The 72,089-nt window shown below is 37.1% G+C and overlaps 1 protein-coding gene across 1 annotated transcript; it reads right to left on the minus strand.

The window, feature by feature from the left end:
- Positions 1-23,087: 23,087 nt before the first annotated feature.
- On the minus strand, positions 23,088-30,515 carry GJE1 (gap junction protein epsilon 1). The gene is made up of 3 exons (XM_053709274.1): positions 30,477-30,515; positions 29,603-29,785; positions 23,088-23,483 (listed from the first exon to the last, which is right to left on the minus strand). The coding sequence occupies exons 1-3, from the start codon at positions 30,513-30,515 to the stop codon at positions 23,088-23,090; spliced, it is 618 nt and encodes a 205-aa protein (XP_053565249.1).
- Positions 30,516-72,089: the final 41,574 nt, after the last annotated feature.

Below are 72,089 nucleotides of genomic sequence, written 5' to 3' on the forward strand. Positions count from 1 at the left end.
GTAGAACTAAGTCACTTAGAGTGGTGTTGATATGTTTTAAGTTTTTATGTAAGATACTAGAGATACCATTAGATGTATCCAGAGCTGGGTCGAGAGGCGCGTTAAAGTCACCCCCTAAGTATAAGACTCCCTTTTGGACTTCTAAGATTTTGAGGCTGACCTCACGTAAGAATTGGTGCTGTGTTTGGTTGGGGCAGTAAATATTGGCCAAAGTGACAGGGTTGCCGTATAAACTCCCAATGAGTATTAGGTATCTGCCGTCAACATCTTTGTATATTTGTTCTAATTGGAAGGGCATTTTCGCATTAAAGATAATGCCCACACCATTCTTTTTTGTAGTGCTAGACGCAAAATATGCAGTGGGGTAATGGCGGTAGTACCATTTTGGCTTGCGCTTGTGAAAAATGCTTTTCTTGCAGGTATATTATGTCTCCACCCATTCGAGATAAATCTTTAAGTGCCATGGAGCGCTTGCTAGGGCTATTAAGCCCTTTGGCGTTAATCGTAACGAGTTCTACAGTTAACGTATCTCCGTGCCGTGCCATTTTGAAAATGGGATAACGGGAAGGGGAGGGAGAAAAAAAAGGGGGGGGGAGATGAGGGGAGAGGATGGGATGGAGGTAAGGAAGATGGGAGGAGTGAACGAATAGAGGAAAAGGCAGAGAAGGAAGGCAGGGAAATACGAAAAGGGAAGGGGATGAGGAATGAAGGGTTAGTTTAGAGTAGAATTAAAGGTTAATTAGGTCTTCACAGAATATCACAAAATATAACAACTACTTTAATAAGTCAGGGGTAGTTTTCCATATGCAATCACAATATAATTGAACTTTGAACATACATTATTGTAATAGAACGTTCCAACATAACAATCAAACAAATCAGTCCCACTTATCACCCCAGGAGAGGGGCTAGAATGTAATTGGTGATAAAAGCCCCAGGGTATGGGAGAGAAACATAGAGCGATATATAAGCATTTCTAACAATTATAGGGTGTGGTCATTAGCATATGATTATCCCAGGGATTCGGCATATAATAATCTGAACTAAACTTAAATTAGATTCCCTCAATAAATTTAGTATGGGTGATGTATTGGCCTCGCCTGGGAGTGAGTTTGGGTAGGTTCATGCATCATGTGGGCATAAAATAACATCAGACTAACTATCCTTTTAATGTTATACTGCAGACCTCCCTTTTGTTACAAAATTACAAGCTTATAGCTAAGGTATTGATAAGACCCGTGCACTAAGTCAAAATTTGACACCTTAGCCTAATGTCACATATTTTAAAGTGTTACTTAGCTGTGCAAGCACTCCAGGACTCTAAGTAGACCCGACAAGTAGGACCCGCCGGGGTGAACAGGTCAAGTCCATAGACCCTCTCCATTGTGCAAGTCCTGCTGAGTTAAAATTCAGGGCGTTTTTTTCAGTCTGGTAGATTTCTGATCCTAACAGGATCTCCCTCTTGTTGACCTCTTGGTTCAGCTAACTCCTGAAGAAGTGGTCGGATGTCCAGTCCCAACGCCTGGTTAAAAGCTGGCAAGTCATCAAGAGATTTATATACATGGGTGGTATTATTTCTAGTGGCTATGAGGCAGGTGGGAAAGCCCCAGCGGTATGGGATTCCTTTGTCCTTTAAAGTTGCTGTGATAAACTTCAGGTCTCTCCTCTTTTGTAATGTTGCTGGACAGAGAACAGAGTATACCTGTATATCACTGTATATCACTGCTCCTGAATGTAAGCGGATGTTTAGACCTGGCCAACCTCAGGACTGTCTCTTTGTTCCTGAAAGAGAGAAATTTGAGAATAATATCCCTGTGGGGGGGGGCTCTACTGGGAGGCTTGGGGCGAAGGGCTCTGTGAGCTCTCTCTATGGGGACCTCAGGGGCAGCATTATTATCCCTTAGGTACTTAATGAATTCTTGTATGAAGTCCAATAGGGCAGGAGGATCTACTGTCTCGGGAACTCCATGCAGTCTTAAATTGTTCCTCCTGCTCCTATTCTCTAGGTCCTCAATTCGATCAATGAGTGAATGAACTGTGCTTTCTTGTGCTTGGGAGTAGCTAGTCTGTAACTGCAGTTCAGAACAGTTTTTCTTCAATATGTGTCACCCTTTGTTCAACTGCAGATATATCCCTCTTTAGTTCTCCAAACATTGATTTAAATTTTTGCATCGTTTCTCTAATGTCGTCTTTGGATGAGAGTTGTTTGATGTCTTCTCTAGAAAGCCTTGTGTATTTGTTTGAGTTTGAGTGTCTGAGCTGTGCACTTGTGCTGTAGTGGCCTGGTGGCTTTGTGGGCATGAGTCAAGCCCTGATCTCCCCTGCTGTGAGTTAGAATCATTAGATATCAAATAATTCTCCAGGGCTGTAATGTGAGAGGTCTTTGAGGGCTTTAGGTTTCTTTTATTAAACATTGTGTAGGCTATTATTCCAAACTGCAGCACAACCAATTCTCCCAAGGCTTTCTTTAATCTTTTTGCCCCCTCTTAGCTTTTATTGTCCTTTATGTTATCGTTCACTACTTGCCCTTCTCCCCTCTCCACTTTAATTTGAGCTTTTCCTTATCTTCCTTTCCCTTATCTGTTTCTAAATAATTTTTCCCTGTTGATGGCTGTTATGTGGCAGCTCTAGTTCCTCAGATGTGTGCTATATTATTGCGATCCGGGTTGAGGCCTTGCCCTACACTGATATTAGTTTGGCCTCCTGCATCTGCGCCTCGATCAGTCCCAAATTAACAGGCAATAAAATCAGGCAGTGTTATATATTATTAGCAATCCCACTCCGTTTGTGCGTACCTGCTTTGCCTTCAGCTATCGTGGTCGAGTCTCCGTGAGGTGCTAATTGCCGAGAAGCTGTCTGCTGCACTTCTGTGAGGTATTTGTGGATGCTTGTGCTAGTGCACCACGTGGATGCAGCCTTCCGACAGGGCTCCGATCTTCTGCACAATCTGTGAGTGAGCCGACACAATCAGGGTGGTGGAGCGGAGCACAGGGGGTTCGATCAAGGGTATGCAGGGAGTCAGAGAAGCTGCCCTATTCACTCGTGGTCCCCAGCGGATGACAGGGTCTTGCCTCAGAGCGGTATCTTAGATCTCCGGTCCTATACCTCTCCCCAGGCTGATGATCTCAAGTGCCCAAGGCTTTTATAAAGATAGTTTGGGAGTTATAAATAGTTTCTGCTGACTTGGACCATCCTATTTAGGTGTGATTTACATTAGGGACTACGGAGCTCCTTCAACAAGCATCCATCTTCATTCGTGGCTAAGCTCCTCCCCCCAGAAACAACTTATTCTTATAGACGATGCTCTCTTCTATTTCACACATAAATAAATTGGCGTATGATGGGGCTACATTGGAACCCATCGCTGTTTCCTTGATTTGTACAAACCACTGGTCTTGGAATAAAAAGTAGTTCCAATGTAAAATTAAACTTAACAACTCCTCTATGAAACAAGGCTGTTCTTGACTATACATCTTGTTCACCAATAATGTCTTTTTGATGACAGCAATACCTGTCTCGTGTTTGATAGAAGTATATAAACTTCTAACAGCCATGGTGAACAAGATGTACTTGTCACATATTTTAAAGTGTTACTTAGCTGTGCAAGCACTCCAGGACTCTAAGTAGACCCGACAGGTAGGACCCGCCGGGGTGAACAGGTCAAGTCCATAGACCCTCTCCATTGTGCAAGTCCCGCTGAGTTAAAAGTCAGGGCGGTTTTTTCAGTCTGGTAGATTTCTGATCCTAACAGGATCTCCCTCATGTTGACCTCTTGGTTCAGCTACCTCCTGAAGAAGTGGTCGGATGTCCAGTCCCAACGCCTGGTTAAAAGCTGGCAAGTCATCAAGAGATTTATATACATGGGTGGTATTATTTCTAGTGGCTATGAGGCAGGTGAGAAAGCCCCAGCGGTATGGGATTCCTTTGTCCTTTAAAGTTGCTGTGATAAACTTCAGGTCTCTCCTCTTTTGTAATGTTGCTGGACAGAGATCAGAGTATACCTGTATATCACTGCTCCTGAATGTAAGCGGATGTTTAGACCTGGCCAACCTCAGGACTGTCTCTTTGTCCCTGAAAGAGAGAAATTTGAGAATAATATCCCTGTGGGGGGGGGGCTCTACTGGGAGGCTTGGGGCGAAGGGCTCTGTGAGCTCTCTCTATGGGGACCTCAGGGGCAGCATTATTATCCCTTAGGTACTTAATGAATTCTTGTATGAAGTCCAATAGGGCAGGAGGATCTACTGTCTCGGGAACTCCACGCAGTCTTAAATTGTTCCTCCTGCTCCTATTCTCTAGGTCCTCAATTCGATCCATGAGTGAATGAACTGTGCTTTCTTGTGCTTGGGAGTAGCTAGTCTGTAACTGCAGTTCAGAACAGATATTTTCCTGTTTTTCTTCAATATGTGTCACCCTTTGTTCAACTGCAGATATATCCCTCTTTAGTTCTCCAAACATTGATTTAAATTTGTGCATCGTTTCTCTAATGTCGTCTTTGGATGAGAGTTGTTTGATGTCTTCTCTAGTTAGAAAGCCTTGTGTATGTGTTTGAGTTTGAGTGTCTGAGCTGTGCACTTGTGCTGTAGTGGCCTGGTGGCTTTGTGGGCATGAGTCAAGCCCTGATCTCCCCTGCTGTGAGTTAGAATCATTAGATATCAAATAGTTCTCCAGGGCTGTAGTGTGAGCGGTCTTTGAGGGCTTTAGGTTTCTTTTATTAAACATTGTGTAGGCTATTATTCCAAACCGCAGCACAACCAATTCTCCCAAGGCCTTCTTTAATCTTTTTGCCCCCTCTTAGCTTTTATTGTCCTTTATGTTATCTTTCACTACTTGCCCTTCTCCCCTCTCCACTTTATTTTGAGCTTTTCCTTATCTTCCTTTCCTTTATCTGTTTCTAAATAATTTTTCCCTGTTGATGGCTGTTATGTGGCAGCTCTAGTTCCTCAGATGCGTGCTATATTATTGCGATCCGGGTTGAGGCCTTGCCCTACACTGATATTAGTTTGGCCTCCTGCATCTGCGCCTCGATCAGTCCCAAATTAACAGGCAATAAAATCAGGCAGTGTTATATATTATTAGCAATCCCACTCCGTTTGTGCGTACCTGCTTTGCCTTCAGCTATCGTGGTCGAGTCTCCGTGAGGTGCTAATTGCCGAGAAGCTGTCTGCTGCACTTCTGTGAGGTATTTGTGGATGCTTGTGCTAGCGCACCACGTGGATGCAGCCTTCCGACGGGGCTCCGATCTTCTGCACAATCTGTGAGTGAGCCGACACAATCAGGTAGCGGGTGGTGGAGCGGAGCACAGGGGGTTGGTTCAAGGGTATGCAGGGAGTCAGAGAAGCTGCCCTATTCACTCGTGGTCCCCAGCGGATGACAGGGTCTTGCCTCAGAGCGGTATCTTAGATCTCCGGTCCTATACCTCTCCCCAGGCTGATGATCTCAAGTGCCCAAGGCTTTTATAAAGATAGTTTGGGAGTTATAAATAGTTTCTGCTGACTTGGACCATCCTATTTAGGTGTGATTTACATTAGGGACTACGGAGCTCCTTCAACAAGCATCCATCTTCATTCGTGGCTAAGCTCCGCCTCCCAGAAACAACTTGTTCTTATAGACGATGCTCTCTTCTATTTCACACATAAATAAATTGGCATATGATGGGGCTACGTTGGAACCCATCGCTGTTTCCTTGATTTGTACAAACCACTGGTCTTGGAATAAAAAGTAGTTCCAATGTAAAATTAAACTTAACAACTCCTCTATGAAACAAGGCTGTTCTTGACTGTACATCTTGTTCACTAATAATGTCTTTTTGATGACAGCAATACCTGTCTCGTGTTTGATAGAAGTATATAAACTTCTAACATCCATGGTGAACAAGATGTACTTGTCACTTGGGAACCCTAGATCTTTTGCTTTTTCCAAAAAGTGATTGGTGTCCTTAAGATAACTGGACATTTTAGAGATCTCTGGCTGGAGGATTCTGTCAATAAATTTAGAGATGTTGGTGTAGACAGATTCTACACTCTAAACTATTGGCCTACCTGGCGGTCTGTATATGTCCTTGTGAATCTTGGGGACGGTATAAAAAATGGGGTTTCGTGGGGAGGTAACGTAAAGATAATCATAATACCTATATCCAAGGCTCTCTTCAATATGGCTAGAATTTCTTTTTGTATATCCGCCAGTGGATTTCCTTTCAATGGTCTATAGGTATCAGTATCCCCTAATTGGGTCAGTATCTCCTGAATATAGTAAGTCTTATCCATTAGAACAGTAGCCCCTCCCTTATCAGCCCCCTTAAATATCAATTTCTGATTTTTCTTTAGACCTTCTAAAGTATTACCTTCATCCTTTGAAAAATTGGCTAAAATAACTTGCTCACCCTTTTACCACATTTTAGTATGATCTTTATTTTTATATTCATTTTTTAAACGTTTAACTCCATTCTGCACCAAATTAATGAAAGTATTCACACTATTATTATTAATGTTAGGGTTAAGGTAAGGGTCTGTAGTCAGAGGCCGCTAAAGCGGCATTTGTTGTGCGGTCACTGAAGCAGCATTTATTTGTGCGGTTAGGATCCATTTTCTGTTAAGACTCAGGTCGAGTTCCACTGAGCTAGAGACTCTCCCGGTCCCATTGACAAAAGGCTGACCAGATATGACAACTGCCATAATTCCCCCATAGTCGCAGGGGGGCTCTGATATGGGCCCTGGAATCGGATCCGGTAGTGAGTGCTCCTTTACCGGGTATTCAGGTCGGTTAGTATGCACCTCCCGGGTAGTCCCTCTACCAGATATGATGAGATATTCAAAACTGTTGTCCAGTTTGCATGCTAGGTCTTGTGATAGAGCTTGCGAGAGTCTATGAGGATCCTCCATATTAAATAGTTGTATATTAGCAGTTGATTCATCTCCTCCATCAGGCTGCTTCTCTGCGCTGTCTGTTCTATACACACCATGAGGTAGCCATTTGCTCTGTGCGATGTCTCTCTGAGTAGCAGCATTATTTTTTTGGACATGCATGGGTAATATTGTAAGGTCTAATCTTCTGCTTATTCTCTCTTCATGTTTCTCCAGCAGTGACCTAATATAAAAGTAGAGCTCCTCCATGTTAAATATAAGCTAGGTGGAGACCTTGAAGACCTCTATGTAAGGTAATTGCAACGCACCTACGGCGTTGTGCAACGGCAGAGCCCTGAGGATACTCTACCGGGGGGTTTAGTTGGAGGCCGCAACCTCAATGTAAGCTCCGGTGCTCTGGTGCTGGCAGCAATCTCAACGATTTTAAGATCATCAGTTAAAGGATGAATAGCTTGATTGCAGCAGTATTAATTTCTTGCCAGATGGCGACTTGTTACAATGTTTTGCCAAGCTAAATCTATCAAGGCTGGAGCAGCACACAGAACTGCGACCTATTATGGCCGCCTCCCGGAAGTCCCCCAGAAACCTCCTGCTTTGACATAAATTTTAGAAGCAGATTACAAAGGAAAAAAAAGGTAGAGAACAGGAAAACTAGAGCAAAAGAATGGAGGATGAAGGAAAAAAGAAATAATCAAATTAGAATAGAAATAAGAAATTACAAAAGTAAAGACATTAACAAATTAAATGAAAAAAAAAATGAAATTTATAGTAAAAACTATTTAAATATACAATCAACGGATATGGTAGACTTATCTTAAGTTGAGCAGCAAAAGAAAACAAAATCTTGACTGGGTATTGGTCAGTTTGTGGATATGGTCAACTGTTACTATTCTTTATCAAAGTCTCTGGTCTTGTAATAAAATCCAGAGTTGATAATGAGAAAGGGATAGGTGGTCTAACTCTAATATTATGAAATTAAGTGAAAATATCAATAAAAAGAAGGGACACTGCAAGGCATTTAACAAGTTGAGGGTTCAGTGCATTGCAGATGTGCTGCACATATAGGTTTTTTTCTGCACAATCATTTAATTCCTTATGTGTGTAAAATTGACATTTTAATTTAGAACACCCCTAGCTTATTTTTGAAATTCACATGGCACCCCTTATTTATTCTTTATACTGTAGTAATATTTGTAGCAGCTATATGCATATGACTGCAGAGAGAAAATACTTCAAAATGAATCTGAGATCAATAGCACTTAATTACAACCCTTGAAAATTTGAAGTAAGTATGTTGTAGATTTATATATATATATATATATATATATATATATATATATATATATATATATATATATATATATATATATATATATATATATAAAGAATTTTAAACAATGTAATTTGCTGTAATATTAAATTAAATAAGCCTGTTATATTTGGGTAAGGATAGCAATTTTAATCATTTCAATGGGCTGGATATTTTTTCCCATCTTAATTCTGGTACATCTAGACCAGGTTTTTCCTAAAACATGCATTTCTTAGCGATGATCAGTAGGTCACACAGTTGTATGACTACTTTGTTTCCCTGCAGTCACTAATAATACTATGGATGTGTCATGTTATAAACAATTTTGTAAATGTATTTACACAAGTACATTCTGCACCGCAATTACACATCAGGTTGAAAAATTTATGTTCTAAGTAAATCCTAATTTGTCACAACATTCCTGTACTATACACAAAACCCAAAGACAGTGACCAATAGTATGAGCTCCTCTGGTGTAAGCTAATGTAATACTTGGAAATATTTTAAAATCAAGAATTAAGAGTATTCAGACAAAATGTGTTCCTGAGATTACAAATTTTAATTTGGAAAAAATAATACATATTGTAACAAGTTGGATGGATAATTGAAAAGAAGCCATGGAACACTTTATAACACAAATCTACACAATAATTATTTTGATGGAAGGAAAATATTAGGACATTAAGCTTTAAAATTCCTATGGTATTGGTGATGTTTAAATATAAATTTTGAACTAGAGATAGTGTATTTGCGCTGCTTTTATAAGCAAGCTGCTTCTTCTGAGTTGTCTCTTAACAGCTCCAAAAAGGGATTATAATGCAAAGATGAGGAAAAGCAGCACTCCTCAAAAAGGGAGCCTAAGCCTATATAATGGAATAGTGTCTATATAAATATCTTATGTGGGTGATTAGTTTCTTCATATAGCAGTCTGGTTAGAAGTTAACAAAAAATATAGTATATATATATATATATATATATATATATATATATACAGTATATGTGTGTATATATATATATATATATATATATATATATATATATATATATATATATATATATATATAAAAAGAACCAAAAGAGCGATTAACCGATACAATCAATAAGATTTAATATTGTTCCAAAAATCACAATTTAAAACACATCATAATAAAAAACAAATGTCTGTGTAAAAACATATAGTGTCTCTAGGTTGGCCAACCTTCCTGTGCAAAATATGCTGTATATATAAAATTAAATAAGCAGAAAGTAGGAAATATTATCCAATACCAAATTCCTACTATCAAAGTGCTTTATATGACTGACAAGATAAGATCTGAGTTGAAGCTTAAGATCAAATGGCAGATAGCAAAAGATCAAAACATCAAACAACATAAAATCCGACAGCATATAATCATCTGCTCTTAAGTGGTAAAGCAGTATTGTCCAAATTTTAACTTTGGTTTCCTGAATAGGGTGGAATATGAGATCTGTAGTGTATTTGGTATTAATCACAGTTAATTCAGATCACTAGATAATAAATGGCATCCAAAAGCCAAATTCTGTATTTCACAGTCTTACTTGCGCCCTCAACAGAATAAAGGTGATTGCTTCTTTCAATATTATCCTGTATTTCCTGGGTCAGACTGATTCCGGAGCAGGATGGAGGTGGCTCTTGTGGCAGTGTTTCACTGAATGAATCTTACTTCCTGCTCTACGGCTCCCCCTGTGATGGTGTCCAATTTCATGTACTGTGTAATTTCATTAAATTTCATGAGACCACATGACACTGTACATGAAATTGTTTAACATACTCCACTGTATACAGTAAAAGTTGAAAATTTGGGCTTCTCATATTTATTTGATGTTTAATAGTTGTGTTTGTTTTTCACCCCCAGTTTACAGCAGTGCGTGCATGAGCACTGAAGGCCAAATCACCTGTAAAAATTATGGACCCTCTGATGCAGTTTATTAAACTGAGCGTGAGGACTCGGACCGTGTCCACATGTGGGGTATTCTGCGCGCCTGTGCAATGAAGTATACTGCCCATAGAGTTCCTCGACCCGTTGTGTAGGCTTCAACAGCTTATTTTAGGAGGATGGGTCTCTTGCGCATGCGCAGTGAGCGCCATACACCTCCAACAGCAGATGTCACGTCAACAAAGTGACGCGTGTCCCGCATTCTTATAAGTCGAGACTAATTTTAGAACAGGGGTAATGGACAAAGGGAAATTATACCAATAATAACTGATTATTTTTTTTGGGGGGGGGCTTAACTATAACAAGCCCTCCTCTACTCTCAGACAAATGAGCATGCAGAGCTGCATATCTGCTGGAAGCAACACAGTCTCCATATGACACCACCGTAGAGCACAAAGCACATACTGTGGCAGAAAGGCGAAAAATCCTTTCACAACCACCTGCAGCAAGGTCATAAGATGACCCTACCTGCAGTGTATGTGTAGGGGACTGGGAAACCGGTGAAAATTGTGCAGGTGATGTAGCCGCCCCAGCTATTACAGCTGAGGCTTGCGTTACAGAGGCCTGTAGAGGAGAAGAGGAAGGAAGGGGCGCAGCTACACTTGTCGTGGCTGTACTTTGAGCTTGTTGATGGCACCACTGGTGCCTCAACATTTCCAGGACGGAGTCTTATTTTTTTCCTGGAAGTATGCAACCCCTTCGATTGTCCAGCAATAGTTTTGGATCTCCCAGATTTCTTGGAGATTCCAAAACTTGTTGATGAACCATCCACCACACTCCTGCTGGATGTGGTGTCTAAAACTGGAAGAGAGGTTCTAACCACCTGGGAGCTTGCGCCTTCTCCACTGTCAGCACCAGGAGTTTCACGTCCTTTTTTAGGACGTGGCCTCTCTATCTCCTTGTGCACAGTGGAGATGTGCTGCGTAAGGGCAGTAGTACCCAATCTCCCTCCTTCCCCCCTCTTGATGCTCCTCTCACAATGAATACACTGCACCTGCAGTGCTTCATTTACACTTGAGCCATCAGGGATAGAAAAATGATCCCACAACCTCAGTCTGGATTTAACAACTCCAGCGTCATGCCTGCGCTGTGATTCAGCAGGCACGGTGAGAGCCACCGGTGCATCAGAAGAGAGTAAGGTAGTGGCAGATGTGGAAATAGCGGTGTGGTCAGAAGTAACTTTAGTACCTGTAAAAGTTGGAGTTGCTGTGCAGTGAACCCTTGGCTCCACAGGCACAGCAACACCAGAGTGCTGGGAATTACCACCACACTCAGGTACCACAATTACTTCTGACCCCATTGCATCTGATGTGTCAGCTGACACATCATGCACAGAAGCATCAAGTCCCAATGTCACCGAATGCTGCATGAGATCCGCCGCCACAGGAGAAGTTTGCGTGGAACTTAACTTCTCCCCGGACTCATCAAACCTGGTACTTGAGTCTTCCCCACTGAAGTCAATATCAAAGGTTGTAAAACCCTTGCCTTGACTTTACAAAAAAGAAAGAGAGCGCAACCCACTCTATGGGTAAAACAGTTTTAATTTAAGAATACAAAGCGTTGCTGTGAATGCACGTACAAGATTAAAAATTTAAAAAGGCACAATCACCACTCCACAGTCTGTTTCCCCGGCGTCTGCAAATGTCTCAGATGTTTGTGTATCTGCAAGCTCCTTCCTATGCTTTCCGGAAAGCCTCAGGATGCCGCAACAGATGAAAGAGATGCACAACAGCAGCAAATCCGGTATCCTCTAGCTATGGTGGGCGACGGTGTTGTTGTCTCTACGCGTTTCGTCAGGCACCTGCCTGACTTTCTCAAGAGGTGATAGTTAATCTACCGGTCAGTGGTTTCTTTGAAGTCCCGGCACAGACGCGCCCTTTCGTTCACAGTCTCATTGGATTGACGCGTCTGTTGGTTAGTGAGTTCTGATTGGTTGGTTATCCGGTCAAATCCCATACAATATGGGCCAGTATATAGAGTTTGTTGTCACTGTTATAAACACACATAAAAACATATTACGAATTAAATGCAGATAAATATTGCCTCCTAGATATAAATAGTATGAGATGTGGGTAAAATAAAATTCATAATAGACGTCACGCTATTTGTTTTACAGATATAGAAATCAAAGCATTTGTTCTGTGAGTATCAATGTCTCATAAGGTCACTAGAGAATAAGAGATCAACAAATTCGAACACAAACATTTTAATAAGATATAGTATTTTTATAGTACTATTTAAAAATAAAAATGTAAAATTTAAGTTAAAAAGATTTATTATTAAAAACAATTTATCACTATCCTATAATAATATATATATATTTACATGTTTATACCATTCTATTGTCTAAATATTAGTAGTAAGAGCTAGTTGGTCACATAAAGGCTTGCAAGTCAAGGTCTATATTAAGACCTTTCTCATTATTTGTACTTAGAGTCTGAAGCTCGTGAATCCAAAACGTTTCACATTGCCTCAGACTTCTAAGTCTATTTTTGGAACTATTGGGGGGTATCCAGTCCAACACCATGATTTTTAGTCCTGATGGATCTGCTCTATGGTGATTTAGAAAATGAAAGGGAACACTATGATTTTCTATTTTATTTTTGATATTATTAAAGTGCTCATTAAACCTATCCCTAATGAGTCTTTTAGTGCGCCCTATATAAAAACACTTGGAGACCGGCAATGGGCAATTCCCTTGACTGGGTCTTGGTGCAAAGTGGACAGGCTGGCGACCTCCAACCCACAAGATACAATGCAAAGTCCAATACTCCACAGCCAAAGTAATTTAACAATCTTCTTTTATTGTCTTACAGCATATACAAACACAGACAGAGTGGATATGCGACGTTTCGGGACCTTAGTCCCTTAATCATGCATACATAGTGATACACCTGTGTCTTATTTAAAGAAGCAGCTAGCCAATCATATTGAAGTTCAATGAAAACATTGCAAGGTATATAACCCCTTCATAGCTAGCCCTTTTCAATTCAAATATACTGACATCTAGTGGTTACAATTAAAAACAACTTCAATATACAAAAATTCCATTGCAAAAAAGACAAGGTTAAACACATAAAGGAGCAAATATACATTTCAGAATAAAAACTTCTTTTCAAATGCAGAAAGTTTTTTCTTATTAAATGTAAACATTAATTCTACATATAGAAATAGCTACGCATTACTAGTATGTCCCAATGAGGGTTATAATAAGGTGTGTGCACCTAGAGGATGACAGATAGATCCCATTCCCTATTTAACCCCTTAGGGTACACAACCCTCTCTGAATACCACAGAGTTAAAAGGATTCCCAGAGGACTGCGGATGAACACCCGCCCCACATTATTAAGAGAGAATGAGGAATATTGTGGAAAGTTTGAGGCTATTTTGAATAAATGTAGCTATGATTTAATTACCCTGACAGTGGAATATCTGCTAAAAGATGTGGAGCAGCAAGAGAGAGATATTGAAGTATGTAAAAGTGAACTGATTAAATTGTTAACCACTGAAGCGCTGGATGAGTTTTTGAAGAAAACAGATGAAAAAAATCACAAACCTGAAAAAGGAGATCCAGGAGCGCAAAAGGTTAAAATTTTTCAGAGACGAAGATGATTACATCAAAGGTAGAGTCTACAAGTGGAAATTGGGATATTTTGATTCACAGAGAGGATTCCCCACAGCATCACAGCGACGTCAGGGGCGCTTTGCCAATCAACAGCAGAGACGTAGAGAAGGGGGAGGTACCACATCGGAGGTGTCATCTGGATCGTCATCACCTTTTTTATCAAGCGGCGAAGAAGGAACCACAGAGGTGGAAGGAAACACAGGCGGAGAGCAGTCCAAACGGATGAAGACGAGGAGGCAAGGAAGTCGGAAGCCCTGCAAACAGTGATCAATATTTCTAATACTGAACTGGACAATAGTGAGTACCAACTTTTGGAGAAGGGTTTGTCTTTTTGCCCGTATAAAGACTTGGATTTTTTTTAATTAAACAAGGACTTATATAGGTTTTTTAGAAACATCAAGTTGAAATTGTTTTTTGATATTCAACATATGGCTATTAAAGATAATGTGGTAAAATCACACCCAAAAGGTATAATTTGCGTAAAAAAAGTACATTTACCCCAAATGTGCAAAACAGTAGTCTGGACACATTCACTAAGTTAGTTATGGCTGAGGTTAATTTGTTAGAAACAAAAATAACTGATATAAGAAATAAGAAAAGAAAGAACTTAAATCTAACTAAGAATGAATGGGAAGCCATAAAAACTATTAAACAAAAAGAGGATAATATCATCATTAAAAGAGCCGATAAGGGCGGAGCCACAATAGTACTTGATAAGGAATATTACGTAAGGGAAATTAATACACAATTGCAGCACAGTAACACATCAAAAATTAGACACTAATCCCATCTTTAAGATACAAAAAGAAATCAAGAGAGTAATTACTACTGCAATGACAGCAGGTATAATAGATAAAAAAATGAGTGAATATCTATACAAAGATCAACCTAGAACACCTATCTTTTATACTATGCCGAAGGTGCACAAAAATATGCAAAATCCCCCAGGGCGCCCAATTGTTTCAGATGTTGAATCTATATTTACTAACATAGCAATTTTTTTGGATAGGGTATTACAACCCTATGTAGAGAGGATGACTTCATATATAAAGGATACAGGGGATTTTATTAAAAAACTTTCAACATTGGAGGTAGATTGTACCAAATGCATATTATACATACTTGACGTGAAAAGTTTATATACCTCAATCAAGCATGAGAGTGGTATAGGTATAATACGTCAATTACTTATGTCATCAGGTCAATATGATTTGCAGCAAATTGATTTTTTTGAAGAATTGTTGAGGATAGTGTTGTTTTATAATTATTTTCTCTTTATTGATTCCTGGTATATTCAGAAGAAGGGAACCGCCATGGGGTCCAAAGTCGCCCCATCATATGCCAATCTCTATAGGAACTGTTTTGAAGAAAAAATTGTATATAGTTACTATCTATTTTTACAGTATGGCGCCACTTGGTGGCGGTTTATAGATGACATCTTTGGCATATAGTGGGGTGACGTGGACTCCCTGGTGAAGTTTGTAGGATAAATTAACCAAGAAGTGGCTGGCCTGGAATTTACTCTAGTACATAGTGAAGAGAGAATGGTATTTCTTGACACTGTAGTGTACAAAAGGGGTAATGACCTTAAAGTAGATATACATCGTAAAGAAACGGACCGCAATACCCTTTTGAGATACGATAGCTTCCATAGCACTAAATTAAAGAACTCCTTACCTAGGAGTCAATTAATTAGAGTTGATAGAATTGTAAGTGATCAGGAAACCAAGCAGTTAAGGTTTAAAGAAATGGGGGAAAAGTTCCTAAATAGAGGTTACCCAGTGGGGCTTATTGATAAAGAAATTCATAATGTATGCCATAGAAGGGATAAAGAGATAGCCAGATAGGCAAAGGATGAGAGAATGATATTCATATCCCAACATATTGAGTATAGTGATAAGATATCCAATATCATTAGAAAACATTGGCATATTATTGAAAACTTTAATAAAGAAGTGAAAATATTACAGAATAAGCCCATTATGGCCTACAGGAGTGTCAAAAATTTGGGTGATATTTTGGTTAAGTCAGACTTAGGGTCTAATCAGAGAAACAAAGAAAGATATATTATTGAAAAGAATTTTGGTTGTTACCCTTGTTTGGGATGTGGAAACTTCCACTCTGTAATTAAAGGGAAAGAATTTGTCCATCCTAGGAGTGGACATAAATTTAAATCTTATTATACATGTGAATCCACATTTGTGGTGTACATTATAAAGTGTCCGTGTGCCCGAATTTATGTAGGAGAGACCACCCAAAGTATGAGAAATAGGCTTAACAAACATAAATCCAATATTAGAAAAAAGGATGACAAAGCTCCTGTAGCATGCCATTTTGTGGAACATGGACATTAGATCAGCCAGCTCCGTTGGCAAATCATAGATCAGGTGTGTACACCTAGGGAAAGAGGTAATAGAGAAACGCTTCTAAAACAGAGAGAGGCATTTTGGATCCATAAATTAGATACTATGTACCCTAAGGGGTTAAATAGGGAATGGGATCTATCTGTCTTCCTCTAGGTGCACACACCTTATTATAATCCTCATTGGGACATACTAGTAATGCGTAGCTATTTCTATATGTAGAATTAATGTTTACATTTAATAAGAAAAAACTTTCTGCATTTGAAAAGAAGTTTTTATTCTGAAATGTACATTTGCTCCTTTATGTGTTTAACCTTGTCTTTTTTGCAATGGAATTTTTGTATATTGAAGTTGTTTTTAATTGTAACCACTAGATGTCAGTATATTTGAATTGAAAAGGGCTAGCTATGAAAGGGTTATATACCTTGCAATGTTTTCATTGAACTTCAGTATGATTGGCTAGCTGCTTCTTTAAATAAGACACAGGTGTATCACTATGTATGCATGATTAAGGGACTAAGGTCCCGAAACGTCGCATATCCACTCTGTCTGTGTTTGTATATGCTGTAAGACAATAAAAGAAGATTGTTAAATTACTTGGTGCTGTGGAGTATTGGACTTTGCACTATATAAAAACACTGGCAATCACATTTTAACCCCTTAATGACCGCAGCACTTTTCCATTTTCTGTCCGTTTGGGACCAAGGCTATTTTTAAATTTCTGCAGTGTTTGTGTTTAGCTGTAATTCTCCTCTTACTCATTTACTGTACCCACACATATTATATACCGTTTTTCTCGCCATTAAGTGGACTTTCTAAAGATTCCATTATTTTCATCATATCTTATAATTAACTATAAAAAAAATTATATAATATTAGGAAAAAATGGAAAAAAAAACACACTTTTTCTAACTTTGACCCCCAAAATCTGTTACACATCTACAACCACCAAAAAACACCCATCCTAAATAGTTTCTAAATTTTGTCCTGAGTTAAGAAATACCCAATGTTTACATGTTCTTTGCTTTTTTTGCAAGTTATAGGGCCATAAATACAAGTAGCACTTTGCTATTTCCAAACCCCTTTTTTTCAAAATTAGCGCTAGTTACATTGGGACACTGATATCTTTCAGGAATCCCTGAATATCCCTTGACATGTATATATTTTTTTTTAGAAGACACCCCAAAGTATTGATCTAGGCCCATTTTGGTATATTTCATGCCACCATTTCACCGCCAGATTCGATCAAATTAAAAAAAAACGTTACATTTTTTCCAATTTTAGGTTTCTAACTGAAATCATTTACAAGCAGCTTGTGCAATTATGGCACAAATGGCTGTAAATGCTTCTCTGGGATCCCCTTTGTTCAGAAATAGCAGATATATGTGGCTTTGGTGTTGCTGTTTGGTAATTAGAAGGTCGCTAAATGCCGCTGTGCAACACACGTGTATTATGCCCAGCAGTGAAGGGGTTAATTAGGGAGCTTGTAGGGAGTTTGTAGGGTTAATTTTAGCTTTAGTGTAGTAGACAACCCAAAGTATTGATCTAGGCCCATTTTGGTATATTTCATGCCACCAGTTCACCGCCAAATGCAATCAAATAAAAAAAATCGTTCACTTTTTCACAATTTTTTTCACAAACTTTAGGTTTCTCACTGAAATTATTTACAAACAGCTTGTGCAATTATGTCACAAATGGTTGTAAATGCTTCTCTGGGATCCCCTTTGTTCAGAAATAGCAGACATATATGTCTTTGGCATTGCTTTTTGGTAATTAGAAGGCCGCTAAATGCCGCGGCGCATCACACGTGTATTATGTCTAGCAGTGAAGGGGTTAATTAGGTAGCTTGTAGGGAGCTTGCAGGGTTAATTTTAGCTTTAGTGTAGAGATCAGCCTCCCATCTGACAAATCACACCGCCTGATCCCTCCCAAACAGCTCCCTTCCCTCCCCCACCCCACAATTGTCCCCGCCATCTTAAGTACTGGCAGAAAGTCTGCCAGTACAAAAATAAAGGGAATCTTTGTTTTTGTTTTTTTTGTTTTTTTTTTTTAAAATATAGCATATTTACATATGCTGCTGTGTAGGATCCCCCTTAGCCCCCAACCTCTCTGACCCCCCCCCCCAACACCTCTCTAACCGTCCCCCTCTAACTGTTTGGGGGCCATCTTGGGTACTGGCAGCTATCTGCCAGTACCCAGTTTGCAGAAAAAAATGTTTGTTTGTTTTTTTTTTTTTCGCAGTTTATTTTCTGTAGTGTAGCTTCCCTCCCACATTCCAACCCAACACCCCCTGATTTAGCTTTGTTATTTTTATTTTTATTACATTTTATAAACCTGATCCTATAGTGCATATTTTCTGTAGTGCAGCGTTCCCACCCGCTCCCTCCCCGTGCACCCGCCCGCCCCCTCCCTATCGTGCCGTGCGCGCCCCCGGACATCCCGCCCACGATCCCGCCCCCCCCCCCTGCACATCTCCAGGGCCATCGATGGCCGCAACCCGCCTCCCGGTCCTGCTCCCACCCACCAACGAAGGAAGCCACCGATCTCCGGTGCAGAGAGGGCCACAGAGTGGCTCTCTCTGCATCGGATGGCCATACATGGTTATTGCAGGATGCCTCCATATTGAGGCATCACTGCAATAACCGGAAAGCAGCTGGAAGCGAGCAGGATCGCTTCCAGCTGCTTTCCACACCGAGGACGTGCAGGGTACGTTCTCAGGCGTTAACTGCCTTTTTTTTTGAGGACGTACCCTGCACGTCCTCGGTCATTAAGGGGTTAATAAATAGACCACAAAGGTGGATTTGCATGAGAATTGATGTTTGACTTTGAAGGTCTTGGAATTGGTGATATTATTAATGGAATCTCCTTTCATTATTTTGCTAAACATGTTGCAATTCTTTATTCCGCATGGCCATGTTCCATTTGGTCTACTTAACCAGTGTTTCTTTTCTATTTGTGTAGGCCCTGTGTTGTTTTGAGTTTAGACGGTGCCAAAATATTTTTTAAATCCTGGTTTTTCTTGTAAGTTATAATTGGTTTGTTTAGTAATGTTTTGCCAAGTATGGGGTCAGAAGTTAAAATTCCACAATGTTTTTTAAGGATATATTCTATCTCTTTGCTCCCCTGGTTATATGTTGTGATAAATCTAATATTATTGTTGTCTGACACTCCATTGGTGTTTTTGTTTCTATTAATATTTTTACCTGTGGACATTAACATTGTATTTCTATTCATTTTTGTCACCTTTTCTTTCACGGTAGCCAATAGAGTCTCATGATACCCTTTTTCCCTAAATATTAAATCTAAATCGCTAGATTCTTTTTCAAAATTTTCCAAGTATGTGCAGTTTCTTCTTATTCGTTGATATTGCCCAAGTGGAATATTTTGTTTCCACCTGGGCAAGTGTCCACTGTTGGCGCTGCCTTGACTTGCTGCAGAATGATTCTCACTAACAGTAGGAGACAACATATCCTGCAGGTCCACTTCTGTCAGGAATGAGTGCCCTTCAAATCCTGCAGCCAAAGAAGTACTTGGATCACTAGCGGTATGCGATCCATTTCCTTCTTTAACAGAGGCTTTAAAAGCAGCCTCATCACTAACACCCGCAACAACATCAGCAGCTGATGCACTTCTCCTATCTTGCCCATCAGGGGAGATACCACCAACAGGAAAATACATTTTTTTTTTAAGTTGAACTAACAATAAAAAAAAATACTAATCCTCAAAGTTTGCTGCCTGTTTGTTCTACTAAAATTAAATAAAACAAATTCAAAGAAAACAGTACAGAAACAAAGGAACAGAACAAATTTGACCTAGCTAGTAGACTAATCAATCACTCACCAAGAACCAACCAACCTGTCTCACCCACAGCTCTGAACTGTCTAATATTAGTTGATTTTTTTTTCCCAGCAAAATTTTTTTTTCTAGAAGACAGCCAAAAAGATACATTTTGAATATTCGATTTAAATTGAATGTTATATTCGAAATAATGCAATCCATTTTGATTTTGAATGTCCATAAAAAATCGAATATATACATTCGAATTACGAATGTGTATATTCAATCTTTTATTAACATTCGAAATTGACATATGAAATCGAAAGTGACATTCGAAAACAGAAATACACATTTGAAAACGGAAGTGACATTCGAAATCGAATATACACATTCAAAAACGAGTCACATTCGAAAATGAAAGTCACATTCGAGAACTGTAAATAACATTCGAAAATAAAATTTTTAAGAATATTCGTTCTTATCAACATTCAAATTTGTAAATCGAATTTCGAAAGTAACATTCGTTCTAACATTCAAATTCGAAAATGTACACATTCGCCCATCCCTAGTAATAACACTAATTGAAAGATATAAAAAAAATATATATTTATTTTCTATTATATAAAGCATAAACATTTTATATATAAAGTTTTTTCTACTTACCAAAATAATTATTGTGCTGCTTGTGAAATCAAAAGCGCTTTCACTCTTCAGCAGGTAATAGCGAGTGACACAATTGAATAGCAATCAATAAATGAATGTTTTCATTCATTGAACACTATGTATCACCGGTATGGACAGTAAAATTGTTATGCATGCGCAATTGCGGCAAGCATGCGCATTTGGCTTGATGTATTGTGCACAAGCTTTTGAGTGATGTAGTGAACGTGTGGAACCGCTCGCTACGTCACTAGTCCAGAATAAGGAAATGATGGAGGGGAGGAGTCCCAAGAAAAAACTAAGGTATTATATTTTTAGTAATTATAAAAAAAGTAAAAAATATAATTGAAAACAGAGTTAACAACTTGAATTAAGATATGTTACACTTCACATTAATGCATTGCGTTTGCATTAGACTTGACCTTCACTTTAAAAACAGCATGGGTATGTATTTGCAGTGATTTCCAATAAACATTATCATGACAGTGTTATCTCTTCCCTATCAGATGCAGATGATATGTGTTCTGTACTTTTCTGAAAACTAATAATATTCCTCATTAAAACATGCCACTGGGTTTTCATTTAAAAAAGTGTATAATTGTCGCGAGCGTGTTGCTCGTCATTTCTTTTTTATATTTATTTATTTATGAAAAATGTTTTTTTTTTAAAAAAAAGCATTTATTTATTATTTGTTGCAGATGCTTTTTTGATCCTTTGTGATGTTTGATAGCTAATGAGAGTTTGCAAACAGCAGTCGAAAAACCTCTATTCCACTTCAGAAGTGGCACAGATAAATTACCTGGAACTTGTACTTCCAGGGTGATTAATGGGTTCTCTTGTGCAGTTGATTGTGCAAAAGCAGGTTGCAGGGCCAAACAAGCATTGGATTGTGCTATAATCAATGCTGCCTGCTCATGCAAACGAGGATAGATAAGTTCCCTAGCTGGGGACATTTTCCACCCGCTATTTAATAATTTGAGCCCTATAACTGAAATTCAGCTTTCAGGAAAATGTTGACGTTATCCGCTCCCTCTTGTCATTGACATTTGCAAGATTATAGTTTTACTTTAGTAATTTCTTCTTGCACTCCATTCTGTTGGAAGTCCTGACCTTATCTGAAAAGCATTCAGAATAAGAACACAATTGTTTCACCCAGAATAAGCAGATAATTTATCACTTCTCTTGAAAGTTCAGTTTAATAAAGACATTTGAAGCAAGAAATTAAATAAATACTAATACATAAAAAGAAATGTACACAACTGTTCATTGGTAAACAAATGTGCATTTAAGTTCGGAAAAAATGTGTAGATAGCCCCCCATAGCACCATTCATGCTTCTAAGGGTATGTGAAATACATTGATGTGTATTTCAAGACTAATAATACTTCCCTTTATTACTGACATAATAAACACTTTGAATGATATAAAAATAGGTTTGTTACTTATTGTGAACTTTTTTTGTACAAAACATTGCTTATATTCAACATAGATAAAATTCCATTCAATTGAATAAGGCTGACAACATACATCATGTGACAAAATTAGACTGGCTGAATTCCATAGGTTAACAATCTGCATTAAAAGAACACTTAAGTCAAAATTAAACTTTCATGATTCAGATAGAGCACACAATTTAAAAAAAAAAAAAACTTCTAATTTACTTCCATTATCTAAATGGGCACACATTTTTTTATGCACACTTTCTGAGGCACCAGATCCTACTGAGCATGTGTTCACAGAATGTATATATGTGCATTTTTATATTGTCTGATGGCTGATATTGGCTGATCCTGGAGGAGGGAGGATTTAACTTACTTTAAAATTTGTGAGAAAAAAAATCTACTACTCATTTAAAATAAAAAAACAGTGCCTTTGCATAATCTTTTTATTATGAATTTGTTTATAATGCAGTTTTACTGTGTTTACGGGTCCTTTAAAGGGAAATTACTCTGCTTGTTTATAGCTGCGGATATGTATATTACTTAACTACTTAATACACATGCTTAAGAATATTTTTTTTAAATTAATATTTCAATGTAAAACAAAAGATTAAATAAGTATTATCACACAGCAATAAACCTTTTGTAATTTTACTGTTTTGGGATTTTTTGTTGTAAATATTAGGATGTCATTCACTTAAAAGATGAAGCAGCGTATGCTAAAAATGCTTGTCCAATGATAAATACCGACAACGTATGCTGTCGGCATTTATCGATGTGGGGCGGACATTAATAAATCGGCCCCATTAAGTGGAGTTTAATTCATTTTCTCTACAGCTTTAGTTAATTTCAGATTTGTTCATTCTCAAATGTAAAATATTTACAATGAAATGTGTCTTTTGTTCTCTTTATATAAAAAGTGTATTCCTAACAGTATTACATTCATTTGTATAATTACTAACACATATGCTTAGCACAAATAAATATTCCTGCAGAAGAATTGCAGAGGTATTTTACAAACAGTCCATTCTCAGAACTGAGGACTGGTTAAATATCACCAGAAAACTGGAAATAAGCTACTGTAAGTTGTAACATCAATGTTACTGATTGTTTATGAAACCTAACCGCCTGTACAGGATCTCAAAAATCTCAGCTACACAGAGTATAATTGTAATCACAGTAAAAGTATACATAGCGATGAGGAAAATGGTTTTCTCAAAATGCTCAGGAACCATGCATCTAGTAAAATTATATTTCTTATCTAAGGATGCTGCGTCACATTTGAAAATTGGATTGACTTGAAAACCAAAAAGATGACTTTGTAGCCAAAAGGCTATCACTTCCAAGGTAATCCTTAACAGCACAGATATAATATAAAAGACAGTATAAACAGGTCTTTGGAGAATGTCTTCTTGATCAATGCTCTTGCAAGCAGCGTAGAGATGAAAAACTGCTCCTGGAACCAGAACTGTAACAAGTTGTAGTGCCCAAAATACCTGGAATACAAATTAATTTTAATTTAATAAAATAGAGAAGGGTTTCTGTCAAACAGGTAAATACATCATAAGGCAAGTTGGGTAGAGAAATGTATATGGTAAATATTGGATGGTAGGTCTGACATTTTGTAGGTGCCTGATAAAATAGTCTTATAAAAGACAAAACCAAAAATTAGTTTGAAAGCTGCATAGGTTACCAAAATATAAACTTAAAGGGACAGTCTAGTCAAAATTAAACTTTCATGATTCAGATAGGGCGTGCTATTTTCCAATTTACTTTTTTCACCAAACTTGCTTTGTTTTTTGGTATTCTTTGTTGAAAGCTAAACCTTAGATATGCTCATATGCTAATTTCTACGCCCTTGAAGTATGCCTCTTATCTCAGTGTATTTTGACAGTTTTTCACTACTAGACAGCGCTAGTTCATATGTGCCATATAGCTAACAATGTGTTCACTCCCATGGAGTTATTTATTAGCCAGCACTGATTAGTTAAAATGCAAGTCTGTTAAAATAATTGAAATAAGGGGGCAGTCTGCAGAGGTTTAGATACAAGGTAATCACAGAGGTAACATGTATATTAATATGTGTTAGTTATGCAAAACTGATGAATTAGTAATAAAGGTATTATCTATCTTTTTTTAAACAATAACAATTCTGGAGAACCCTGTCCCTTTAATTCAGTATTTCTAATTGGAACTAATTGTTTAATATTGATTCATTATTAAAGGAGCATTAAAGAGTTGTCAAGAGGGGTTAGTGTCCCCATATGAATTTTGAAATATCACTAGCCTCCCAGGTAGCTACTGTGTTCATTTATATGTAGGTATGCAAGGCTTGTTAATCATCTGACCGGGGTGACTGTTGTCAGAAATATTTTACAGGCAACAATCTTAACTAATGTTAGGAAATGTTTTAAGTTATTTTATTTTATACTTTCATTTTTAACAGAATACTTTGATTCAACATAAATTAAAGGATATACAGTAATAGATTACATTTCATATAGATTATTCATATGTGTACATGCTTAAAATAATCTAAGGGCCCCATGTGCGTAATGTCAAGCGGACAAGCTTCTCAACTGGCTGCCCTTATGTATCATTACACACTCAAGTGACCATGTAATGCCGACCCTTTGGGACTGTCAATCACTGAGAGCGTGTAAGCGAGCTAGCTCTCTGGGATTTCCCCTCACCACCTCAGAGGTGGCGTAGCGTGTAAGAAGCAGCGCTCTAATGACCGCGGCTTCTTACATTGCGGGAATCAGGCACACATATGCAAACCTGCCCCACAAGGGCTCTGGAGATGCTCTCACTGGTTAGTACATTGAGCCTTAAAAGTTGAAAACTTCATAGTGAGTTTTTATTGTAAAGAAAGTGCTCAAATAGATGAAAATCTTTATTATCCTTTATTAAAAAAAAAAGACATAATCTGTGTATGATATATTATAAAGATGTTGTATTTTTCCGTAGTTGTAGCAAAGCAATACAACTTTAAAAGCTTATTGATTATTATTACGTATCCTACAGGCTTATACATGCTCTCACTTGATAATGGGTAAACAGTATATGACTAGCTTTTGTGGTTCATGTATTTGGGAAATATAGTAGAGCTTTAGTATATTTTAGGTAACCATGAGTCTTTTTTGTGTGTTGAGTGCAAATAAATGTGATTAATGCATTACAAGACATTTTTTCACAATTTGTTAGTAAATTGCTTCTATTTAAAAACACATCCTAATCACAATGGTTTGGTCCACCCCCCTTTACAGTATATGCTTATTGAAGTCCTATTCCTTTTTTTATGTGAATGTGTAATGTTATATATATCACTCTTTACCTACAACAAAACCGTAGGAAACGCTTATTTATTCAATAATAATACTAATATAAATGCCTAGGTTTATTTTGTGTAGTTTAGTATAAGAAAATTTGGCATTTTATTTCACACCTAATTTCCTTCTGCAAAAATAAGATGGGTTAATTACACAGCTGCATATTAAACATTTCCCAGGTTTATAGTATAATAACATCTGCTCAGATGATTTTGGAAATAACATTTATTAAATAGTCACATGAATTTTGTCATAAACAACAGACGTATAAAACCATTGCACAAAATAAACTATAATATTTAAAGGGACAGTCTGCACCAGAATTTTTATTGTTTTAAAAGATAGATAATCCCTTTAATACCCATTCCCCAGTTTTGCATAACCAACACAGTTATATTAATATACTTTTTACCTCTGTGATTATCTTGTATCTAAGCCTCTGCAAACTGCCCCTTTTTTCAGTTCTTTTGACAGACTTGCAGTCTAGCCAATCAGTGCCTGCTCCCAGATAACTTCTCGTGCACAAGCACAGTGTTATCTATATGAAATACGTGAACTAACACCCTCTAGTGGTGAAAAACTGTTAAAATGCAATCTGAAAGAGGTGGGCTTCAAGGTCTAAGAAATTAGCATATGAACCTCCTAGGTTAAGCTTTCAACTAAGAATACCAAGAGAACAAAGCAAAATTGGTGATAAAAGTAAATTGGAAAATTGTTTAAAATTACATGCTCTATCTGAATCATGAAAGTTTTTTTTGGCCTACACTGTCCCTTTAGCTTCCTATTTATGTATTTATTTTCAAGTCCTAGAGTAATAACTGAAAATGTAAGTCGTACAGTAAATGTTTATGGAAAGCTTCCCTTCATCACTTATCTAATCCAGTGGGTCTGACATTGTGCCTTGGAATTGCAGGCATACAAAAATGATAGTAAAGGAATTAACAGTTAACAGTGATTTTAAAATTAACAAACACACATACAGTTATGAATACATAGTAACGTGACAAACTTTATGATCAAATGCTCTTTAAAGGGACAGTCTAGTCAAAATTAAACTTTCATTATTCAGATAGGACATGTAATTTTAATCAACTTTCCAATTTACTTTTATCATCAAATTTGCATTTTTCTCTTAGTATTCTTAGTTGAAACTAAACCTAGGCAGACTCATATGCTAATTTCTAAACTCTTGGGGGCTGCCTCTTATCACAGGCTTTTTAAATTCCTTTTCAACACAAAGAAACTAAAAGTACACATGGGCCATATAGATAACACTGTGTACAGGCACAGGAAGTTATTTAGGATCTAGCCCAACACAATGATAACTGCAAGACAATAGATCATAAACAGTCACAGTCATGTGATCAGGGGGCTGGAAGAAGGTTCTTAGATACAAGGCAATCACAGAGGTAAAAAGTATATTTATATAACAGTGTTGGTTGTGCAAAACTGGGGAATGGCTAATAAAGGGATTTTCTATCTTTTAAAACAATAACAATTCAATGGTAGACTGTCCCTTTAACAACACTTCTATAACAAGAATAGTAATAAAACATTAAAAAAAGAAATGCATCTATGTATATGTTATAGATATGCAAATATAATGGTGTACCAATACGTCAGATTAAGTAGCATAGTTGTGTGTATGTGTATGTTTTATGTGTGTGTGTGTGTATGTTTTATGTGTGTGTGTATGTGTATGTTTTATGTGTGTGTGTGTGTATGTTTTATGTGTGTGTGTATGTGTATGTTTTATGTGTGTGTGTGTGTGTGTGTGTATGTTTTATGTGTGTGTGTGTGTAGACATACTTTGGACCACTTAATGCTTAAGAATTCACCTTTGACATGAAGGTTGACTACTCTAGGTATAGTCTGAAAAACAAAACATTTTTTTATCCTACCCATCATAAGGGTAGCATGCAACAGGGATAACTCTAAGTAGACTTAAAAGGATATTAAGCAAAAAAAAAATATTTTGTGGTTCACACAGAGCATACAATTTAATAATGCTATTATCAAATTTGCTTAGTCCCCATGATATTCTATGTTGAAGAGATACCTAGGTAGGCATCTGGATCACTAAGATCCAGGAAATAGTGCTGCAATCGCATACACTATCTGAATTATGAAAGGAAAACAAAATTGGGTTTCATATCCCTTTAAGCATGTCAGTTGTTCATAAAAGTGAAATTGATTATGGGGGAAAAAAAACAATAAATTCAGCAACTAAATATAGTTGAGACCTTTGAGCTATGATGATCTATGTTTTCTCCTAAAAGAATCAAATTAACATCATAATGACAGGCACATTTGCACCTTTTAATATACATTTTATAAAGTTGTATATTTCTATTGCAATGCCAACTATCTTTACATGTTGGTTAATTTTTGCTATAAAATTATTATGAACCCTTAATCTATAATTCTTGGGAATCCATCTTAACTTTAGTAATTTATCTTGAAAATTAATGTCTTGAATAATTTAAGGTTAAACAGCCTTTAATAATTTGAGTTATATAAAAAAAAATTATTTGAGATTTGTCAGGCATATATCTTAAGTCCTTCATATGTAGGCTGACCATATTGCCGCTTTAAAAAGGGACACATATGAAAAATACATATGTCAGGGCTGTTTAAAGAAATGATTTGTATAAGAACCCTGACATATGTGTTCCTTCTTAAAGCGGCAATATGGTCAGCCTATTCATATGACTTGATATCAGCAAGTCCAACCCATACAAAAATAAGGCTTAAAATATTATATTCTTACAATGAAATAAACATTTTTACAGGTTTGGCTAGCCTATTGGCTGACTAACTTACTTAAAGCAAAAATTTAATAAAATATCTTCCAGAAAACACAAAGACCAAACACTGCCTACCTTACAAAACAAATTATTTCAAGTTAATTTGTAATAGACAAATATATAACACAGAAAGAATGTGGCGCAAACAAGATACGCTGGTTTGGAAAAAAAAATGTGTGTAAGTCAATGTGTATATAACAGTGTAATCCACTTAAATTTAGTGATAAAATGCCTTAACCTAAAGAGTGCTTAGGTGCTTGTGCTAAAGTGTAAATATAAAACAGACCTAATTGGTAAACACATTTCAGCTAACCAGAATGTTATATTGTCTGTTTAGCCCTAATTAAATAATAAAATAGGAAAACAATACTGTAATTATTAGTACTTACTGTAGTATTTTGTCTCCCAATGAGAACTTTTTTATTTTAGTTAAAATAATAGTTCTAATTCTCACAAAACATGCACAACCCAAATAACTGATAGTATCTGGGTTAGTTCACTTTTGTGTATTTTAGAAGTGTTTAAAAAGTCAGGACTTTTGTTGTGAATGTAGGTAGTTTAAGGAAACATCTCTATAGGAAGCTTTTCCCGTCAACTACTGTAAACAAACATTTTTCCTGCGAGTCAGGATTGAAAATTGCACGGTTTCTGCCCCAAAACATATATAATTATATATGGTGGTGAAGTGATTGCGTGTAAAATTAGGTTAAAGGAAATTAAAAGTGTGCATATAAAATAGCACTTTTCAAACATATTAAATATTTTAAAATGGATATTAAAACTAAAATGTCTGTGCAACCAAACCTTAGGGACACATTCACTTGGCCAGAATGAAATATTCCTTCTGCAGCTATGTTGCTAGACAGTGACACACCGCCACCAGCATAAAAAAGCAACAATTTTCAATTAGCAGGTTAACACCTTTTTAAAATAGTGTAATGCATTCTATAAAGCCAGCTATATTGTATTGCATTAAGATGCAATCAAACTAGTGTTTTAGTAAAATTTGCTGAAGGAAGCATTGATTCATTTCAGTCTTTTATCACATAGTATGGTTTGGATGCTATCAACTCTCTGTTCTTGGCAATCTCTCAGATTCATTCAAAGAAGCATTTCCATACAAGAATCATATTTACAAATATATAAAGATCTTCCTATTAAAAAAATTAATACATATTTCACCATTAGTTTTTTGAACAGCGTTGTACAAAGGAAGTATTCTCTTTAGTGAGGAAAACCTTTTTTATATTGTAAAACATTATGTTATAAATATTATATCATAGTGCACGGAATTTGTATAATATTATAGGAATTGGAGAGGTTTCTCCCACTTTACTGGATGTAGTGACAAATATGATAATATAAGCAGACTAAAGTCTCTTTTTAGTGAATATATACATTAGAATTTGTAATGTAAAGGGTTGCATTTTTTATTTATTTATTTTTGAACTAATCAACTCTGTTCTTTTAATTTACCTGAGGCGTTATTGGCCGAAACTGATTGTAACAGAAAAGATTGACCTCCCGCTTGTCTGGATCACAGCTAAAATGCAAGGCTTCATTTCCATACACTGCAAAACCAAGGACGCCAAGGAAAAACATTCGCACAGAGCCGAAGAAAAGAGTGTGGAACTGCCCGATTACCGTGGGAGGTCTGAGCTGGAAGATAAGTGAAGAGCAATTCTATTAGTCAATGCACTATCTATTGTAGCTTGCTACTATCCCTTTAAATAAATAAAAACACACCTTGCGTACATTACACATATAGCAAGCCAACAATTAATTACATGGCAAGAGGTATTGTTTTGTATCTATTGAATATAAATATAAATACAACTAGAATATACATGCACCATGTGTGTGTTTCATTGAAAGAAGCTAAATAATTTAGCCTTTTTTTATACTACAGAATTCTCTACCATTTACTATAGCTTTGTTGAAGCTAATGTTTATTGTATTGGTGAGCTGTCAGCAATGCTAAAAAACAGAATGCTAGAGTTCCTATTGTTAGGCACCTTACAGTCAATGGAAAATACTGGATATACTGCACTAAATAAATAACAGGGAACAATAGCAATTCAGCTACATATAATGATGCACAGAAAGTTACATTTTTACCAGTGTAGCTAAAGTTATTTCTCTGGTATAACTAGAAAGCCATAGCAATATTTTATAAATGCTGAGGAAAATGCAAACTGTTAATTTACTGTTCTACTCCTGTACATGAATCACAGCTCTTAACCCCTCTTTAGCCAGAGAAGGTTGCAGTATTTTGCCATTTAGAGTGATGCACTCGATTCTCGCAGTCAAAGGGTTAATGTGGGCAGCTCATACATCACATCATACTCACACATCCTTCATAGAAGTTCTTGATATAATTTAAAGACATCTCTTGGAAGACGTTAGCTTGGTATAATTCTGAAGTAATTCATATCTCTCATGGCCAATTTACTGTCACCAGACCCAGTCTGGCGTTATTGCTCTTTCATGACCCTTGCTGCAACTGCACATTTCTCTTTTATCTCTGTGGCCCCAATCATCTTACTCTCTTCAGACAAAAAAAAGCAAAACAAAGCATAGTACATGTGGTCGGTTCTGTAATCCCCAACAAACTCAGTCAGCAGATAGACCAACACAATTGTAGGGTCAAAGTGCAACAGTGGTGAAAGGTAAATTTGCAGATTCTTAACAAAGATTCAAAATCCAATAAAGAACTTCCTACAGAATTCTTTCCTCCCCTGTAATTATATAATTTATTCATGGAAATAAAATATTTTTTATAGATAGAGCAACTTAATAGACAATATAAACCAATAATATATTAGTTTATATTTTATATTCACAAAATGGCTATAAATATTCATTGTGATAGGGTGCTTTAGCTATTGCCTCAGGTGTTTGGGACTTCAGAACAAGTTGAATAATTTTCGACCTACCTTTTGTCATCTATATGCTGAATCAGTATAAAAATAACATTCGGTAGCCACATGACGCTACATATGCTCAAAAACATAAAAATTATGTAGCGTGAAATAATGAGAAAGGAATACATGAAACAGACGCATACATATTTGTTGAATTATTTGCTATTTTAATATTTGATATAAAAAGTTGACTATACACACATCTCTCACTAAGTAGTATGTATTGTTAGCATTTTTTGTTAAAGGGACAGTCTACACCAGAATTTTTATTGTTTTAATAGATAGATAATCCCTTTATTACCCATTTCCCAGTTTTGCATAACCAACACAGTTATAATAATAAGCGTTTAACCTCTGTGATTATCTTGTATCTAAGCCTCTGCAAACTGCCCCTTTTTTCAGTTCTTTTGACAGACTTGCAGTCTAGCCAATCAGTGCCTGCTCCCAGATAACTTCACGTGCACGAGCACAGTGTTATCTATATGAAATATGTGAACTAACACCCTCTAGTGGTGAAAAACTGTTAAAATGCAATCTGAAAGAGGTGGGCTTCAAGGTCTAAAAAATTAGCATATGAACCTCCTAGGTTAAGCTTTCAACTAAGAATACCAAGAGAACAAAGCAAAATTGGTGATAAAAGTAAATTGGAAAATTGTTTAAAATTACATGCTCTATCTGAATCATGAAAGTTTATTTTGGCCTAGACTGTCCCTTTAATAAGCATTCTTATTTTTTATTTTTATTTTTGGTATGCAATATAAATACTACACTAAAATGTGAGTAAAAAGAAAAAAACTTGGGTATTATGTGAAAGGTAATCATCTTATCTGAGATAAATAGTAATTCAGCCTAAATTATTTCATAGGATACGCTGAGCAGTTTGTTATTTTTGGATCAATAAGGTGCCCATAATAATATATCATGAAGTGAGATCACAGGCTAGATGTCACATCTTTAGAATATAACATGTACAGACTTTTTAATATTTAATGTTTGAGCAAATCTTATATTAATTTGATATTTGAAACCTAATTTGTGGAAAATAATGTAAAAAATACACTGCTGGCACTGAAGCTAATTAGCATGGTGTAGATTGTAACCAAGGAAACTCTGTCTATGGTAGTTAAACTGAATTTTTCTCACAGCCTACTCTTTGCAACAATATTTTTAAGATTTTGTTTAGGCTTAATATCGGCTTAATTTCACTAGCTATCTAATTCACTTCATTCTCAAGATATTAAATATGGTAATAGGCTAACAAGTCTCAGCAAATTCAGGAATACTCACCAACCTCAGTCCAGGTGTTGTGTTGTTTGGACGACCCATTCAATCTATATTTAAGATATGTTTCATCCTTATGGGTTTTTTCCCAGGAAATCCTGTATAAATATAATAAGCATATGCAAATTCAGTTTCCATTGTTAATCCATACATAGATATCAAACAACAATAATAGTTTAATATCTCGTTTTCCACTATCAATGACTATCCAGTAGAAGCATAGTTTGCAACCATCTTAAGCAAGTTGGGCAGGATGTCCCCTGAGAAATACCATAAATAACAATTTATTTATTATTTTTTTAGTTTACAAAGTTCATTTTTTATAAAGTAGCATGATATTTGTATTATGTATATTTTTCTATTAAAGTTTATTCTGTTGTTTTACAGTACATAGAAGCAGGCTGAAATAGGGGCACACAGAAGTGTCAGTTCTAGGGGGATGTTAAACTCTGTCAATCAATATTTTAGGACCCCTGATGCCCATGGGACCATCAGTCATACATTTTAAAGACATTTTCTTTTTAAAATGTCCTTTACATATTCCAGCTAAATGAAGTGAAAGGGGGATTTAAATAATTTATTTAATTATAAGTATTATAAAAAGAGGTCCCTCTCAAATATTACTATCCTATATTTAAATTTAGCTTTCTGTCCACCTTTAATAGCACTCCCAAAATTAAAAGTTTAGAACCAATCTTGGCCCACAATAGTGCACCATACTAGGTGTAACTTGTAGTTGTAACTAAATTTAGTTGATTTACGGCTAGATAATTCTAAAAAAATACTGATGCTTTTACATCTGCATCAGATGTTTCTTAATGTATAGTGATTATATCATAGTTTCATTACAATGTTTTTTTTTGTTTGTTTGTTTTTTAAAATGACCAAACAAATTATATTCCATGCATGTTGGTAAAAAAAAAGGTATAGAATATATAGGACACATTGGGTATACCAATAAATGTGACTTTACCTTTAGTGATACATTGAAATAGTTGATTAAACTAAACTTAAAACATGATACATTAGGCCATATTTTACTATCACAGCCATAGTGTATGCTTAATAAATTAGTTCTCAATAAAGTGATGATTGTTTTTACTACAGTAGTTTAATTATTTTATAAAAAACAGTGAGATTATGTGTTTCTTAGATCCTTAAGATAAAATAGGACAGCATTCTATAGCATTTTATAGATTGTCTAAAATAGAACACTTTTTCAATAAGAAAAACTTTATATGTAAACTAGAAATTTACTTGTGTTTATAGCATTTGTCATTATTAAGGCATTTCAAGCGATTATGCCCTATAATGTGAGAATGGTTGAGATAAAATACACAAGTATATAACTATATAAATACACAAAACACAAAAAATATACAAAATTACACTAACCTCTTTACCTTCCAGCTTCAGCTGTAATCCTGGTATCTAGACACTGGGTGCATACAATGGGAATATCTGTTTTTGAATCTAGGCAGTAGATGATATATATCAAGATTCCAGACAGGTCCTTTAATACAAAACACATCACCAAATAGTATTGGAAGCAGCTGTAATATTCCTTTCTACAAAAGTAGCTTAAATGTTTGAGCTGAAAAATATCTCCAGCTTTCTCTACAGTCCAAACTCATTGAGCTGCTACTAGAACAGACAGGTTTCTTTATGCAATGATGCTGAATTGAACTTTATAAACAGTTGTCTCCTCCCATTTACTGGCACTCCTGTCCACAATTAAATGTTGCAGTTGGAAATATTTTCAGACTGTATGTATTTTATATAATCTCTAAAATAGAAAATATATATACAGTATGTTATAATATCTATTCCAAAGCTATCAATAAATATGTATTTGCAAACACTGATATACTATGATTGAAGGGGCACTACGATAAGGCTTTTTTAAAAATTCATGAATACTAAATAATCAAAATAGATCAGGAAACATTATAGAATTACAAACAATATGTATTTTTTCACCAAAAAAATAAATTTTTCTAGTTAGATATCCAAGTGAGATAAATTACACCTCAGATCCTATGCTTGTTCTTGAAGAACCATTTATGGAAGTTATATGACTACCTTAGACCTCAGAGCAGATATATGCCTTCCTGCTCTGTCTCAAGTTGTATACCACCATGAGACCTCTGTTTAGATGCATGCCCCTACAGCCCTTTTTTTAATGTAAATTATTAAGTACACCTCATATTAAATACATAGCCTTGCAGCATTTTATATTGGTTATATAACTTAGATCTGATGCATTACGCCTGCTTCCTCCTTTTTAGAAGCTATTTTTCCCAAATGCGACCTGAGATCAGATTCATGTTCATCATGCCCTGGAGCTCTTGTATTGTTATCTGTATGCCTGAATAATGCTTCAGATCAGATGCACATACCGTCTTTTATGCCAGAAGTATTCTTAAATACAGATACCTTTCCTAATCATACGTAAGATCAGAGTCATGCCCTTCAATACCTGTATGCAACAATATGATTAAATTATGTTTTACATCGGATGTAGAGCCTGTGGCAGCCACTTTTTCTAGCTGTATTCTCAAGTTAAGCATCATATCAGATACATGCACCTGAAGTTATTGTTTTACAGCTAAATGATAACTAGGATCAGATGTAATATCCACAAAGTTCTCATTTTGCTACCTATGTGCCCAGATGAGACCTCAGATCAATACATGTCCTTGCAGTCCAGTTTATGTGAGCAATATACCTAAATAATAATGCTAATTAAATATATGCCCACACACCCTCTTACATTCTGCTGTGTTGCTCTACTGCTTTGATCCACACATGGTATGTTGTTTCACCTGATAGCACTACTTGCAGAGACTTAAAAGGAAAAAGTATCCCTAATAACCTTTAGGGGAGGTGGGAGAGAGGGTATATCAACCTAAACCTTCTAGTACAGTCCTAAGTGTAACAGGAGGTAGTGTCTAATGCCTGATTTAAGTAATTATCATAAAGTGTAAAGAAAAAGAAGCATTGTTTGGGCACACGTAGTGGTCATATTACCATGAAAAATTAGTTGGTGAAGTACGGTATGTGTGAGAGGAGTTCAATAATTCATTCATAAAACATAACATTTATTAATCATATAAAGATAAAAACTGTGGACCATGCCACTATTAAAAGTATAGAAAGTGTGTGTGATTGTGTTTTAAAAACAACTTTCATATAAAGAGCACTGCTATTTCTCCTAAGTCAGGCAAAAAGCCTGGAGGTCAATATTTATAAGATATTTTTGATCGTAGATGGTAAAATATTTAGTATATAATCTGGACACAATTGGGTAGGTTATGTATGGTATATAAAGAAATTGGTTATTTGTAAGTTATATTGTTTCTCAGCGGCAGTACTATAAAACAAGTAGAGGCAGAGTAAATCTGCTCATAATTACCATTTATTATTTATGCCACATATCTCCCTCGTCAGGGAGTATAACACACATAACAATATAACTGTCTAATAACAGGATGTAACAATATTACCCAATGCTAGTGCCTATTTGAAATGGTATTCAATTATTATGGCAAGTATAGAAAGAGGAGGAGGTGGAACGTTACTGCTCCACTATGTCTTCACAACCAGATATTCAAATACCGTGGCAAGTATAGAAAATTAGAGGCAGTGGTGGAACGTTACTGCTCCACTATATCCTCACAACCAGATATTAAATGCCAACAGGTCCCGTATACGTACTATAGTTGCCCCTAACTAGTGTACACTAATTAACAATCTTATATTGTTTAGTAAATATTTGCCAATGAGGCCAACGTTAGCTAAATAACCACCCAAACACTATTTCATTTTAACCATAAGATAAAAAGAACCCCGTAGGGGATAGAGCTTAATGCTCGCAACTAGTATCTGTGATCCAAAGTTAAAGTACTTTCGAGTTAAAGTTATAAGCGCTATATGCCAATGAAGGCCAACGTTAACCACTACGATCTATTTAAGAAGTCAACAACTTAAAACAAATTTAGCAGCATGGAGAAAAGCAGTGCAAACGCCTGACGCGCGTTTTGCATCTGCTTTGTCAAAGGCGACCCCCAACTTCACCTGGGCTTCCTTAAAACGGCTCACCGGCCAATCAGATCAATCCGTTTCCATCAATCATCTGTCAGCCAATCACACCATTCATTCTGCGATAGGCTAAGAGCAGGGGGTGTGTGATTCCTGTGCCAAAAGTGGGCGTGTGTACCCTGTTACGTGTATGCACACGCCTACCTGTCAGACTTTAGTCGATATACAGAGAGATGTTATTATGTGATCCAGTGTGATCAAAACTAAAATGTATTGCGATCAAAAGCAACCATGATAGATCACTAAGATTCTGTGTATATTATATTATGGGGACATGTCCATGGATTTATTTCACAAATGTAAAAAAGTTTCAAAAGATGTTTACTATTATTATCGTAATCTGGTTGTATTTTAATACCCTTTGTTAAGTGAGAAGAAACGCCTATAGAATAGAAGATATAGCTCATAAAATTGGTTTAGAGTTACACAATCCATATATTCTGAAGTATCAGGCTATATCAGGTAATACATTAAACAAGGAGGTACTAGTATTAGTCACGTTCTCATGTGCAGATGTGCAGATACATTTATTAATATGCTGTCAGAAACAAGCAGCATGTATTAAATATTCACAGATTCGCTGGTAGAAGTTCATACTCTCCCGAGTATTGTGAGTATTTCTTATCTAATCATCTGTTTTCGTTATTAACCCAAAAAGGTGCTGTACGTGATTAATTCGTTCATGCCAAGAGGGTTCATACATTGTAGCCTGAAAATGCACTTTGTTTCAGCTCTGAGAAGGGCATTTTCAATGTTACCACCCCTTATTCCAAGAGAGACCTTTTGAAGTATCCAACATTGGAGATCTGGTTTACAATCATGTTTCTCTAGGAAATGTCTAGACACCGTTGTTAATTTCTTGTCTCTTTCCAAGTCCTTTCTAGCATTTTTAATACTACATATATGTTCCCCCAGGCGTTTTCTAAACTCTCGTGTAGACATCCCAACATATCTCTTTTTACATTTACACTCGATACAATATATTATATTTTTGCTCTTACAATTAAAGAAGTCAGTTATATATATTGTACCAGTAGGAAAGATGTCAATCTTTTGTACATTCAGCATGTAGGGACAAAATATACATGTACCACAAGCGTGTGTGCCTTTGAACCTATCCTTTCTTCGATTGATGTGTTTCACAAAGTGACTTCTTGTTATTTTGTCTCTTATCGTGGGTGCTCTCTTCCAGCTCATAGCGATTGTGCCCCCTAGACATTTCGAGAGGTCATCATCTGTTTTGACAATATGGGCATGTTTGTTTAGAATTTATTTTATCTCTTTGTGTGCTTCATTAAAAGTACCAATGAAGTGTACTTTGTTGTCCATGTTGGTTCTGGATTTTGGTTTCAACAGGTCTAGTCTATCCGTATGTAGAGCCCTATGGTACGCTCTTTTTAGGACACTATTAGGATATCCTCTGACTTTTAATCTGTTTTTCATATCCTTTGCTTGCTTTTTGAAGGTAAGCAAGCCCGAACAGTTACGTCTCAACCTGAGGAATTCTCCAAAAGGAATCGCTTTTTTAGTCGATGGGTGGTGTGCACTTTCATAATTAAGTATGGCAGTTGTAGTGGTTTCTTTTCTGTATAGGTCTGATTGAACCTGTCCAAACATATCTCTAGATATTCTCAGATCTAGGAACGTTACACTGTCACGTTCTATCTCATATGTCAGTCGTATGTTCAGACTATTGCTGTTTAAGTTCTCAATGAATTCTTTGAATAGTGAGGCTTCGCCTTTCCAGATTATAAACATGTCGTCTATATATCTGAGCCACAAAATCACATTCTCTGCAAATTTATCCATACTCTCCCCAAAGACAAACTCGCGTTCCCACCACCCCAGATATATATTGGCATATGTTGGGGCCCATGGAGGTTCCGCGAGTTTGAAGGAATTTTTTTTCATTAAAGACAAAAAAGTTGTGGCTCAGTATGAAATTAAGAAGCCTCACAATAAATCCATTCTTCAGTATATTCTCTGATGATTCCATCTGTAGAAAATAGTTGACTGCATGGCACCCCTATTTGTGGTCTATGGACATGTAGAGGGATTCTACATTGCAAGTTGCGAGTAGCATATCTTCCTCTAAGGTCATACCTTCAATTTTACTTAAGACATCCATTGTATCCCTAGTGTAAGATGGAAGTGTGAGGACTATGTCCCTCAAATATAGGTCAAGATACCTAGATGCCTGTTCGCAGCGGCTACAGATACCAGAAACAATTGGTCTGCCTGGTGGTACTGATTTGTTCCTGTGTATCTTGGGCAGGAGATAAAAAGTTGCAGTTTTTGAACTTTCCACTGTCAGAAATTTGTATTCCTTGTCATCAATCATGCCTTCTTCTTTGGCATCCTTAATCAAGGTATTATACATTGTCAGGTAGTCTTCTGTTGGATTACTCCATAGAAATTTGTAGCAATTGGTATCTCCCAATTGTCTCATAGCTTCAATGATATACATTTCGGTGGGCCAGATTACTATATTCCCACCCTTATCCGATGGCTTAATTACTACATCCTCCCACTTTTGGATGTCTTTAAGTGCCAATGATTCTTGTTTGGTTATGTTACTATAGTTCTTATCGTTAATAGCAAGTATATCTTTACAGACTATTTTAAGGTATACCTCAATTGCAGGATACTGGGATATCTGTGGCATAAAAGTTGATTTTTTTAGTCAGTTTCTTCTGCCATTCAGTATCATCTGGAATGGTTGTTTCATTATCCTCTAATAATGTTATTAAGTCCATTATCGCCTGTGTTTCTAAGTCACTATCATTATGTTTGGTGCATAGTTTCTTTAAAGCTAGTTTTCTAGCAAATAGGTTTACGTCCTTGATAACATCAAAGAAATCTATCTTGTTTGAGGGTGAGAAAGACAGTCCTCTACTTAATACACTAGTATGATGTATAGATAGGACTTTATTAGAGAGGTTTATTATCTCTAGACTGTTTGTATCTACCACCTTGGTCATCTGGACTAGTCCTCCCGGGTTCTCTCGTTGTTCCTGTATCCCCAACGAGTTCTCAGATTTCGTTCTGTTCTTCCCTTCCTTTTTGTTTTTTTTCCTTCTCGCTTTTTGAAAGGAGTGCTTTTCTATCATCAGCATTAGGTACTAGGAGAGTTCTATTTGATGGTCCCTCTGCCCCTTACTCTCCTGCCGAGGACTCAAACTCAGAGGTAGAAACATCATCTTTATTGGTATTAGATGGTAGAAAATTGTGCCTACGTCTGGGGTTTCGTTCGTCCCAGGTAAATACTCTCCCCTTTTCAAAGTCTCTGATGTCACAACTTAATTTCTCACATTTTGTTTTTATAATCTCCTTTTCTTTCACATCCAGGTCGTCCCTCAAATTCCTATATGCTGTCTTAAAGTTATCTAGGGCCTCAAAGGCCTTACGTTTTACATTAGTTTCTGATATTTCTTTATTCAATTCTTCCACTAGCTCTGTTTCGTAATCTGACAGGATGGCTACAAGGGTTTCTGAGCATGAGATCAGAGCTTGTTCCCATCTCCCTCTATAGCTTTCTATGTGAAAGCTGAAAGTGAGAAAAAGTCTGACTCTAAGGCCTCTGGGGATTATATGTTGGCTAAGTATCTGTCATACGTGCTTTTGTTCCACGTTGACCTTGTATGTTTTCTTAGTAACATAGATATTGACGGCAGATAAGAGCCATAGGCCCAGCAAGTCTACCAGACCTTACCTAACAGTATAAACGTATCTAGTTCGTAGGATAGCCTTATGCTTGTCCCATGCATTTTTAATGTCCCCCACAGTGTTTGTTGCTACTACCTCTTGAGGAAGTTTATTCCATAAATCAATCACTCTTTCTGTAAAGAAGTGCTTCCTCAAATTACTCCTGAATCTACTACCCTTTAGCTTTAGCTCATGACCCCTTGTTCTTGAATTTTCCATTTTATGTAAAATACCCACAGCCTCAGTTTTACTAAACCCTTTAATGTACTTGAAAGTTGCTATCATATCTCCTCTAAGCTATACATATTTAGGTCATTGAGCCTATCCTGGTAAGTTTTATTTTTTAGACCATGTACCATTTTGGTAGCCCTCCTTTGCACAGATTCAAGTTTGTTAATATCCTTCTGAAGATATGGCCTCCAGAACTGCACACAATTCTCAAGATGAGGCCTAACTAATGATCTATAAAGTGGCATAAGAACCTTACTATTTCTGCTGCAAATACCTCTACCAATACATCCAAGCATTCTGCTAGCCTTACTCGCTGCATTACTACATTGTTTACTAAGTTTTAAATCATCTGAAATAATAATTCCCAAGTCCTGTTCCTCATCTGTAACAGTCAGTAAAGTGTCATTGAGTCTGTAATTAACATTTGGATTTTTCTTCCCTAAATGCATTATTTTACACTTTGCTGTGTTAAACTTTAGATCCCAGTCGTTTGTCCAATCCTACAATTGTTGTATATCACTTCTCATTTTGTCTACCCCCCTGGATATAATAGTAGCTCCCCACAAATATTCAGGCCTGATTCCCAATCTTCAAAGTTATTTTTATTTTGACCCTCTGCTGTAAAGTTCGCAAAAGTTTTATCAATGTTTGCCTTTCTATCTTTGTCTCTGGATCACATAATAACATCTCTCTGTATATCGAGTAAAGTCTGACAGGTAGACGTGTGCATACATGTAACAGGATACACACGCCCACTTTTGGCAAAGGAATCACACACACCCTGCTCTTAGCCTATCGCAGAATGAATGGTGCGATTGGCCGACAGATGATTGATGGAAACAAACGGATTGATCTGATTGACCGGTGAACCATTTTAAGGAAGCCCAGGTGAAGTTGCGGGTCGCCTTTTACAAAGCAGATGCGAAACGCGCGTCAGGCGTTCACACTGCTTTTCTCCTTGCTGCAAAATTTGTTTTAAGTTGTTGACTTCTTAAATAGATCATAGTGGTTAACGTTGGCCTTCATTGGCATATAGCGCTTATAACTTTAACTCGAAAGTACTTTAACTTTGGATCACAGATACTAGTTGCGAGCATTAAGCTCTATCCCCTACGGGGGTCTTTTTATCTTATGGTTAAAATGAAATAGTGTTTGGGTGGTTATTTAGCTAACGTTGGCCTCATTGGCAAATATTTACTAAACAATATAAGATCGTTAATTAGTGTACACTAGTTACGGGGAACTATAGTACGTATAAGGGACCTGTTGGCATTTAATATCTGGTTGTGAGGATATAGTGGAGCAGTAACGTTCCACCTCTGCCTCTAATTTTCTATACTTGCCATGGTATTTGAATATCTGGTTGTGAGGACATAGTGGAGCAGTAATGTTCCACCTTCTCCTCTTTCTATACTTGCCATAATAATTAAATACCATTTCAAATAGGCACTAGCATTGGGTAATATCGTTACATCCTGTTATTAGACAGTTATATTGTTATGTGTGTTATACTCCCTGACGAGGGAGATATGTGGCATAAATAATAAATGGTAATTATGAGCAGATTTACTCTGCCTCTACTTGTTTTATAGTACTGCCGCTGAGAAACAATATAACTTACAAATAATCAATTTCTTTATATACCATACATAACCTACCCAATTGTGTCCAGATTATATACTAAATATTTTACCATCTACGATCCAAAATATCTTATAAATATTGACCTCCAGGCTTTTTGCCTGACTTAGGAGAAATAGCAGTGCTCTTTATATGAAAGTTGTTTTTAAAACACAATCACACACTCTTTCTATACTTTTAATAGTGGCATGGTCCACAGTTTTTATCTTTATATGATTAATAAATGTTATGTTTTATGAATGAATTATTGAACTCCTCTCACACATACCGTACTTCACCACCTAATTGTTCATGGTAATATGACCTGTAAGTGTGCCCAAACAATGCTTCTTTTTCTTTACACTTTATGATAGAGACTTAAAGGGGAAAGAGAGAGAAAGCTGCACCTTGATTCTGCACAGTGAATTAATTTTAAAGAAGCTTTAGTGCATGTTCATGCCCCAGATGAAAGGGCAGTTTACTGTAACAACTTGTAGGTGGTCGGCTGCAAACAGACCCTCCTGCTTTTATGTTCATTGGTGCTTTGTCAGCATTTCCAATTCCTAAGGTTCTGTAACTGCTTCCACAACAAAACAAATTCTATACAAGCAAATTGCCAAAAAAGAAGAAAAATACAAAAATTAGGCCAATGTAGGAAATTACAAGGTTTTACATATATCAGAGGAAGAGTAACTTACAATCCTGCTAAGTCTAAAAAATAAATACCAGCCTTGCAGCTTAAGACTGCGAAAATATATTTTTCTAACTTGGGGAATAATGGCCTCATAGTTAAACCACCATTCCAGGACTACAGCAAATAAGTGTTTTGATTTATAAATGATCAAATTGTCTTGTAACACATGCAGTTCATACATCAAGTGCCAGTAAAGCCTTTATCACCATTGGACACTGTAATGGAATTTTGTCTGCCTAACTATTGCAGAAGGTCAGTACTATGGATACATGTTTTTTTTTTGGGGGGGGTTCATTCACTCTCGTGAGTATATCTCTTTTTAGGGTTGTCTTATTAAATCATATTTAAATCACAGTTGTGCTTTCTTGCCTTTTGCTTTTTATGTAGTTCTTTGGATGTAGTTTCAGTATCCCACAACAGAAGCAGCAGAATCAGGGAGTGTTTTCTTCTAGAAGCTCACAATAACTTGGACATCAAGGGTTAAGGCTTTTTAGACAATTGAGACAGAGTGCACTGTCACACATTCAGTCATGGAACATCATATTAAAAACTTGTGTAAGGTCTCTTTTCATTACATTTGGTTCACATTTTTATTGTAATTTCTTCACATCTAGGGCTTGGGGTAAATTTTTTTGTTGAACTGTGCATTTAGATGTTTTAAGTCACATTGTTTGATTTTACATAGTAACATAGTATATGAGGGTAAAAGAAAACAGAAGTCTGTTAAGTTCAACTTATACAGATCTTACGTGATTTACAATAAAGTAGCTCCAATTGAGTTTACATTAATACAATCAGAAAGCTTGCCCATTTATCCCTAAATTCTGTTTTGAGAAAAAAATTAATCTAAGAAATTTTTAAATGAGTCTAAGGCATTCAGTACCTCCTTAGGCAAGTTTTACAATTTGATTGTTCTTACAGTAAAAAAAAAAAGTTTACGTTACTGGAGATTAAATCTCCTTTTCTCTAGCCTTAAACTGTGACCTCTTGTCACAGTTGCACTGGAATAAACAGAGCTTCTACCAACTCTGTAGCTGTACCTTAAATATAATTATATAAACTAATTATATTGCCCCTCAAGCACCATTTTCTAAAGAAAACAAGGCAAGCTTGTCTAACCTCTCCTAATAGTCGAAATCCTCCATTACCCTTATTAGTTTTGTTGTCCTTCTCTAAACTTTTTCTAATTCTGCAAATTCCTTTTTTGAAATTGCTCCCCAGAACTGCACTCCATACTCAAGGTGAGTTCTTATCAGGGATTTATATATAGCGACATAATTATGCTTTCCTCCCTTGCATCAATGCTTGTTTTAATACATGCTAGTATTTAATTAGCCTTAGAAGCCGCTGCCCTGCATTTCACACTCATTCTTAGCTTTTTATCTAGAAGTATGCCCAAATCCATTTTAACCTCTGTTTTACTCTAGTCCCATTTAAATAAGTTGCCTGCATATTTTTACCTCCAAAATGTAGAACCTTACATTTACCAGTATTAAATTTAATTTTCCATTTAACAGCCTATTCTTCCATTTTTTATAAAGTCCCTTTCAAAACAATCACATCCTTCACTTACCTTAACTCCTAACACAAATGTGTATTATCTGCAAACATAGAGATAATGCTATTTAATCCTTCCTCAACTCATTAAAGGGACACTGTAACCAAAAATTTTCTTTCGTGATTCAGATTGAGCATGAAATTTTAAGCAACTTTCTAATTTACTCCTATTATCAAATTTTCTTCTTTCTCTTGGTATCTTTATTTGAAATGCAAGAATATAAGTTTAGATGCCGGCCCATTTTTGGTGAACAACCTGGGTTGTCTTTGCTGATTGGTGGATAAATTCATCCACCAATAAAAAAGTGCTGTCCAGAGTACTGAAACCAAAAAAAAAAGCTTAGATGCCTTCTTTTTCAAATAATGATAGCAAGAGAACAAAGAAAAATTGATAATAGGAGTAAATTAGAAAGTTGCTTAAAATTGCATGCTCTTTCTGAATTACAAAAGAAAATTTTTGGGTACAGTGTCCCTTTGATAACAATATTAAAGAGAACACTGCCTTGTACTGATCCTTGGGGACTCCACTAATTATTTTTGACCAATCTGCGCATGATCCATTTACTACTACTCATTGCTGCTCGTGTTTTATCCAGTTAATTATACAATAGCTAACATTTTGAGCTATTCACAGTTCCTTAGTTTTGTACAATAATCTCCTATTTGGCACTGTATAAAAAAACCTTTGCAAATTCCTAGTACTGTATATCATATCAACGGATTCCCCTTTATCTATATTCTTACGTACATCTTCATAGAATCCATTTCGATTAGTTTGGCATGATCTATTTCTCATAAAACCAAGCTGATTTGAACTTAGAATCTTGTAGTATTTTCCTCACTACCAATGCCCGACTTACTGGTTCATATCTTCATTGATAATCCCTGCTGCCCTTTTTAAAAAGTAGCATCAAATCAGTTTTATGCCAGTCCTGGGGTACTGTGCCTGAGTCTTGAAAAATTAGGAGTAGAGGTTTGACTATGGCAGTGCTAAGTTCTATTAGAACCCTTGGGTGTTTTCCATATGGATCTGGAGTTTATTTACCTTGATATCCATTTTTTCTCCGGAAATCATCTAGAGATAACCCATTTATTGGTATGTGCATGCATGTTTTAATTTGTTTCATATTCTTTCACATTAGTTCCTCTCTTGTGTACACTGAGGTTTAGTACCTCAGCCTTTCCCCTGGTCATTGTAATCATGCTACCCTTCTCAAATTTGAATGTACCTATATTTTATTTCTTAGATTTTTTTGTTTTTTTTTTGCCATTTATACAGTTAAAAACATCTAGGGTTTGACTTTGAATATTTTGCAAACAATCTTTCATTTTTAATTTTGACTAATTACGACGAGTAAGAAATAAGAAATTAGTATAATTTACTTGGTGTACTGCACAGACACAAGTTGTTTTCTGTTTATCACCATTGGAACAGTATTATTCCAAGAAAATTTGTTACAAAAATATTTTTACAGTTTATTTTTTACTTTTTCACAGTGGTTGAAGGTTCATGCTGCCACAATCACTGGCATTAACCTACCTCCCCTACAATGTCACTCTTATGTAATGAAAACAATGGATGGTAAACATATTTGATTTGATAGAAGATGTGAGTGGATTCATGATGCTAGGGGCTTTGTAGTGATGTCTTTGGATTATTATTTTTTTTACTCTAGTGAGCATGTGATTCATGCCTCTGAGAGTTTATTGTTTCATGAGCAGTCTGATAACAGGAAAATGCAGTTTTAAAATGGTTAGAGGAAACTTAGTTTTTCCAGTCAAATTCTGCATTAATGGTTTAAAATGGATTGGAATTTGATTTGGCATACTAACTGCCTGATATATATGATATATGACAAGGTGAAAGGACAATGTACTCATGCAAGCAGCTGATACAAACTAATTGAAAGAAAGCAAAAAGGTGGTGGCAGCACACTTCTTTATTGGAGTAACGACACAACCAAATGCAATAAAAGTGCTGCTTTTATTGCAATTGGTTGTGTCTTTAATCCAATAAAGAAGTTGTGCTGCCACCACCTTGTTGCTTTCTTTGAATTGCTGGGTTTGGGTTGGAGTGGCCCCCCACTGTGGCTTGCACATCCCAGTGCTGTACCCATGCTTGTATACAAACTAATTGAATTCAGGGTTACAAATTCATTAAATTCAGCAACACCCTTTCAAATGAGCTAGGCTTTCTCCCCCCCCCCCACTGGGAGGTTAGTTATATTGCTGACTTTTCTTTAAATATTACTACACTGAAAACTTCAGTTCAGGTGGCTGTATCAACCGGCATAAGCAGTTTTTTCAAATGACAAATCAGTCAAAGGGTCATTAAACATTTTCAAATCTAAGCACATATATCGGTGTTAATTTAATGCAATATATATAAATATATATACTATGCAAAAAAGGCAGCACTCACTGGTCATTTGTAAGTAAAATTTAGCTTTTAATAATACAAAAAGTTAAAATCTTGGGAAAAACATGACGTTTCGATGCCTAACTGGCATCTTTTTCAAGTGTCCCAAAAGGTAAATCCAAAGTGGTCACACCAGCTATGTGGTGTTCCTCATGAGAGCATAAAACTACTGGCTGAATGTGTTATATTTATACAAGTCATAGCTGACATCAAGGCTGTGTTCAGCTGTGGATAATCACTTGCAAATCTGATCAACTGGTTCCGTTCCCACCCACAAGCTTTATACTTCATTGTGCTGTTAGTTGAGCAACTGCATGGCTAATTTGCATATGTGGGAGTGATCTGCACCAGAGTAGTGTCCAATGATCTTGCGATGTTTTCAGGCGTCATCATACACGCCCACTTGTCTCTGCTGTGAGTGAAACTTCCCCAAACAAAGGGATATTGGCCTGTGACTTATGAACTGCTTCTGGCACAACGATGCCGTATGTTTCACACAGGTTGGTGAGGGGTCACCTTTGTCAATCAACGTAGAAACTGCATGTTCACCTTGGCGCATGATGTACTGAACATTGTACTGGGATGTAATACACATTCAAAAGTTATAGTGAGGAGATCAAATGTCCCACCTATAGCGGGTACACCCTCGCATTTATTCATAGAGCAACAGCTAATACAGGAATATCAGGAAATATCGATGGGGTGTAATACACATTCGATCTATTCAAATCAGACAACACGAATGCCCCACTTGTAGCGGGTACATCCCCATTGGTTAATATGAAGCTCCCATGCAAGATTAGCAGAAAATGCTTGATAGAGCACACAATCCAGCAACATGTGGGGGGTGGAGATGTTGAATAAATGACATCCAATAACACATTAGCCAAGTAGCAAAGGAAGAGAAAAAATGTAGAGAAGAAAAAATGGAGAAAAACAAATACGCTGTTTTGACATTGCACCCTGGCAGCTGCTACTAAATATATGGCGTTCATTCCTACACAGGACTTTGATATAAATATGTTGTGCTTTTGAAAATGGATGTGCGCTGATACCTTTTTGTTTGTGTAATTACTGGGTCATATTGGCAGCACTCCCAGATGTGGATTTAAACTTTTTTGTAAGGTGTGCTAAAAAAAACAAATTTTGTATTTGTATTTAACATAACCAGGGAGACTGACCATCTCCCATTGGTTTAAGCACCCCACCCAAGTTCAGGTGTGCTCATAACAGTGTAATAGAGTTGTGAATAAAAAGCCAGGGAGTCTCATTCTATTATGAAGAGTAAAAGCAGGAATGATTCAGCCCTCTGTGGCAAAAGGACTGTAGTGTAGGACCAGTCGAATTGGGGCACCTTGTAAGTGGTGACTGGCTAAGCAAAATATGGCCATATTGTGTGACTAAGTTCCCAATATTATTTAAAAAGAATAGTTGTGTCTTGATGTATTTGCATGCAATTTTTTGCAGCAATTCAAAAAATATGTTGTGCTTTTGAAAATTGATGTGCGCTGATACCTTTTTGTTTGTGTATTTTTATATATATATATATATATATATATATATATATATATATATATATATATATATATATATATATATATATAACAATTCCCAATGAAGGATAAGCACAGTCTTACAAGCTTGTCTCAAGCGCCAGGGTGCACTTTATAAACATATTGAAACTTCCATCATAGAAAAGGCACTCGCTGGTCTTAAAAAGTTAATATAAAGACATAACGTTTTGGTGTATCATTACACCTTTGTCAAATGTCAAAAAAAGGAACAAAAAAGTGTACCCCCAAAGAAGATCATATATATATATATATATATATATATATATATATCATTATATTTTTTAAATTAAATGACTATCACAAAACAGTTAGGTATCCATCAGCCGCACCTTACCAGGGAGTGTTCACAGAACGATTTGGCGCCCCACTCAAAGACTGCTATAATTTCTTCCCACCTAAGATTGCTCATGTATAAAGCTTATCTGCATGATTTCTCTGTTTATGTAGTGTGCACATGCACATATCATTATTGCAATGCATCAAATAAAAGAAAGTTGAACTTTGTAACACCATGCATATACAGTGGGGGAAAAAAAGTATTTAGTCAGCCACCAATTGTGCAAGTTCTCCCACTTAAGAAGATGAGAGAGGCCTGTAATTTTCATCATAGGTATACCTCAACTATGAGAGACAAAATGTGGAAACAAATCCACACAATCACATTGTCTGATTTGGAAAGAATTTATTTGCAAATTATGGTGGAAAATAAGTATTTGGTCTCCTACAAACAAGCAAGATTTCTGGCTCACACATACCTGTATCTTCTTCTTTAAGAGGCTCCTCTGTCCTCCACTCATTACCTGTATTAACGGCACCTGTTTGAACTTGTTATCAGTATAAAAGACACCTGCCCACAACCTCAAACAGTCACACTCCAAACTCCACTATGGTGAAGACCAAAGAGCTGTCGAAGGACACCAGAAACAAAATTGTAGACCTGCACCAGGCTGGGAAGACTGAATCTGCAATAGGCAAGCAGTTTGGTGTGAAGAAATCAACTGTGGGAGCAATAATTAGAAAATTGAAGACATACAAGGCCACTGATAATCTCCCTTGATCTGGGGCTCCCCGCAAGATCTCACCCTGTGGGGTCAAAATGATCACAAGAACGGTGAGCAAACATCCCAGAACCACACAGGGGGACCTAGTGAATGACCTGCAGAGAGCTGGACCAACGTAACAAAGGCTAGCATCAGTAACACACTACGCTGCCAGGGACTGAGATCCTGCAGTGCCAGACGTGCCCCTGCTTAAGCCAGTACATGTCCGGGCCCGTCTGAAGTATGCTAGAGAGCATTTGGATGATCCAGAAGCGGAATGGGAGAATGTCATATGGTCAGATGAAACCAAAGTAAAACTGTTTGGTAGAAACACAACTTGTCATGTTTGGAGGAGAGAGAACACCATACCTACTGTGAAGCATGGGGGTGGCAACCTCATGCTTTGGGGCTGTTTCTCTGCAAAGGGAACAGGACGACTGATCCGTGTACATCAAAGAATGAATGGGGCCATGTATCGTGAGATTTTGCGCGCAAACCTCCTTCCATCAGCAAGGACATTGAAGATAAAATGTGGCTGGGTCTTTCAGCATGACAATGATTCCAAACACACCACCCGGGCAACGAAGGAGTGGCTTTGTAAGAAGCATTTCAAGGTCCTGAAGTGGCCTAGCCAGTCTCCAGATTTCAACCCCGTAGAAAACCTTTGGAGGGAGTTGAAAGTCTGTGTTGCCCAGCGACAGCCCGAAAACATCACTGCTCTAGAGGAGATCTGCATGCAGGAATGGGCCAACATACCAACAACAGTGTGTGACAACCTTGTGAAGACTTACAGAAAACGTTTGACCTCTGTCATTGCCAACAAAGGATATATAACAAAGTATTGAGATGAACTTTTGATATTGACCAAATACTTATTTTCCACCATAATTTGCAAATAAATTCTTTCCAAATCAGACAATGTGATTGTCTGGATTTGTTTCCACATTTTGTCTCTCATAGTTGAGATATACCTATGATGAAAATTACAGGCCTCTCTCATCTTCTTAAGTGGGAGAACTTGCACAATTGGTGGCTGACTAAATACTTTTTTCCCCCACTGTAGCATATAAATGTGAAAATCGTGTGATTAAACATGTATTTTATTTTCATCTGCATCGTTAACACCATTAAAATTATTTTAATTATAAAGCATGGCAAGAGGGAATATACTTTTTTTCATAAACTTGCATAATACGGAGTTCCGGTGGGCGGGCCAGCAAAGCAGACGCACTCAGACTGAGCTCCGCTGGTCGGAACACATATACCGAAAAATATACCTTATTTCTGCTGGGCCCCGCATGACAGACTTATTGGGCTAACACTGTATGGTGCCAGTTGTCTACCTAAGTGCGCGGAGCATTCACTATCAGCTCCGGCAACCGGAGGGCATTATCTGCCATCTTGGATCCTACCCGTCCCTGAAGAGGAAGGAGGGAGGTGGGGGACCTCGACCTACAAAGGCAATTCTATGTTCACACTCAAGGCCCCCTTGGTCCCCCCCAACTAACGACCCCAGGCGCCCCACACACCGCACAAAGTGCGCAACATAAAAACACAGCTGCTAGTATACCTGTGCCTGCACTGATTCTGGCTGTGTCTCCCCCATCTATGGTTGATTATAACGAGACAGGTTATACCATCTAAATCATCAAGATAGCAACTGCATAACTACAGAGAGACTCTGAGCGTGCACCTTTGCCCACTACCGCACATCCAGGGCACCCGTTTGTACTGTTTGCAGGTGACACCTGCCGAAATATCTGAGTATTTCACCATCTAACTTGTTTTGCCCTGCACTCAGAAGATTCTATACCCCACTCTAATGAAAGTGGATAAATACTTTCACAAACTGTCTCCCTCTACCAAACCAGATATGTCTCACAGATCAAAGACCAATGAAAAGAGAAACACCTGTTGGACGCCGATGCTGAGGGCTCAGCTGTACCTGACTCAATAGGGGTCTCAGACCCAGTTTCACACTCTGCTCTCCTACAAGAACTAAAATTGTTCTTTCTCCCAAGGATGGACTCCCTGCAAACAGGGGTGGACACGCTAACAAGCGAGGTGCGGCAGTTCTCCACACGCATCTCAGAAGTAGAGGATAGACAATTTGCCTCGGATACTACAGTCAAACAATTAGTGAAGAAAACTCAATTACTCCAAGACCGCATAGATGACCTGGAAAACAGGAGTCGCCGCAATAATTTGCGGATCGTAGGAGTGCCGGAAACAATCAAGGGCAAAGATCTGCTCGAGTTTACGGCATTGAAACTCCCCAGACTGCTGGGTATACATGCCGACATCCTACCCATCGACGTAGAGCGTGCACACCGGATAGGTCCTGAGAGGGCCTTGGATCATATGGGAACTAAACCTAGACAGGTGATATTCAAATGCCTGAACTTCCAGGAAAAATTGAAAATTCTGAGAGCCTATAGATCGCATAAAGAGCTGATATATGAGGGCTCGAAGCTGCTCCTGTTTCAGGACTTCTCACTGGAGGTCTCTAGACAAAGGAAGGAATTTGCACCGCTCTGCTCCCAACTCCACGAACAGGGACGTCAAGTGGCACTCCTCTTTCCTGCAAAACTTCGTCTACAAACACCATATGGTGTTAAATTCTTCCACTCACCACAGGCGGTGAAAAGTTATCTGGCAACAGAAAACCAGAACCCCCCAACCTGAAGATCATATGCCCAAAACGGGAGGTCCTCTCCCCTTGACTCCCTCTTCTGCTCTTTTGGGCCATAGTGGATAAAAGATGGCTGAACTTTTTTGTTACTTAAAGGGACAGTCTACACCAGAATTGTTATTGTTTTAAAAGATAGATAATCCCTTTATTACCCATTCCCCAGTTTTGCATAACCAACGCAGTTATATTAATATACTTTTAACCTCTGTGATTATCTTGTATGTAATCCTCTGCAACCTGCCCCTTTATTTCAGTTCTTTTGACAGACTTGCAGTTTAGCCAATCAGTGCCTGCTCCCAGATAACTTCACGTGCACGAGCACAGTGTTATCTATATGAAATATGTGAACTAACACCCTCTAATGGTGAAAAACTGTTAAAATGCATTCTGAAAAGAGGTGGCCTTCAGGTCTAAGAAATTAGCATATGAACCTCCTAGTTTAAGCTTTCAACTAAGAATACCAAGAGAACAAAGCAAAATTGGTGATAAAAGTAAATTGGAAAATTGTTTAAAATTACATGCCCTATCTGAATCATGAAAGTTTATTTTGGCCTAGACTGTCCCTTTAATGTTTTTTTTCAAGAATGGAACTAACCTGGTTCCCAAAGGTTTGATGGACTTCAAAGAGAGGCGGGGCGTTGCCTCTAGGGTAATGTTGAAATGTGATCTGTTTTTCTTTATGTTTTACATGTTATACTTGTTTTTATTATTGTTCTGTTTGTTTTTAATTTGTTTACAGTTCTCAGTAGGTTATAGCACTGGGTCACTAACGCATTCACTCCTTCCTGGGAGTGTTGAGCTGCCTCTGGGTCGTGCACATGTTGATTCAATTAATACAGGCCATAGTGTTTACACATATCTAAATGTTTGGATAGCGTATGTTGACAGTTGGGCTGAGGCAGGCGCAGGGACAGCCACAGACACCCCATGTAGGCAGGAAACTAAACAGGAAGATTCAAAACCCGAAAGGTTTCTCAGCTATCTGAGAGGCAAAAGAGAAAACCTAGATTGTAATTTGCGACACCACAAACGTATTGCCTACAGAAACCTATACTGCCCTAACCTAACTCTGATCTCACCCTCCCTTGAAGGGAATGCTCCCTCCGCCTACACCCTTATAACTGCCATTCCCGCAAAAAAAAAACATTACTTTTATGTGCCTAACGAGCAAAAAGCACATCATGGAGGTGCCCTGTGCGCCTATTGTCCAAAGGGCACCTTCCTTATTCCAAGCAGGGAATCAGGCGGGCTCAAACCCACCAGCACAAGTATCTATCTCTCCCAGGGGTAAGGGTGTGGAACAATTGCGTTTGGTTAAAGTTAGAACTGTTAATGCCTATGTTGGGAATATACTATATATATGGTCCTGCTGTGTACACGCTAAACTTAATGAGTACTCATTGAATATCAAGGACTCTGCTGAAGGCCCAAAATGTCTTGCATTTAATGTTAGTTATATGAAAATAAATCAAGAAATTGCCTTAATCCTTCAGTGTCCCTTTCCGCTCCCCCTTCCCCTTCTTCCCCTTTCCCTCCCCTTTTTTTTTTTTCTTTTTCTTCTCCCTCTATACACCCTATGTAACTGGGAATGTCACATAAGATAGTAACTTGGAACGTGGGTGGAATACACTCGCCCATAAAACGTAAACTGATACTCACTCATCTTAGGAAACTGGGCACAGACATAGCTTTATTACAGGAGACGCACCTGACAGACCCAGAACACCAGAAACTGCAGAGGGATTGGGTGGGACAAGTAGTCTTTCTATCTTATACAAGTGCCAGCCGGGGTTTAGTTATTATGTTCGGGAAAAGGTTAACAACTAGGATAGACAACACCTATCTAGACAAAGACGGACGGTTCATGATAGTGCAAGCTACGGTAAATTCTGTGAAATATGTGTTCTGCAACTTGTATGCCCCCAACCATAGAACTACAGGTTTCTGGTCAGACTTGACCCGACAACTAGCTCCCCATATAGGCTCAAATTTAATAATTGGTGGGGATTTCAATATCTCACCCACACATATTCTGGATAGACTTTGGCTGGCACCTCACTCTATCAGGGACCCTAAGGTAAATTTCAAGGCCAGATTTGAAACTAAAATCTTTAATATGCTGGAGGCGGCTTTAGGGGTCTGTGATATCTGGAGATTGATGAATCCAGAGGGGAAGGATTATACTTGCCTGACCAAAGCTAAGCATACCCTCTCCAGAATTGACTTATTTATGATTACTGGGGAATTACCCACACAAGTACATCATTGTAAGATACACAATATTCTGATTTCAGACCACGCACCAGTGGAACTGTCACTTGGGACCCAGAGAAGGTACACTAACAGAAATACCCTTAGATTTCCGACCTACCTGACCACTTCAGAGGCATTTACCAAATATTTACAGCACACTTGGACGGACTTTCTCACTGATAACACAGTACATACTGAAAACACCCAACTCCTATGGGAGACGGCAAAGACAGTGTTTGCTGGAGCCATAATCTCATACATCTTTAAATTAAGACACAAGACACAATATAGATTAAATAACTTACAAAAACAACTGGGTCTAACATACCAAACATATCTACAGGCTAAGACGAAAACAACCTATGAGACATACTTAGCGGCAAAAGTGGAGCTTGAGGCTTTCATGAAACAACAGGCGACTGCTGGGCTATTAAAGACAGCAGGAAAATTCTATAGATTCGGTGGGAAGGCAGGCAGGATGTTGGCTGCCTTGTCGAAGCCCCAGACAGCAAGAGCCAACATAACAGCAATCAGAGCGCAAGGCCTAACGTACACTAAACCAGAGGACATAGCGCAGTGCTTTGCACAGTACTATGCAAAACTCTATACCCAACAGGACGCGGCTCCAGAGGGAACTCAGACGCAGTTCTGGCGCTCGCTGCAGCCGCCCCAATTAACACAGACTCAAATTGACAGCTTAAACGCCCCGGTGACACTCGAGGAACTCACCTTCACCCTGGGGTCCTTGCCAGTAGGTAAGGCATCAGGGCCAGACTGTCTACCGGCTGAATTTTACAAATCACTACAGGCCCAGATCACACCTACTCTGACCAGACTGTACAACACCTTCCTTCAGACGGAGACCCCCCCCCCCCCTCTAACAATTTCACTTCAGCTCACATTACGCTGATCCCCAAGTCGGGTAAAGATCGCTCAAAGCCTGAATCTTACAGACCGATATCTCTGTTAAATACAGATTACAAGTTGTTCATGAAGATCCTTGCTAACAGATTGAGGGTGATTCTCCCTGACCAAACGAGCTTCATCTTCAAACGTTCATCGGTGGTGAATCTTCGCAGGGTCATGCAGGTGATAGAGCATTGTTGGGCGCAGGGGCAGGAAAGGGATAGGAAAGACAGACCAGAGGCCTTCCTGCTATCCTTGGATGCAGAGAAAGCCTTCGACCGGGTAGAATAGCCACATCTTTTAGATACTATGCGGAGGTTCGGTTTTACGGGTCCGTTCTTGGAGGTTATAGGTAAAATGTACCACCAGCCGGTGGCGCGGGTTATCGCAAATGGCCTCTTTTCCTCTGATTTTCAGCTACGTCGGGGCACCAGGCAGGGCTGCCCCCTTTCGCCGCTGCTGTTCAGCCTAGCACTGGAACCCCTCGCGATGAAACTGCGACAGCTCTTCCCAGGGATCACGATAAGGGGGGTCCCCCTACATCTGGCGTTGTACGCCGATGACATGCTACTATTTGTCGACACACCAGCCGTTCATATACCACACATACTACACATAATTTCGAACTTCGGTACCTTTTCGGGATATCAAACAAACACCTCAAAGTCAGAGATACTATGGCTACATAGACATACGTCCTCTACCCAAAGCTATCCATTCGTGGAAGTCCCGGAGGGGCTAACCTACCTTGGCATTAAACTCCATAGAGATCCCTCTAAGATGTATGATCTCAACATATCACGTAAATGTTCAGAGTTGGCCTCCCAGCTAACGAACTGGTCTAACCTCCCTCTGGGCTTGTTGGGTCGTATTGGCTTGATCAAGATGACAATACTGCCCAAAATCTTATATCCACTGCTTATGTTACCGTTTCTGATGTCCAGGAGGGACCTGAGGATGCTCTTGCGTGCCATGTCGCGATTTATCTGGAAGGGAGGTAAATCTAGAATAGCAGCGAACAAACTACATCTCCCATACCTGGGAGGAGGCTTGGGTATGCCAAATCTCAAGTTATACAACTGGGCGGCCTTAGCCAGATCGGTCACCGACTGGCAGATGAATACGAAACATTTCACCGACATAGCGCTTGAAGAAGCGATCGTTTCCCCTCTGACGCCGGCTTATCTCCCCTATGCGAAAATGGCATCCCTTCCACCTAGAGTTGCCAACAGTGCACTATACCGTGACCCACTGAAGGCGTGGCAGCTGATTCACAAATTCCTAAAAATAGATAGTCCCCCCCCCAAGGTATATCCCTATCCGTGGGAACGCAGACTTCCCAGCAGGTGATGAGCATGCACCGTTCCGCATATGGGAAACCCAGGGTATTAGGACAGTGGGAGACATCCTGGACCCATTGCTACACACGATACGTTCTTTCCAGGAGCTAAAGACGAAATATCAGCTCCCGAATCAGCATTTTTACGCTTACCTTCAGTTGAGGCACTATGTGATGTCTCTGCAAGCATCTCATGACAGCTTCTGGGACAAATCACCCTTCGCTATTGCCCAGACATTGTTTCTAGTGGGGCGGTTCTCCCTCACACATTTCTACACACAACTAATAAAACATACTGAGGCCACCATACAAGCCAACATGCTGACAAGACTAACTACAGACATCCATACTGAAGTATCGGTACAAGATTTGAAAGACAGTCTAGACAGCACAAAACAAGCGACTCTCGCAATAACCTACAGGGAGGCGCAGACTAGACTACTGCACAAGGACTATATTACTCCTAATAGATTAGCAAAATGGAACAACTCATACCGCAACCAATGTATTAAGTGCAGCAGTGCAGCCCCCTCTTTTCTGCACTACTTCTATACCTGTCCAGCTATCAGACGTTTTTGGGGACATTTCCAATACTGGGTAAAAATCACCCTTAGGGTTGAAATAGAACTCACCACGGCCGAAATATACCTCTTCAAATGGGGAGATACACACCAACGACATCACAAGATACTTACGATGTGCACCATACTGGCAAGGCACTGTATCCTGACAAGATGGATATCTAAACATCCCCCAACAATAGCACAATTTAAACACTTATTGATTAAACAACTTTACATAGAACAATATGACGTGAGGTTAGATGTGACCCGACGACTGAGGCCCTTCTGGAAAAAATGGTGCCCTCTTATTAATGCGTTCCACATAGATCTGAAACAGCAGATCATGAGACCATTTCTCCAGTCGGAGGTGATGCCCCAACTTAACCTTAACTTTAACCCCGGTGAAACTGAGGGGGAGGCCCTTACTACCACCAAATATCTGACTGAGGAAATGCTTTTCTAGACAACGGGATTCAACCCGGTTTTTTTTTTTTTTTTTTTTCCTCCCTTCCCCACCTCTCCTCCCCGCTTGAACCCCACCCTCTTATTACAATGTTAGTATGTTATAGTTACTGTTATTGTTATATGTAATGTTATAAAATTATTTTGGAAAATGGAGACGGATGTGGCATACAAAGTTTACTGGACGGACTTTATTACATCAAAATGTTACAGGTTAAAGCCTATAAAGACAATATCTAGCCCTCATCTTTCATGGACTAATCTGCGCACTTGGCTCTGACAAGCCATCTGCAGAAATGTAATCAATATGGATGCAAAATACTAATGTAATTTCTATGTTATCTATTGTAATGCCTGATTTTCTGTTGTGTCATATTTGTTTCCAGTAATAAAAAGAATTTAAAAAAAAAAAACTTGCATAATACATACTTTTAACAATAACAATACGAATAGTGTCATGTATTTAATAAAAACCACCTATATGGTATCTTACTAATCAACCATATACTGTGAGACATATTCCACATTACTCCAACGTTATTATTCAAGTAAATTATCACCCCTATTCACTCATCGTTATATAGATAGCTATATTAAAAGCATATTTTTATGTTATACACACTTTTACTGTAGATACATATTGTTAGACACTGCTAAATTAATTTATCATAAAGATCATTACATTTCTCCAATCACTTAGTGTTACTAAATTTATCACATGTTTCCATATGTGTATGTTTATATGTGTATGTATATACACGTTTTATGTGTGTGTTTGTATATATATATATATATATATATATATATATATATATATATTCATATATCACTATTCCCCTATATACAACACATAAAGGTCCATATAGAGAGATGGATATATTATATTTTTAGGTGTATCAATAATCTATTCGCTAAATGGCTATATTAGCTTTCCCGTTGCTATTAGATGAAATAAGGGCAAAGGGATCCCTAACAAGATCACATCAATGGTATATTATCATTTTCATCTTTGAACATCTTCACGTATTTTTATTGTAATCACATTGGGTAAGTAATTTCATAAATTATTTGCATAAACTATTTCACAACTTCATTTAACATCGTAGATGTTTTTTCATCATACATCATTCTCAATAACACACACTTATACACGCGCTCCTCTGAATCTTGTTCCTGTTAAAATCCACACTATTTTTCCCAAGCCACGTCATTGTACACACCCCCTCCGCACCACCAATCTTATTCTGGTATCTAGTAACAACCTACTTTTAAACTTATTGCAAATGCTGATCTCACATCTTGAAGTTCTTAATTTTTCTGCAGTCACTATTTAGTATTATTTTTCCATTGGTATAAGTTAACGAGTATTGGTTACACGACTACTATTCAGATACATTGCACTATTTCATTATTAGGACATAATCTCCATTCACAATATAATATTGCAGTAACCGCCTCCCTTCCCATCACACACCCCTTTATCACACACATCAACATTAAAAGGAAAAAATATAACGGAACAGTTTGAGATAGAGAAATATATGGGAACATAAAGTAGAAATATAAGCAAGCAATATGTGGAGGCCATTAACATGCCATTAAAGAATTAGAGGGGATCAAGATAGGCAAAAATAAAGTAACAACACTACTCTATGCGGATGATTTACTCATATTATTAACCGATACCAAGAAAAATATTCCACTATTGTCCCAGATCTTGCAGGATACAAAATAAATATCCAGAAAACTGAAATTTACTGGCTATATAAAAATAAAAATTCCCTACAGACTATCCTATTTAAAGAGGCAAAAGACTCATTTATGTATCTGGGAATTACATTTTCTAAAAATATGGAAGAATGGTACGAGCTTAATTATCCGCCAGTCTTCCTTAAAATTAAGCACGATATGGAAAAGTGGACAAAATTTAAACTATCCCTAACAAGCAAAGTTAACCTAATAAAAATGATACTATTCCTGAAACTTCTATATCTTATGCAGAGTTTACCAATCCTTATTAAGAAGAAGGACATAACGACATATAAACAAATGGTGATTCAATTTCTATGGGGAGAAAAAAGGAAGGCTATCTCCTTTAAAAAATTGTGCTTTGCTAGAATAAATGGTGGATTTGCAATGCCAGATATTGAATTATATAATTTAGTATGTATTGGTAAAATTGCTATGGACTGGCTAGTTAGAGCAGACTACTATACGGCATTAGAACTAGATGAAGTCTTAAGTAAACCTTATTCTCCCATAGCTTTGCTTCACACACCTCTAGATAAATTACCTATAAAAATCAAACAAGTGAAAATGATATATAATGTGATAGTTGCATGGAATAAACTAGTTAAAATGTTGGGTATTGACTATACCTACTCGCAATATCTACCACTTGTAGGTAATCCTGGTTTTATACCAGCCCTAAATTCTAAAATTTTCAACAAGTGGATATCAAATGGTCTTAAAAATGTATACCAAGTGATAGATAAAGAAACAAGGCGATGTAAAACTTTTAATACACTAAAGCAGGAATTTGGAGTAACAAATACTGAATTCTTCGCATATTTACAAGTACGCCATTTCACACAACTCCCAGACGGTACTCTGCCAGAAGAAACATGGGGCTCTATAGAGCCGGCCTTAAAACTATTTAGTATAGGGAAATACACAATTGCTTTATTATAAAAAATAGATATAGCCTCACTGGGAGAGAAAAATTTACAAATCCTAGCTAATAAAAGGCAAATTCCTTCGGAAAGAGTTCAGGAAAGTTTCAAGTCATTAGATGCAGCAACAATTTCCACCTCTTGGAGAGAAACCCATACAAAATTTATAAATCAAATATATATTACACCAGCGGTCAAGGATAGATGGTTAACAATGGGAATATCTTGCCCGAAATGTAGGAAGATAAGAGTAGAGTTACAACATTATTTTTGGGATTGTATTAAAATTAAAAAAAATTGGGATCAAGGTTAATGCATGGACCAATAGAATTAACTCAACTAATATTCGGACAAGCTTATTTTTTTCTTTGCTAGGAAGGGACACCTTTTTAAGAATTTACATCAACTAAACTAATATTCGGACAAGCTTATTTTTTTCTTTGCTAGGAAGGGACACCTTTTTAAGAATTTACATCAACTAAATTGTATAATTATATCAGGTAGACTTCTGATCCTTCAATAGTTGGAGGTCTCACAAATCTCCAAGTCTGAGAGAATTTAAACAAAAAATAGAGAACCAAATTATATTAGAACAGATGGACACTTCAGTCAGTTCTGAAATTCATATAAATAGGTTTTTCCAAAAATGGAAAATTATAATTTCAGATTTACCAGAAGAAAGCCAGAGACAGTTAATTGCACCATTTAGAGGTACTATATACCTCGAAACAGCAATTGCAAACAATGAGTTCCCAAGATAAGGAGACAACTACTAGAGGAGGGTGGGGTACCCCCCCCCCCTTTTTCTTCTTTCTTTTCTTTTTAATTTATACAGGGCATAAAATATACCTATGAGATGGATGTAGGATAGAATTCACAGATCCTTAGATTTTCTTTTGTTACAATACTGTGAAGAATGAATTGTAAATTGACATTTGATTTGTGATGTGTATTTATCCGTTGGTATATAAATAAATATATATATTAAAAAAACAAAAAAAAAAAAACATGGAGGCTACATATCTACATGAAACACCATTTTAAGGTAACGCAACTACAGATCGGATCTGACATGGGATCTTTAACCCGTTGGTGGTCTATCAAACAACGTCAATCGACGATACATATGGTATATAATGTTGAGACAGTCATAAAGAGAAGGGTGAGTTCTGGCGATCAGCGATAATTATGTATACTGTAACAGTGCTCAATTTTATCATTGAAGTATCAGAATAGGGTGTGTGTGTATATATATATATACGTTAAGCCCGATATTTATATACAGTAGTATAACAATGTAAACATGCGCTGGTCGATTTTGACTCATGATAACAGTAAGTTATGATCAAGGGAACACTTTCAGATAAATGTGTAGGGAACAAGCAAGGAAAGCTTGCTAAGGATCGCATTTATATCCAATGTGGATTTATAAGATGGCAATTATCAAAAACGGTATTATGACAATATGTTTTTTGTGTGTGTTTATATTCTTACATGTGAGATAAGCTACTTTAGGATCAGTTCCTTATTGATGATACACCTGTTCAATTAGAAAGAGGGTGTCACCAATTAGGAATGAGGTAAGACAGCTATAAAAAGTCAGAGCTTCCACTATTCTATCAGATGCTTGAGTAAACAGCAAGCACAGCTGAGAAACGCGTTGCAATCTGTTTGAAGCTGTGTTTTTATTCACTTTGGGTACTGTACACACCCATTGGTTTTATACTAACTGGTTTTAACAAAAAATAAAAATTTTGCTGAACTATATTGGAAGCCTGAGTCTTACCTGTACCTGTTATTGGGCACCCTTTGGCCCCATCATCCTTAGAGGATCAGTTTGCTGGGAAACTGTGATATCTCAACCTGTGTCACTTAGCACATTGGTGCTGCTCATTTTGTGAGTATATTTTCTCTCTCAAGATCTGCTATCGTTGGTTATACTTGCAGTATTACACTAGGAGGCGCCCTCTTTTGTGATTCTCATTCACAGATATCCGACTTTCAACAATAAAACTGCAATTGTTTTAAACTTTGAATCCTTATGTATATGTTTGTGTGTTGATATATGTTTGTGTATAAACTGGCATGATTCCTTGGTGCTGTTAAAACTGAGCTTTATTTAACCAATTTAAAAGTTTGGCCAGAAGTGTCTAGACACCTCTGGCCAAACTTTTAAATTGGTTAAATAAAGCTCTGTTTTAACAGCACCAAGGAATCATGCCAGTTTGTTCTTTGATTATGTTTGAAACTTATCCTCATACACCGGGCGTTTTCCTTTCCTGCTGAATTGGGCTGGAGTTTGTTTGATGCAGGTACTTAGCGGTCAGGTGAGCAGGCTGTTTTTGAGAGGAGCTGTTACTGGTCTAAATACACAGCATACTACAGTGAATAAGGATCATCAGTTTTGCTGCTGAAAAGAGGAAGCATTTTAGCCTGTATAACTACCGCACTGGCAAACTGGGGGACAAATTCAAGGCGGACCTGCATAGTTCCCGGGGGACCGGTGATCATCTGGACTCTGGGGAGCAAAGTGTGTTCCGTTTATTGTTCAAGGCAGTGAATGCTACACCCCGTAGCTGGAAGGTAGGAGGCCTGAACAGGGCAGGCTTCATGTGAGATAACACAATAAATCCTAGGCAGCTATTTGGTAAAAATTTCCACTAACATTCTGAAACTGCAGACAAACAGTATTTCTCCATTTTTTGCTTGCCACTGATATACTTAATTGTCATGTTTTACTGTGTTTTGAGCATATTTAATCATCTACATACATTTTTTATTTTATATTTATATATATATATATATATATATATATATATATATATATATATATATACTAACAAAATTCTAAACACTCACTGGACTTTTATCAGCAGTTAAAACTTTTTATTGCATGACGTTTCGGGACCACTGGTGTTCCTTCTTCAGACAAACAAATAAAACCACAAACCAAAATGGTGACACACCCACCCTAACTCGCTATTACATATGAAATATGGGTGGAACAGCAGCATGACACACTACCTACCAATGTGTTGGTAAACACACGTTAGCACAAAAAGGGCCGTCCCACAGATCTATGTATTCGCTTGTACACTAGGCGGACCTCCAACATGACAGCTACCTTGTCACTCACACAGGCTTTCAACTTCAACTGAATTGCTTCCAATCAACAGGGGACACCAGTCAAATATATCTGCCCAACAAGATAGACCCTATTCAAAGCATCTACTAGTTAAGTTGCTAATCCTTCAAGCGCTATGTGCCGATGGCTCAATTGTCTTGAAACACAGACTGGACTGAAATCCATTTGCGTCTCACCCACCACCTTTATTTATATATAATATAATAATACCTACTTGTGTACTACTCCCTGAAGCTCAACAGTTTATTCCACTCAGCATACCTGTTAAGGTTAAACCATATTCATATACATTATTGTAGCTCCTGTAGAAGACATACATCATTTCAAACAACCTTTATATATAATCTAATACCTACTTATAAGCTTACTACTCCTTAGAGTTCAACAGCATACTCCACTCAGCATACCTGTTAGGGTTAAACCATACTCCTTTACATCTTATAAACATTTAATACCCTCAAAACACCAATTACTATCCCTCTATCCTCATTTGATATCCTAGCTAGACCCTAATAAGTTGCCATTATATACTAGGTTAAATAATATCTCTCATAGAAGGCATACATCAATTCAAATTGGATGTTAAACTTTAAGCAAATCAGAGCGCCAATGCTAGGCTAAAGTTGAAAAACTCACTGCGTAGACACACAAAAAAAAAAACCTATTCACAGACCAATTAAATCAAACTTAAAGTAATTTCAAAAACAATGGCATCGTAAGGTACACCAATAGATCCAAATTCTGGTTTTAAATACCACATCAGTAGGATCAATGGAGTCTAAAACACTTATTCATAAATGATCAACACCTATCATATCGTAACATGGTAATAAATACCCCGTATGTAGGAGTTATTGAATGTTAGTTAGATTAGTATCTATCTATAGATAGCTCTGCCATCCAGTATGTGTATTTAAACCTTTAGGATATACAGTTTCAAATTCATATATCCAACAGGCTTCTTTCTTTAATAGACACCTTGCCCTGTCACCCCCCCCCCCACCTCCTCAGTGGGGGAACAAGATCAATGATAATGAACCATAGATCTTTCACTGTATGTCCAGCTTCCAGGAAATGTCGAGCTACAGGCTGTTCAGTCTTCCCAGCTTTAATAGCTGCTCGAATGGAAGAGCTATGCTTGGCTAGTCTTGTTATAACATTATCAATCATTTTGCCAATATAGAACAGCCCACATGAAGTAAATAAATATATGATATAATTCGTAGTTCATGTTAGGAAGAATTTAATTTCGTACCTCTTCGTGCAAGTTGGATGTTGAAAACTAGATCCTGTCAGCATGCTGTTACATGTCACGAAGCTGACACATCTAAAGCACCCTTTCTTATTTTTATTGAACCACCTTCTGTCATCCTTCACTGCTTCAATATCTGTCTTGACTAATAGATTTCTTAGATTACGACCCCTCCGATAGGCCATAGATGGTGGGGCCCACTGGCAAAAAGGTAGGAAAGGATCAGATTCCAACAGACTACAAGGCTTCCTAATCTTGGTTGTAATCCACTTCTTGTCAGGAGAATAATTATCGACCATCTTTCGTTGCTCAGTGGCATCATTTCCCACTACCAACCCCTTGCCTGGAATCATGTTGTAATTTCCTCCAGTTGTTCACTTTTCTCCCGTATCAGTGTTGTTGTTATTTTTTACTTGTTGAAACTGTGCCTTCAGAATATTCTGAATCAAAGAGGGAGGATTACTACTGCTTTCATGAAGGATAGTTTTTCTGTAAAATAGAGTAGTTCCCAATTGGTCATTCTGTTTGTAAACCCTCACATCAAGGAAATCAATGGAAAATATACACCTAAAAGATATATCCGCGCTAAAGCAGCCCACAATTTCCTATTTAATAATATTAATAATTAAGTATATTAAAGATATTAAACAGATTCTAATAACAAATATATATATATATATATATATACACAATCTATACGATGGAATAACAATGTTAATACATATAATAAAATAAACCAGTTACCAAAATGTCCATGAAAAGGCACAGGAAAAAAAAAACGTTTTTCAAGTCCTTAGCGATGATATAGAACAATTACCCAGGTTGATGCAGCTTCTCTTTGGATGATCTTTCTTCTAATCACCCGGATAATGGAGCAGCTATAACAAGGGAGTAGAAAGAAGCGCAAAAAGAACCAAGCTTGAGTAATTTATTAAAATAAGTGAAACAAATAAACATAAAAACTTACACTCAGGTAAGCAGAAATGATCGTCTGGATTACTAAACCATCCTGTGTACAGCGGCAAAAGTCAGAGTCCTGCTCAACAAAACAAACTGATCCGTCTACGATGTAATAACAAAGCCGGCAAAACCTGACTTGGCGTCTGACGTCAGTGTGGAGCTGGATTGGAGCGTCCCCCTCTGATGGATCCTTTCTCTGGCCTTACAGTCATACAACAGGTGATGGCAAAATAGTCCCAAAGAGCAATATCCCTACGCGTTTCGTTCGGATCTCGGCCGAACTTTTTCAAGGGTGATACAAATGTTCAGTTCAAACAGAATGCGGTTAGAATAATCAGACCGTCTTTTATATCTTAGGTGCGGGTGCCCTCTATTGGCCAAAATAGCACATTACAACAATTACAATTTTACCATGAATTAGTATTTGGTTAACATTTAAATGCAATACATATAAAAATTGCGTACATTAATAAAAAACCTAGCAACACTATAAAAACTTTAACCACATCAAAATTGGTTCATTAAAAAATAAATTAATACATTATTTATAAACAGGCTAATTTCTTATTGTTTGTATAATCAATCATAGATAAAATTGCACATAGAAAAAATTGCACCTAGAAAAAAACATCATCAGTATACACTTTCATAACAATTGATCATATTAATCAAAATGTGTGAAGTTAATTAGACCATATGTACTCCTAACTATGCTAAAAATAGTAAATTCCATAATCAATTTAAAAATTCTACTTGGGACTTCTTATCTAAAATCTTTCCACTAATAAATTAATAATAACTAGATATAAGGAATTAGACATAAAAAATTAATTAAATATGCAAACGGTACAAATATATATATATATATATATATATATATACACATACACACATAAATATATATCCACATACACATACATACACACTGGAGGCGCAGTGGGATTCCTATGAATCTTAGGTAATGTATAGATCATGGGACATACCGGGAAGTCCCTCTTCAGAAATCCCATTTCATCCATGGTTAGGTAGTTGACCCTTCTCCACCGTTCCAGACACTCATCTACTTCTCTTTTAAAAATTATAGTGGGGTCTCCACTTATGATACAATACTTGTTCCATCAGAGAGCTGTTTTAGTATTTCTTCCCTGTAATATGTCAGGTCCATAGCCACCACTGCCCCTATCTTGTCCACTGGGCGAATCACAATTGATTTGTCATCTGTTAGATATTTCAATGCTTTTCTCTCATCCTTGGACAGATTGTCATGATAGTATGCTCAAATGCCATCTTGGAGTTGTTGTGTGATGATTCTGGTGAAGGTAGAGATTGAGGCATTGTGAGAATGAGATTCATACATACTTTTCTTCTTAAATGGAACCTGTTCAGTCGCACTTTCTCTGAACATTTACTTAAGTCGTAAGTTTCATCCAAAGTTTCGGACATCCACATAAAATCCAAATTGATTCATCTTATTGGTGGGTACAAAAGATAAACCACAATTTAACACCCTTGATTCAGCTTCATTAAGTACCCTTGAACTGATAATATAGATGTTTGAAGCTATCTGTTAACCGTTTGTAGTTTATGGTTCTTGAATGCTGTCAACTCCTACTAATACTGTTTAACCTGTGTGGTAATCTCAACCCATTTATCAGACTCATCAGTTGTCAGAATGTTCATATGTTTACCTTCAAACTTCGGAATTTCCAGCTTGACCTCATCAGGCAATCTTCCTACTTCAATCTTATACCAGAAGCATAAGATTAAATGAACATTTGTTAAGAATCTTGCACCAATTGATGCAAAATTCAGGATAAGACTGTCCAATGGTGTGCACATTTCTCACTCTATAACCTCTAGGGATCATACTTTTTTATGATAGTCAGATAAGTATGTACTGTGTAGGTTCAAATTTACATCACTTTTTTAATTTTATCAATGAGTTGTACAGTGATTGATTCACCAACCTCTTGTTCTTCTACTATTCCGAATCTGATATTTTCTGCATCCTCTTCCGTGAATGTGAATATGTCTTCTTACTTAGCCTCCTCCAAGGGTATCTCCTCTCCCAATGAGTCTCTCACTAACTCCTCCTGGGATGATTTGATCATGAATACTACGTTCCAATGCCAAAAGAAAAGAAAGGGGAAATGATGATCCAATGTCTGTTAGAGTAGGAGTGCTTAGAAAACGAACTCTGTTTCAGTGGTAAGGTGATCCGTTTTGTTATTTTCATCTGTTCATATGTATGTATGTATGTATGTATGTGTGTATGTATGTATGTATGTATGTATATATATATATATATATATATATATATATATATATACACACACACATAATGTGTGTGTATAAATTACTGAGTCCTATCTATAGGATTTAACAAACAATAATTATTGGCACTAGCCTGATCAAACTTGCTTTTTCTAAATACAGTAAGCTTCTTCTCCAACTGCTACTTCTTCCTAGCATCATTTTGCCAACTAATGGTTGAATATTTGCAGACTTTGTGTTGCTGCTTTCATACATACATCGGAGTGACTCCATTGTTGCTGACACCGGAGATTTCAGTCTGCTGGGCGATTGCAATGATCCAGAAGACAAAAATAGAAAAGAGGGCGCCTCATAGCGTGATACAGTTTTTTCAGGTGGATGTATGCTGTTAGATAATGCGCTTACCAAAATGTATGGCACTGTGCTGTGACCACTGCAAATCCGCCTGCTAGCACTTAACAGTGGCTAGTACACTGGATGCGGTTCACCTCGCTGTGCCCACTTCTCGGTTGGATTGCGGCACCGTTGCGGGGAATGTCAGTCTGCTTTCTAGGCCAATGAAAGCGCTGGAACAAAGAATTAGGACAACCTCTGAATAAAATGTAAAATGCTTTATTCTATGACGCGTTTCTCAACCACATAACTGGTTATTTCCTCAGATAAAAAGCGAATAAAAGTGGTTACATTTAGTAACAATATATACACAATGTGTTTCATAAAAACGGAAGTTGTCACTAATGTTAAAACCAATGAATGAGCAACAAAGCAATTCAAACTTGCAAGCCGATACATATTCACAGCTGATGCATATAAAATCTTAACCATTCAAATCTATGAGTAATCCCAAAGTGGCTATTAGAAAACATAAAACAGTAGTTCTGTCAAATAGTTACAATTTGTGAAATTGCATAAGGTTCCCAAACATTTATATCAAACCTAATTAAAATTCAAATAATTCATCAACTTTCAACTAACATTTGTGTCAAAGCTATCAAACTCTTGAGATCTGCATAATTTCTAATATATAAAAATACGCTATATTATAGCCTATACGCTATATTATAGCCTTCCTTCAATTTCCTTATATGTACAGCACATATTGGCATACCTAACCCTCGCCTTCGAATCTAACACATAACATTTTCAAAAGTAAAATAGAATTACCGACATGTTGACCCTCCATGATTAGCCAGATCTATCTGAACTATTGTCTGAGAATGCATATTAAATAATTTGTACATTAATATGATTCCTTAGAGTATGTTTCTTCTATAAGCATTCTAGCACATATATGTAAAAAAAAATAAAATCATATATTAACACTCAATTGGAAAATCCTCTAGTGGGAGCTAGCTCTGAATTATGTCAGTAATACCAGATGTGAATGTATTGTTTTTTGGATGCATGTTATTTTAACGCTAGCAATCTTGTGTGTAAAATGATCAAATGTTAAGAGCAAGCTAACCATAAAAGACCGTAAAAGTCTAAACATAAGAGACCGTAAGGGGTCTTGTGTGTAAAATGATCAAACGTTAAGAGCAAGCTAACCGTAAAAGACAATATTCCACTATGAGCTAGCTAACCAATCGCTCTAACTCTGTCCCCAAAAGTTTGGTGGCAATAAAAGGGGGAGGGAAGAAGGGGGGTGGGGTGGAGGGGTGGGATACATGTGATAAAAGTTTTAAAACATGAAATATTTCATATTTCATGTTCCGAGTATCTTGGTGAAATAGTTGAAGGGAAATATGGAGACAAATGTCAAAAATATGAAAAAAAGTAGACTGAATTTGTTGTGTATTTCTGTTGTGATGTGTACCCATAATGATAAACATGAATCTATGGTCTAGTAAGAAACCTAGATTTCAATAGTAAACCTATCAAAATAGTTAGTCATTTGTAGTGGAAATGCATGTAATGGTGGATATGTGTAAAATAGATGGATGAATCTGATCCAAAAAAACTGCTTGTGATGTAGTGGGTGTTTGATGTAAATGCACTCATATATACACCCAAAAAGTATAATACAGGAAAAATGTGATTTCAATCTAGCATGAACCTAAAACTTTGTTAAATGTGATACTGAACTTCTATCTGCTTAATTCGCACTGTAATAAATATTTGTGATGTGATTTCGGAATAACTTGCATGTGATTTATCGAAAAATAATATATGATATATCAATTGAAGGCTGCCAAATCCAGATTGGCATTTAGCCCAAAAGGATGTAGGGTCTTCAATCGATAGATCCAATATGTCTCACGATGTCTAAGCCTAGTCAACCTGCTATAATCAGAATTTTTTGGAACATAGTCAACAGGAATGTATTTAAAGATATGGGGGTTTCCGTTATGTTTAGTTAAACAATGATTTGGTATGCTATGTTTAATTGTATTCTTTTTGCAATTCCGATGGTGCTCACCCCATCTGGTTCTCAGTTTCCTGGAGGTGCGGCCTACATACTGGAGGCCACATATACACTCCATGAGGCAAACTATAAAAGATGATTCACAATTTAAGAAAACCGGAATTTGAAAGAATTCCCCTGTGACTGTGGATTTAAAACTTTTTGTACCTGATTTTTTGATTTTGCATGAACCACATCCTGTTTTTCCACATTTGTAAATACCATATAGACCAAATATTCCTTTGTTTTGGTTAGTCGAATTCTGTTTTGCACTCTTGGATTGTGTGTGTTTGACTATTTTACTGGGAGCTAGCTTATTTCTGAGTGTAGATGCTCTCCTGTAAAAATTTTAGGTCTATCCTTCACTAAATGTCTTAAAACGGGGCCCCTTTGTATTATGTACCAATGTTTGTAAAGTATATGTTGTATTTTGTGAAAATCAGAATTATACTGTGTAATAAACAGTATCTCTCGCAATAGAATCCGACTGTGGTCTAATGGTCTTTTTTTGTGTCAGATGTCATCTCTGTTCAAGTTTTTTGCTCTATTCAGAGCTTTATCATGCAAAGCAGGGGGGATACTTTTTTTCTAAGAATCTATCATACAAAATTTGACTTTGTTCTAAAAATATATTGTAGTCTGTACAATTGCGTCTAATCCTTCTGAATTGACTGTATGGGATATTATGTATCCAACCTTTGTGATGGTTGCTATTGAAATTCAAAAAACTATTGCTGTCCACATCTTTGAAGAAGGTCTTTGATGTGATACTGTTGTTATCCAAACTTAGTATGAGATCCAAATATTCTATACTCTGTTTGAATGTTTGCTGTAAATTTGATACCCATATTATTGCTGTTCAAATGATTAATAAAACTGTCTGCCGAGAGCCTGTCACCCTCCCAAAGAAAAATCAGGTCGTCTATATACCGACCATAGAAGACAAGGTTTGCCCCAAAGTTAGCCAAATAAACATATGTTTCTTCAAAAAGCCCCATAAATAAATTGGCAAAACTAGGGGCAAACCTGGTGCCCTTGGTTTGCAAATAGTACTTATCTTGATATATAAAATAATTGTTTTGAAGGATGAAATAAATACTTTCCAAAATAAATGAACATTGTGAACTCGGTAAATATATGTCATTTTTAATAAAATGTGAAACGGCCATTACTCCCAAATCATGTGAAATGTTAGAATATAGCGAACTGACGTTGCATGTGATCCATAGTAGATTTCTGTCTGTAATGGAGATATTATTTAAATATTGTAATAGGTGAGTGCTGTCCTTAATATATGAAGGTAATGTAATGACAAATTTTTTGAGATATTGATCTATATAATATAAGTTATATGTGAGATTGCCTATACCGGCAATGATCGGACGTCCTGGAGGATTTATTTTATCTTTGTGGACTTTCGGTAAGTGGTAATAATGTGCAATACTGAGGTTGTGGATTTTTAAGAAGTCTTTCTCATTTTTATTTAAGATCTTCAAAGAGACACCCTTCTCTATAAGTTTTGAATATGCATGTAAAAATATTTCAGTTGGATCTCTGGGAAGGATTTTGGATTTTGTAATAGTTCTCATCTCCTAATATCCTATCGGCCTCTCTAATATAGTCCTCAAGGTTTTGGATGATTATTCCGCCTCCTTTATCGGCATCACTGATTATTTTGTAGGCTATGGATAGCTTTTTGTTGACTCAAAAATTGGTAAATTTTTTTCCATTTTTTGGATCGTAACATTTTATCAAAATCCTCAAGGACCATATTTTGAAATAATTCTATATATTCATTGGCTACATTAGTGGGATTGAAATTCGATTTGTTCCGAGAGGTGGGCACAGCGAGGTGAACTGCATCCAGTGTACTAGCCACTGTTAAGTGCTAGCAG

This window comes from Bombina bombina, chromosome 4, assembly GCF_027579735.1.
Source record: "Bombina bombina isolate aBomBom1 chromosome 4, aBomBom1.pri, whole genome shotgun sequence".
Taxonomy (NCBI): Eukaryota; Metazoa; Chordata; class Amphibia; order Anura; family Bombinatoridae; genus Bombina; species Bombina bombina.

Excerpts from the sequence above, each read along its gene's own strand:
- GJE1 (XM_053709274.1), bottom strand. The coding sequence starts at position 30,515 with ATGTCTTTAAATTATATCAAGAACTTCTATGAAGGATGT. Across the intron at positions 29,786-30,476 it reads AGAACTTCTATGAAGGATGT|CTCAGACCTCCCACGGTAAT; the intron begins GTGAGTATGATG and ends CTTATCTTCCAG. Across the intron at positions 23,484-29,602 it reads TTCGGCCAATAACGCCTCAG|GTATTTTGGGCACTACAACT; the intron begins GTAAATTAAAAG and ends TTTGTATTCCAG.